Raw genomic sequence first — 58,616 nt, 5'->3', positions numbered from 1 at the left:
TAGTTAGTAATCACAAAATTAAACTAAAGCTTACAAAATTAAAATTAAAGAAAAAAAATACATAAGAAAATAAATAAAACTGAAAGTAAAATAAAAAATGGGATATCATGTGGTACCCTAAATCTCAATCTCACTCCGTGTCTTAGTCATATGTAACTCTATTATTCACTCCAATGAAGAAAAAAGATCTCAAATTTCTCAAAAACTCATCTCTTTTTTAAGGGTCTTCGGTTTGTATCTTCTCCCCCTATTTTTGTACTACTTATTTGCTAATTTCTTCGAGGATATCATTGAAAATCAACTGATATTCTCTTCTCAAGTATATATCTTAGAGCTGGCAAAATCAGCTCGACTCGATGTACGGCCCGATTTGCTCGAGTTTAGGGTTGAATAGGCTTGATAAAATAAAGGCCTAAACAAATTTAGCTTAAGAAGCTCATCCAAATGGCTCCCCCGGCTTTGGGCCAAAAGGCTTGGGAATTTTGGACTTTTTGGCCTGCCTGATTTTTTTAATTATTATTTATTATTTAATTATATAATTACACATTGAGAAAACGAAATAAAAATAAATTGATGCATGTTCAAACTTGACCCTTATGCTATCGTTAATGGGGGAATCTTAGCTTTTGAAGTAAATCTAGAAAATATTACTATTTCTTAAATTATATACAAAATATAACTTAGTTAAATATATATATTCATGTTACATGCATTTAAATTATTCTCTCAGTCCACCAAAAATATGTTAATTTGACTGGACACGTGTTTTAATAAAATGGTTGAATTTTTGTAGTGGAGAAAATGTCTCACCATTATAAAAGCAATTTTCAATGTATGAATTTTATATAAAACACGTATGAATTCGCTGTATAAATGTATGAATTGTGAAAAATAAAATTTTGCTACCTTTGGGATTCGAACTCAGGACTAGAAATCTATCCAACAGGGTTACGAATCAACCGTAGATCTTGATGATCTAAGGGCTGAAAATTATTCTTATTTTATATCTTAAGAAATGTACTTATTTTAGTACTCCCCTATATATATATATATATATATATATATATATATATATATATATATATATATAAGAGGTATGTGTAAGGATAAATGATAAGAAAAATATGTAGGGTCATATATCCTAAAAAGAAAAGTGACATGCTTTTTACGGACTACAAAATGGCAAAAATATCATACTTTTGGCGGACAAAGAGAGTATTTATTTTTGTGAACCCATTCACTTTATAATGAGTATTATCATTCCTCTCTCACTTTGTCATGATTGTGAGTTTGCCCATCTTTAGAGTAGACTATAATTAGTGTAGTATGAAATGTTAATGACTGTTCTGCTAACTTTGTAGTTAAAAAATGAATGCTTTTTTGATTTGAATACATTTCTATCAATTTTGATTTTATTATTAAATTGAGGTTTTATATAAAAGAAAGAAAAAAAGAAATAAAAGCCTTTGAAAACACAAGAAGCGCAAACTTGGGGCCCGAGACTCAAAGACGAGCTCGTCAAACAACAGAAACAAAAATCGAATTAGCAAAAAAACGCGCTAAAAACCCATTTGCACAAACACCTAACGATAAGGAAAACCCATGTTGGTGTGGAAGTCGTCCAAATCCATTTCATCCGATGAATGGCCGTTGGCGATATTATTCATAGTGCAAACTAGCATTTCTGCTATGATCAACAACGAAGTCCGTCAGCTTATAACTCATTTACTCTGCATTTTTTAGGCGACCTTTGATGTTATCTTTCGGATCCTGTGGTACGCACGGACGCTCCATACCCTTCGGAGGACGGCCCCGTCTACGCTTAGGCGGCGCTTGATCAACGAGCATTTTCATCCCGTGACTAACCTGCTCCTCTAACCTACTAATACGACTAGCAATATCCTTCAGAGCAGGAGTGGATGAATCCTTGCTAGCTTCATGCAAGATACCCCCGCTTTTATCCACGTTCTGTGGAGGAACCCGACATGCAGTACCAGTAGCAATCTCCCTCTCCATGCCCGACCGAGTTGGTGAAAACATCGGGTCAGCTGCCATGTCTGTGAACTGAATGTTCGTAGTCTGACCAAGAGTCGCACCCGCCTCGGTAGGCTGCCTCATGGTCTCCATCTGTTGCCCAGACTTTGCACCTAGTACTTTCATGAGATTGATGCATCATGTTTTGAGAAATTTCATTGGAAAATTTATGGTTGTTTACTTTGATGACATCTAGATCTATAGCAAAAATGTTGAAGAACATCTTAATCATGTGCGTGCTGATTTAGACACTTTAAGAAAAGAATCATTGTATGCTAATCTTAAGAAGTGTTATTTTTGCATGGATAAAGTTGTTTTTTCTTGTTTTGTTGTGAGTGCTAACGAAATCCATAAATATTATACAAGATCCAAAAAATTTAGGAGTTAAGCAACATGTTAACCACACGATTCACTACAAAAAATCGCTAAATTTAGCTACGGAAATAATTCCGTAGCTATTCTGTGACGGAATTACAACGGATTAGCTACGGAAATAATTTGTTGAATTTAACTACGGATTTAACGACGGATTTCCGTACCAATACTTTCGCTACGGATGTATTCCGTCATTAAAGTCAAAAAAATTACTATTTTTTGTTAAAAAAATTTAGCTACGGAATAACCGTAATTAAATATGTAGCTAAACTAAAATTTAATTCGTAGCTACGGACTCTGTCCGTAGCGGGATATTGTGGCTTATTAGCTACGGAATGTCCGTAGCAAAATCCGTAGCTAAGACCAAATTTCAAAACTAAAGGTCCAACCGCGTTTTCCTTCTCATTTTTCCCTAATTGCAAACCTAGCGTTTCTCACTCTTCCAGCGTCGTTCATCCTCGCCGTCGCCGTGGTTGCTCCGCCGTTTCTCTCAAAGTCATCGGTAGGTACAGATCACGGCATTCACACCACGTTCAATATCGATCTCTATCTCTCTCACCATCTCTCTCTTTCACAGGCGCTGCCACCGTGCTCGCTCACCGTCGCAGCCGCCATCAGTTTCTAAGGTTTGCCTCTGTTTATCTTAATTTAGCTGGAGTTTTAGTGCTAGCAACAAATTCTTCGATAATCAAGCTCTTTGTTCCAATGGATTCTAAAATCACATTTATTTTAAGATGTGCGATGTAGAAAGTGCGCACAAGTTGTTTGACAAAATACCCCTAAAGAATGCGGTCACATAGAACTACATGATTTATGAAGCTTGACGAATCCCTTAAATTAGCATCAATTGCCTGCTGATAATCCTTTATATCTCTGGGAAACATTGCAGGATACATGAAAATTATGGTTACTTGTTTGGTGAGAATTTAGGTGTTTAGCTGCCAGATTCATGTTCTTTCAATGGCCACTACAAGGGAATCTTGTGTGCTTGTGAAAGTCATATATATAAACTCTTCTCCTTTAGTACCTATTTGGGATGCAAAGTTATGAGGAATATTGTTTCATTTGGTGACCGCTAGACGACGATTACGGCGACACACTCCGGCGAGGGATATTTCCGTAGCTAAATCTGTAGCTAACATTAGCGAGGGATCGGATTTCCATAGCTAAAAATTTAGCGACGAGCGATATAGCTTCAGACGACATCCGTACCCGATCCGTAGGCAAAACTGTTTAGCTACGGAATTAGTGTTTTTAGCTACGGAAATTTCCGTAGCTATTTTGAGCGAATTTTGTAGTGATTATACCAAGTCATGACCACATTAGAACATATTAGCTCATGCTTTATGCAAAGACAACACCATAGAATGTCTCAGATTCAAAAGGATTTAAAATGTAAATTCATCATTTGTAACTTTTTCGTCAAATCAAGGAGACTCATGCGAAGAACAAGTAGAAAAAGATAATTAAAGCGAATAAATTCCAACAAATGAAGTTAACCGTAACATAAAGAAAAGATCATTCATAGATCCAACCGATGAAACATAGAATCCATGGAACTACACACGCTTTAACTCAAAAATTCCCATGCACACACGACGCCAGTTGGTGAATCAATAAAAATAAATTCCCTAAATATCTACAAATCAAGGGAGAAACAATAAGTTGTAGCCGAAAATTCAAATACCAGATGAAGAGTTCCTTTAATCAATAGCCAAATGAAAAGTAGTTCTGTTGATTCAATATAACGTAATGTTACATTGTGTGGAGGTGCACTATTTATAGGAAAGCACTCTAGGGGTAAAGTAGTAAATTTCCAAGACTCGCGTACACTACATGGACTTCACTATGTCATTATCAATCCAACAGAAATTGTTTTTACTAACTAACTACTTCTTCTGCATTCTCGCTAGATTCCATTCATGACTTTAGCGGTACCCTATCTTGGTCCGATGATTGCTGTCTTGAAGTCCTATTTGCAGCAATTGGTGTCACGAATGGTTTATTTTCAACTCGATATTTTACCAGCGTTGAGTAGACTTACTGTTTCAGTTGTTGTTTTCCTTATTTTCAATTGGGATTTCATTTTGGGTGTCCCAGTTCGTTGTATCAGTCAGCTCTGCATACACAAAACTATCCTAACCTCCAACACCATTCATCTTCCAAACCAGCACTCGGCCAGTCATGAATAAATAGCTCCCCAAATAATAATAATTTAAAATATAGAATTAAATCAACGTTGATGCATAATTTATTCCACATCACAATGTAAGAATGAATTGGTTGAAGTATAACTCATTTGGTAGGAAGTTGTAGCTTTTGCAAAGAAATAAATGCGATAGTTAGTGTCACCAAAAAGGCTAGCATGTAGGGTAGTAGGAATTGACTTTGATTGTAAGGGTTGCAAAAAGTAAGGAGGTGAGTTCAGTGACCAATAAAATCATCCTATGTTTTATGCTATGTTATATTCTTTAGGATTTAGCTAATTAAAATGATCGTCGTATTACTCTTTACAAATTAAATATTCAAACTTAAATAAATATGTAATGCATAAGAATTTTAAATAATTCAAATTTATTAAAGCTTTTGTAGATCATTTTATTGAAATGAAAATAAATTCGTTTTCATTCTCCGGACGTGAATCATCTTAAGTTTCTAAGTTCAAACTTACTCTAAATAGTAAGAAAGAACGGGTACAATTATATAAGCTTGTTTTCCTTTTCCGAATGTCCCAAATATATATAGACTTGTTTCCATAAAAGATATTAATTTTTCACAGATTTACTAATATATTCTTATTTTTATTTGATTGGCTCCGGTTTTAATATATCATTAAAAAATTTGTTTGTATATTTTTATTTTTAATAAAAATTAATCCATGTATAAATTTCAATCAAATTATATACATGGAACATATTGAAGGGAGTAATAATTACATGCAATAATTAATGTAAAGTTTTGGCGCACGCAAGAAAATATTTAGGCCCATGATTCTCCTATATATATATATTAACTAATTAATCACAGAACATAAATGTTTATAGGAAAATTAATTAATGAAACTTAATGTACCAGATAATATCATATGATAAAACAATTAAATGAAATTTAATCATTCATAAAAGAACAATTCGATAGTAATTATACTATAAATTATTACTCCTTCTTCGGTCTTCAATAAATGTGATCTTTTTGCTATTTTCATTCGTCCATATTAAAATGGTCTTTTTAGTTTAAGATATTTACTTTTATATTTTTATCTTCACTCATTCACACACAATATTTACAAAGAATTCATCTCATAAATAATTTATTAATTACTAATAAAATAACTTTTGTGAGTCATACATTTATTCACTTTATGCATATTTTCTAATATTATCAATATATATCGTTTCATCCACACCACCCTTATCTTGAACGTACTAAATACAATTTATTGTGTTTCGTGGCAAATCAGATATGAATTGCAATTAATTTATAATTCCTGAAATGTCATTGTCATTTTCATTTCATTTTTGGAGTCGAGGAAATTGGGCGATTGTGGCCTTGTCTTTATCCATTAACCATTATATTGCATTGGAGGCTATTTATAGTCGTGAATTTCGTAGATTACTTGCTCGCACCATTGGAGAGAGAGATGGGGTCCCTTGCTCATGTAGTGGAAGATTGTCTAGGAATTGTAAAAGTGTTTAGCGACGGCTCCATTTCCCGCACCGACGACGTCAAATTCCCCATGAAAGTGGAGGACGACGGCACCGCCGTCTGGAAAGACTGCTTATACGACATCCACAACAACCTCCACCTCCGCCTCTACAAGCCCCGCGCCGCCCCCGCCGCCGCCCTCCCCGTTCTCTACTACTTCCACGGCGGTGGCTTCTGCATCGGCTCCAGGACCTGGCCCAACTGCCACAGCTGCTGCCTCCGCCTCGCCTCCGCCCTCAAGGTCCTCGTGGTGGCGCCGGACTACCGCCTCGCGCCGGAGCACAGGCTCCCCGCCGCCATCGAGGACGCCCACACCTCCCTCAAGTGGCTGCAGCAGCAGGCTCTGCTGACTGACGGCGGCGGTGGCGATGAGTGGCTGCGGGAGGGAATAGATTTCGGGAGAGTGTTCGTGGTGGGTGATTCCTCCGGCGGGAACCTGGCGCACCATATGGCGGTGGAGCTCCGCCGTGGATCGCCGGAGCTGGCCCCGGTGCGGGTAAGGGGATACGTGCTGATGGCGCCGTTTTTCGGCGGCATCGTCAGGACTAAATCGGAAGCGGAAGGGCCGCCTGAACAATACCTGAATTTAGAAATTCTCGACAGGTGACATCAAAATTTCTTCTTGTTTTTTTCGCTCTCTGATGTGTGTGTTTTACGTGGGGATTTTGTTTGCATGGGAATTTGGCGCATTAATTTAGGGGTTTTTAAGAATGAACATGGAGTAAATAGAACAGTAAACAAGAAATAACAATTACATGCATCTCGTTATCAAAAATATGAATTTACGTATAATTGAGTGCACTTAAATTTAAACAAGAACTGTTTTTTTAAAAAAAGCAAGAATATTCACCCACTTTTAGAGTTGAACAAGAATATTCTTTTGAAGTATAATGAAGCTTCCAATATTCGGTACTATTAATGTAAAGAGAAGTAGTTATATATTTATTAGAGTAAAATTTTAAAGTAGGCAAAATGAAGCATAAAATACAATTTATGGTAAATTTGGCCATTTTTATTGATTTGGACGTTTTTATCCTTAATGAGGCGGACCGGGTAGGATCAGGCACGCGGGTCGCGTGCTGGGTCGGGTTAGGCACTTATGGCACTAATAGTGTCATAAGTGCCAAGATTTTACTTGGTTTTATTTTGGATTTTTGTTGGCACTTTTGGCACTAATATAATCCAAAATAAAACCAAGTAAAATGATCCTTTTGACACTACGTGCAACACAAATACAGAAACAACAGCAATAGAATCAAGAAATCATAAATGAATCATCTAAACCCTAAATTGATAATCTAAACCCTAAATCGAACATCGATCTAAACCCTAAATGAATAATCTAAACCCTAAATTGAACATCTAAACCCTACGGGAAAGTGTTTAAAATGGTCCTTTTGACACTTATGGCACTATTAGTGCCATAAGTGCCAACGAAAATCCAAAATAAAACCAAGTAATAAAATGATGCGTATGGCACTTATGGCACTAATAGTGCCATAAGTGCCATACGCGCAGCGGGCGCTGACTTTTCCCCGTAAGCGCGCAACTCATCCATAAGCTTCTAGCGGTCGCACAATCATCCAGCGGTCGCGCAATCACCCCAGCGGCCGAGTAAAAAGGGCAAATTAGGCATACCACCTAATTAATGGGCATATTTTGATGTTTTAAGATTAGGGGCCAAAAATTGATTTTCAATCTTCATTATGGTCATTTGACTACATTGTTTCTATTCATTATGCATATGTATATGCATGCACTAAATAATCTATATATCCAAAACAACTCTTATATATCTCCCATTATATAATATAAAAGGTAATATATCACTTCCGACATAATGTATTCTTCTTTATCACTAAACCTATTAACTACACTACGTTCAACAAAGAATAAATTAAATTATCCTCGTAAAGAATAAAAATTGATTGAAAACCTATTATTTCGAAAGAAAATCCCAAATCAATTTAAAAATTTCTAGACTGTGTTTAATTAAGGAGCACATCACGTGTTTTGGAATTATTGTGCCTAATTGTATGTGAAGCTGTGTGCTGGCTATAATAATTGATCCGAAAAGGCTGTGAATATAATGTTGAGTGCTCCAATATTCCACTTTACAATCGAGTATTGCATATCGAAAGCGAAATGGAAATTATAGGCCAACACGTACTACAATGTTTGGAACAAGTCAAACTTAATTTATTAACTAGTATGCCCGTCCGTGCGATGCACGGCAAATATCGAAATTAAACGAAATGTTTATATAAATAAATAAATAATATAAATATTAAAGAGAGTAAAAAATATGAACAAATACTAAATTTGTTTTAAAAATAAAATAATATAATGAACACGAATTAATCAAAAAACTCAGATTTGAAAACATCAAATTTTCAACTTTATATCAAGTTTAATGATAGTAATAGTTATTAAATAATTAAAAATTATTTGATAATAATAATAAAATAATAATAATAATAATAATAATAATATTATTATTATTATTATTATTATACGTCATATTTGATGCAAAAATATAACTAATATTTGAAATTATATTTATATAACTATTTACTATCCACAAAGTTGTATTAAAATTAATACAAAAAAAATATTTAGAAAAATAGTTATATTATGAACCAATATATTTTCATTCACCTTTGTTACATTCTAAACTGTTTTAATTAAAAAAAAAACATGTAAAGCAAAAAATATGCTATCTACTTATTTTCCCTTTAAAAACACAAAATAAAAATAAATACATATATCAAAGAAAAATATAGCATAAAAAAGTAAACACGTCATTAAGGAGAGAGGATTAACAAAAACAATAAAGAGAGTAGAGAGGAAGTATACAAAACATTATTTTAAAATTTTAAATTACTATAACTTATACATTTTAAATTTATTTTTTTATGATTTTAAATTTTAAAAGGTCTAAAATTTTATAAGAAATCTTAGCAAAAAAAAATTACAATTATATCTATCGAATCATACTTTTTTTTTGAGAATTTATGAAATAATACTTAAACATGCTATTGCAAAAAAAATAAGAGGATAAAACCGAAAATCAAAAAGAAAATAAAAAAAATATCTAAATGTAAAAGATATAAGTGAATGATATACGAAAACAAAATATAATAAATCAAATGAAAAATAAATCATTAAAAAAAAGAAGTAAAATAAGAGAGAGGAGAGAGAAAATAATTTAGTTTGAAACTTTAAATTTTAATATCTTTATCATCTTAAATTTATTTTACACTTATTATATATCAAATTAAAGCTAATTTTATGATCTTTAATTTGATATGCATATTGAATATTTTATCATTACTCACATTACATGATTTTCAAAAAGAAAGAAAAAAAAAGTAAAACATAAAAGAAAAGAAAAGAACAAAAGAAGTTTAAATTGTCGGTTGAATAACTGATATTTGCTGGTCGTGCATATATACTTTGAAGTTTGTTGAATCACTTAAATATCGGAAATCTATTCAATCTAAATATGCTGTTGAATAATTTGAATTTTGCCGGGAAATTCTAGCCGTTAAAACTCCTTCTTTATATATAATATAGATTTATGTATTGGATGAACTATGCTGACAAATAGTGTTAGTATGGACCAAAAAGCTCTCCACTTCCAACCGTTTAATTAATGTATGGATATGACTTTGGAGCCCATTTAATTTGATATTATCAATTTAATTACAACTAATGAACCATATATACACACACATACATATTAATTCTATAATAATTTATGTATACCCCCCTTAGAGTCTTAGACCATGCATAAACTATAATTTAAAGGAATAATTGCATAGAAATACACCAACTTTGATCAAAATTTATTTTTGACGCATACTTAATTAGAAAAGTTCAATAAAATATAATTAGAACGTTATTAGTGGTTCAATTTTAATTCCAATTTCATTTTCCTCAAGTTAAAAAATGATATGGCGTTTACGTGGCTCACCGAAAATGACATGACGTCTATGTGGCATCTACATGGAATCTATGTGGTTCATCAGAGTTAAAATTGAACAATTAATAAAATTCGTATATTTTATTAAACTTTTCTAAATATGCATCAAAAATGGATTTTGGCCAAAATTGACGTTTTTACATGCAAGTAACATTTTATAATTTGATTGACTTTACTTGGATCAACTTCAAAGCCAAGCTAACCAAATCTTTTTCTCTTTTTTAAATTCTTTTGAACATCTAAAAAAATTTCAATAAATTTATCTAAGGAATAATTCAAAAATGAAACAGCGTCAAAATAATGATCTATCATAGATTGGGAGATCTCTAATAATTTAAAATGATTTGTAATTTATAAGATAAAATAATATTTACCGTCGTAAGCAATCCCTTTATAGCGCACGGAGAGGGTGGGGAAATGGTGGTGGGTAATTATAACTTTATAACGATAGAGACGGTTAAGAGGTAGTGGGAAATGGAGAGGAGAAGATGAAGACAAAGCCATCAGCGTCAAGAAAGGTGCAGCCATTTATGTCGTGTATGTGGTTGTCAATATGCATATACTATTAGATATATATATATATAGGAATCCACTAACAACCACATTCCTAAGATTAGCTTTTTCAATCTTATCTCGCCCTTTTTTTCCATGATTGGACCATAGATTTTGTAGACTATGTATCTATATATTGTATGTGTATATACTCACACACACACACACGAACTGAAATTGTTTTGGAGTCAATCCTCAGCATTTGTAATTGACCGTCGTCCATAAAAATGGGCAACTTCCAAATGTGAATGCAAAGATGCCCTCAAAAGAAAAGTGAAAAAAATATATATATATACTATGAATGCAAATAATTCTATGCACGAGAGTACCGAATTATACCATATCATGATAATCGTTTTTCCGATTTATATTTTTATTTTGATTACTTTTTAAAAAAATGTATATGTAAATAAAGGAATTCAAAGATTGTGTGACGAAAAACTCAAACTCGGGACTTCAGGTTTTGGACATTAATCACTTATCACTAGGTCAACACACACATCCAATTTTGATTACTTATTATTATTAGGTTGCATATATAGGTTAAGACTTATGGATATTTACTTTGCATGATTGAGTATTTTTATCCTCAAAAGTAAAGATTTCTCTAATTCCATCATTTCATAAAATAAAAATAAAATAAAATTAATCAGTTGAAATGATAGAAATAATCAAGGATCTTGTGATATCCCAAAGTTTTAATTACTTAAAATAAATAAATAAAAATTAATTTTATTATTATTTTTTTGTCAATGCTAATCCTTTTAAGTAAATATTATTTAAAGTTATAATTATCTTTGCCCATTTGGAAAAAGAAAAGGGAAGAAATCGTGTGGGTACAACGGCGTCTTAGTCTTACCTATATATCCTCAAAATAATGAATAATTCTCTCATTTTCCGGCTATATGGTCAATATTCAATTAATACATGATAGGAAAGTGAAAGGTCCGTCGCCAATAATGAGGGAAGAAATAGTGAATGACGTCGAAATATCTTAATCATACCATGTATACTTTTTCATATATATATTTGTGCATATATTGCTGCGATTTTGCGATTGACACCACTGAAAATTTTATCGTCCCATAATGTCGGCAAAATCTACAAGATCTCCAATTTCTCATACGTGATTAGTATCTAATTAAATATTATTTCCTTCGTCTTAAAATAGTATGCACACTAGATTCTGATATAAATATTAGGTAAATATATTGTACGTAACTGATGAAAGTTAATGCAAATAAAAAATAAAAAATTTGTAATAGATCATATGTAATAAAGTTACGAATAAATTGAGATAATAATTAGGAATAACAAGTACTCCATATATTATTTCGAAACAATAAAAAAGGAGTATTATTTCCTCTAAATATTTCAAGCAGTAGAAAATCCTTTTCTCAATTGGATAAAATATGTCCAGATAAAATATGATTAAATACTTTAAAAAATAAATTTATTTAAATTTTTTGATTCAAAATAAAAAAGAATTTAAGTTAGTTTTATTTTTTTTCTCCACATTATAATTTGTTAATAACCTTTTTTATTTTATTATTTTTAAATTACAAAAACTTCAAAAAATAATACTAACTAAAGAAACTGTTAAAAAAATACAAAAAAATTGCAATGTGGAGAAAACAATAAAAGTAACTATTTTTTTTTTAATTTGAACTAAATTTTTTAACTAAATTAATTTTTAAAAATATTTAATTTTTTTTATCCGAATAAATTTTGTCCACACAGGTACTCTTTCCTAATGCACTTTATCCGACATTATAAATTAATTAATACTCCTATAAGACAGTGTAAGGACTTATATCGTCTAGGTTCTGCCACCGGTGGGAAAAATTTATATAATTAATACTCAATGATAATAAAGTTAATTGCAACTGTCGGTTGTCCTATATAATACGATTAATTATAGTTTAAGTTGAAAAAAACAGTTCGAGCTTTACGATATTGCAAAAATAATTTTTGAGCAGGAGTTGCAAAAATGATCAGACTATTTTTTTTTCTAGTAAGAAATTTTGATGTGAAAGATTCAAATTCGATTTGATTTATTTTAAAAATTATTGAAATAGATTTTTCACTTGACAATCAAAATATTGTGAAAATATAGTAATTTTGATACCTGAAAATATATACTCCGTACTATTTTTTTAATGTAGTTTTAAAGCTTAAGTGGAAAATATATTTTCATGCATGCATCATGTCGTTTTGATACTTAATTAAGTGAATACTATATTTCTACATAATTTATAAAATAAATCATAATATTCGCCTTAGATTTGAATTTTTCACATCATACTTTATAAGCCGATCTCAAAACTTATTTAATAACTACTAGTGTATAACCCGTCGAAATTCGACGGGATTTTAAATTATAATTTAAATTATTTATATTATTTTTGTATAATATAATTAATTTTTAATTATTTAGTTTGATGTAATAGAATTTACATTATATTAATCTTAATTATATTTGTCAATTAAATGTTAACTTTTTGTTAGAATAGTAAAAATACCCGTTTATAAAAATTTTGTACATTTTTAATATATTGATGGATAAGAATTAATTTAAGATCTCTTTTTTCATCTAAGCATCATCTCATCTCATGATCACCAAAAACTCGAAAGACGATATCTGACTTTTGAGCATTATCTCGTCTAGACCCTAAAATACTATGCCTGAATGCGTCAATTGTTTGAACATCACTATCTGATGCTTTAAATATCATAATTCACTTCTAAACATCATTTTCATTATGAGCTTGAAAGACCAGGGCTGGCTTGTGAGATTATATAATCTGAAGCTTGTGAGATTATAACTAACTTCTAAATATCATCTTATATAGAGCTTAAAAAATCACCACTTGTGCATCATCTTATTTAGAGCTTAAAATATCATAACTGAGTTTCAAGCATCATTTCGTTTGGAGTTTGAAAGAATAAAACTGATTCGTGAGAATCATCTTACTTGAAGTTTGAAAGACTATAACTAAGTTGTGAGAATCATCTCGTCTAAGGCTTGAGAAAATTGATGTGATATTCAAATTATATCATATCAATTTATTTAGTATTTCAATTGGTAAATTTTCATAAAAAATCAATCTTCATGAAAAATTTATGCAAAATATCTTATTTCATGACCAAATTAAAATGAAGAAATAATTTATTTAATCACAAGTATTTATTTTTTAAAAAATTAAATAATTTTTTATTCAACTAAATAAATTTGATCAACTTTTATTGCAATTTAAATTGTATTAATCTCAATCACTTCACCAATTAAATGTGGGTTCTTGATTTGGAGAGTAAGAACATCCTTCAATATAGATTTTATTTTGGTGAAATCTCATAAAAAAATCAATGTTCGATGAGAAGATTTAGATAAATAAGAATGAATAAATATGAAAATGTTTAGAGAATTAGGATAAATAAAAATGCAAAAATATGGTGATGCCACACAGGAGTATTCCATTTTCCTATTAGATATGTGATGATTTTAATACTTATTCTCGTCCTAAACCCATATAATAATATCAACTAATTTCTCGAATTTGTTTAAATTTATAAAATATGTATATAAACAAATAAAATATCAAACAATAATTAGTTAATAATCTCGATAAAATTTCAAACAATAAGAACCTATTTATTTCAAATATATTTAAATATATTTTTATTATTTTTTCAAAGTTAAGTATTTTTTTATTTAGATTTATAATGGTAAAGTTTAATAATCATTTTATTTAAATTGTGAATTGTGAGATTTAATATAGATTCAATATATATGAGCATGTCTTAGATCAATTCGAGAATGATAATTTATTTGAAATTATTTTTGATGACCAAATTTAATTGAAGAATCTATTTATTTTAAATGCATCTGAAAAGTATCCTTTTATTTATATTTTTTTCATGGTGAAGTTCAATAAAGATCAATGCGCAATGATAAAATATCAATGTGGGAACGATGATAATTGATAAGCTAATATATGAATGAAGATTAAGCCTTTTTATTTAGATATATCATTATGAGATTAATGTGGAAATGCATATTTATTTCAAACTATTTTACATGAAAAATTCAATTGAAAATTTTATGAATTTAGATAAGCTAATATTTATTCAAATTATTTAGATATATCATTATGAGATTAATGTGGAAATGCATATTTATGAATTAAATTGAAATAAATCTTCATTTCCACATTAATCTCATAATGATATATCTAAATAAAATGTTTAATCTTTATTCATATATTAGCTTATCAATTAAATTTAAAATCCCGTCGAATTTACTTAGACTCGAATTATGAAGTTTAGTATAAATCTAATATGAAAAACTATTGCAACTATAAAAAAAAATATGGAATACTATTTATTTGAAATACATATCATAAGTATTTCTTTATCAAGGTTTTCCCATAATTAAATTTTATAGAATATCAATGTGGGAAAGATACATGGGCTAATGTATTCATGGAGATTGACCCTTTTATTAAGGTTATGATTGATGAAGTTTAGTATAAATTCAATGTGGGATAGATGAAAACAATTCTACACCATATGACATCCATATGACATTTATACATTTGTTTTCATCTATCCCACATTGAATTTATACTAAACTTCATCAATCATAACCTTAATAAAAGGGTCAATCTCCATGAATACATTAGCCCATCTATCTTTCCCACAAGTGCCACATAGGATAGAGAATAGTGGAGAGCTCTCTAATATGTATAGATAATTGATATAGTACATAGATAAATAACAAAATATAAAAAATCAAATTTAATGTACATATTTGGATATTATATAATTGATTAAACCCATTTTGAATTTATAAATCCATACCCGTATTCGTTTGAAAACTAATAAAGAATTATTTACTACACATTTTGATTGAGGACCAATTTATAGTAATACCCACTACTACTCATACTTATTTAAGTTATTGAAATATATAGATAACTAAATATAATTTGTAATCTTAACTGATCATCTGTCTCAATAAAAACTCGAAAGATGAAAGGCTAATATATGAATGAAGATTATACCTTTTATCTAGATATATCTTTATGAGATTAGTGGGGGAGTGAAGTTTATTTCAAATTATTTAACATGATCAAAATTAAATTGAAGAAATTATTTATTTCGTATATATCTTAGTATCATTTTCTTTATTTATATGACCAATTAAATTGAATAACTTATTTATTTAAAATACATTTATGTATTATTTTTTTGTACGACAAATTCATTTGAATAACCTATTTATTTTGAGAATATCTATACTTTTATATAGGTTTCCAAATATTGAAATCTAATTATAATTTTCTTAGACTCGAATTATGAAGTTTAGTATAAATCTAATATGAAAAACTATTGCAACTATAAAAAAATATGGAATATTATTTATTTGAAATACATTATTAAATTGAGTTTTATATAAAAAGGAAAAAGAAAAAAAAAACCCTTGAAGGCACAAGAAAGCAAACTGAGGGCCCGAGACTCGAAAAGAGCTCGTAAATCAAAAACGACAACGCATAGTACAGCTTAAGTCAAAAGACAACACTTGGCAACAAAATCAATAAGGAAAATCATTGTTGGTATGAAAGTCGTCCAACTCCATTTCATCCGACCAACGGCCGTGCGCGATATTGTTCATAGCACGCATAGCACTATTGTTGCTATGATCAACCACAAAGTCCCTCGGCTTATATCCCTGTTCCTCCGCCTTTCTTAGTCGATCTTTTATGCAATCTACCGGATTCGGATTCAGTGGCACGCGCGAACGTTCCATACCCTTTTTAGGACGACCCGGTCCACGCTTAGGCGGTACTTGCTCAACGAGCAATTCCATCCCTTTACTAACCTGCGCCTCGAGCCTGCTAATACGATTAGCAATATCCTCTTGATCCGGAATGATCCCCTGAGACTCCGCCCTATCCTTCAAATCAGGAATAGGGTCCTTCTCCCGTTGTGTATTCATGGCAGCTGCTTTCTGATCCTGTAACTCATCAAAATCCTCCGACTGTATATTTGGAGAAGTAATAACCTCTTCCCCATGCTGACCTTTGCTGCTCCCGGAGTGAACAGGAGTGGACTGCCTATCAAAACCAACCCCATGGCGTTCCCCCGGCTGCTGAATAACCGGTGAAATAACCTGCTGACTCTCTACAGCCGCGGACTGCTGCTCCTCCAAACTACCAGCCTGTCCTCCAGCCTGTTGCCGTTCCGCAGTCTGTCTCCCAGCCATATGTATCTCATCAACAACTCCTCCACCCTCTCCTTTAGTATGAGCTTCGTCATCATCCGATTCATGAAAAACCTCTTCAACCTGTCCTTCCTCAAGTATAGCTGAGCCATCTTTATCCAAATCAGGCCCTCGAATGTCCTCTTCTTGGTTGCCTAGAACCGCAAACCGATTTTGTTTCCCAACGTCAACCATCTCACGATGCGGTTTAGGCCTCCAGTTATTGCGTGGTTTAACATTCTGAAATTCATCACGATCTTTCGTATGCTTTTCCTCATTCACCGTATGCTTTTCCTCATTCACCACTACTGCTCGAGACACTTCTAATTTTTTAGTTTTCTTACACTTGTCCATTGTATGCCCCGTGATCTTGCATTTGTAACAAAACAACGGAAGTTTCTCGAATCCAAACTCGACGTTAAAGGATTTGTCGGGACAATCAAAGAGAGCAAATTCCGGCAAAGGAAGGGCCAAATCAACCTCTATCAAAACTCGGGCATAATGCCCGAAAGCTCCGGCCGCCGTATCCCCATCCACCTTAATAGGCGTTCCAACAGCTTTCCCAATAGTCGTGATAATCTCAGTTGTCCAGTACTCCACGGGCAAACAATAAATGCGCGTCCACACCTGGCAAAGAGAAGAGATTTCTTTGTATGGATCAAAATGTCGAACCCATTCTCGAATTCTCAAGGCGCCATACGGCAAATCCCAAACCGCACGTTGTTTCACTTTATCTTTATCCTCAGCAGATGCAAAACGAAAAATATAGAAACCCTTGCTCATAGGAATTATTTGCCACTCAGAGTCAACGCTCCATAAAACTTTGAGCTCCAACCGAATCTCCTCAGTCAATTTAGGCTTATCGCCTTTGCGAAGATAAAGCCGCCCTATGACGGCATGCTCAAAATCTCTAACACGATGTTGATACATAGAAGCAGGAATTGAAATAGTAATAACCTCGCCATCAACGATCGGGTCAGGTGTATTGAGACGATGTACCAAAACATCAGGCCTACGTGTTCGAGACCTTGGACGAGAGATGTCCGCATAAGAACAACCATCCTTAGCTGCAACAAAGGCGTCAGTAGGAGTCTCTTGTTGACGACCTTCGCTGTGAAAGTTCGGAGACACCCTAGGCGACAGTTGGCGTCTATGGCTGGGCGAGGAAGGAGGCGAAGTAATGCTGCCATGGCTGGGCAACGAAGCCATAGGCGAGGGACCACGCCAGGGCTGGGAGAAATTAGAAGACACCGGTGGGAGATTGATGCCGGATTTGTCCGGAGTCGTCCGTAGATCGCCGCGCGCAGACGCGGACGATGGTTGCGGCGCAAGAGAGGCCGCCGATCTGTTTTTCCAGCCGCCGATCTGTTTTTTAGAGGGTGGGAGGTTGAGCCCGGATTTGTCCGGAGTCGTCAGAAGATCGCCGCGCGCAGACGCGGACGGAGAGACGCCGGACTTGTCCAGAGGCATCCGGTCAACGCGCTCTGCAGAAACAGCACCGCCGCTGGGGAGGGGAGGAAAGATCTCCATCGCTCCAGAAGGAGAGATGTGGCCGGACATCGAGCGGCCAGCGCCGTCGGATGCGACGCAAGGAGGCCGCCGATCTGTTTTTCCAGCCGCCGATCTGTGAGTCGTTACTTTCGTGAGTATCGAAGTATGAGATGCATCGCCGGAAACTAAGAGTAGAGGCAGGAGGCTGTGGCTGCCGAGGCTCGTGCTGTCGACGACAACGGCCGCCGCTCCAGGAGGAGCCCAATCCTTGCTGGTCTTAGGCGACGGCGACGGCAGGTTTCGAGAGGAAAAAATTCCAGTGTCTTCTGGGATTTCTAAAACATCTTATTTGAAATACATATCATAAGTATTTATTTATCAAAGTTTTCCCATAATTAAATTTTATAGAATATCAATATGGAAAAGATAGATAAGCTAATATATTCATGGAGATTGAACCTTTTATTTAGGTTATGAATTGATGCAGTTTAGTATAAATTCAATGTGGGTCAATGAGTGAAACAAATATAAATTAGTTTCACTCCCAATTCTACACCATATGACATTTATACATTTATTTTCATATATCCCACATTGAATTTATACTAAACTTCATCAATCATAACCTTAATAAAATGGTCAATCTCCATGAATACATTAGCCCATCTATCTTTCTCACATTGATATTCTATAAAATTTAATTATGGGAAAATATTGATAAAGAAATACTTATGATATGTATTTCAAATAAATAGTGATTAAGTTCAATAGAATATTAATGTGAGAATGATGAAAAGCTAAAATATGAATGAAAATTAAGCTTTTTATTTAGGTTATGAGTTTAATGTGAAAATGAGGATTATTTCAAATTATATACATGATCAAATTAAATTGAAGAACTTATTTATTAAATATGATCAAATTAAATTAAATTACTTATTTATTTAAAATATATATAACGATCATTTTATTTACTTTAACCAAGTTCAGTTTAAGAACCTATTTATTTCAGAAACATCTATACTTTTATTTAGGTTTGCAAATATTGAAATTTAATTTCGATTTTTTAGATTTTAAATTATGAAGTTTATTATAAATTTAATGTGAATATCTATTGAAGTTATAAAAATATGTGGAAAACTATTTATTTGAAATACATATTATAAGTATTTCTTTATATATATTCTCCAATGATTAAATATAATATCAATGTGAAAAAAATAGATGGCCTAATGTCTACATGAAGATTATGCATTTTATATAGATTATGAATTGATGAAGTTTAAGATAATTTCAATGTGGGATGGATGGAGAAAAGATGTAAAAATGCCATATAATATAGAATTGAGAATGATCAAAATACTCATTTGTGGGAGTGCCACATAGGATAGAGAATGAAGGAGAGCTCTTCAATATGTATTCTATTTAATAATAGATAGATAATTAATAACTCTATATAATATAAAGCATTCATTTTACAGATAGTGGCTTACTCTGTTACGAGATAAGCATGCCTGTCTTCATCCCAAAAACAGAAGGTGGTAATATTAGGTCACATTTAAAACGATTAGATATATACTAGACAAAGATATCAGATTTGGATAAGTTTTATCCTAGTTATACTGTGTTATTTTATTTTGTATGCATGATTCTCGTATTAAGGTGGGTTTACTTTGAGATATAAGGAATGCATAAGTTTCATTTATTACCTTATACTTTGTTTACTTTGATGTAATAAAAAATTGAAATAGATGGTATAAATTCTCTTACGACACCTTTTTCTTTGAGAAAAGAATAAATTTATATTTAAAGGATCGGAAGGTGGTATAATTTTATACTACCTTATAAAGGGTGGATAAATATATTATCATTCAAATCAAACAAGATATAAAAAATGTGATCCTCACTTTAAATGATAAATTTCTATCTCATTATATTATCCCTATATTTAAGGGAGGAATAAGCTACATTTACCACCTTATACTTTGTTTGCTTTGATGTATAAAAGAATTCGGACATGTTGTATAATTTTTCGGGCAGCCCCTTATTCATTGGGAAATGGATAATTTTATAGCTAAGAGAGGGTGGTATAATTTTATACCACCTTATAAGGAGTGGATAAATATATTATCCTTCAAACCAAATAAAATACAACAAATGTGGTCCCCCACTTTAAGTGATAAGCTTATACCTCATTATATTTTTCCTTCATTTAGAGGGATAAAAAGTAAACACACCACTCTCATTGTACAATATTAACTCTAATCTCATATTTTATTGTACTCGTTAACTTGCATTCATAAAACTGAAGCTCCTCTAATCCTCTTTGGATTCAACAATTTGTGAAAATCATGTGACTAATTGGACCCTAAATTTTTGTTCTAAAAATTGAAAAACAGGTTTTGGAGGCTGTCAATTGAGTCAAGTCCAAGTGGAGAAGTGTTAGACCACCCATTTGCAAACCCTTTTGGGCCGTCAAGCCCAAGTTTGGACAGCATAAAATTTGACCCAATATTGGTGTTGGTTGGAGGGAGTGAAGTGATGAAAGACAGAATTGAGGACTATTCCAAGAGGCTGAAAGAGATGGGAAAAGAGATTGATTATGTGGAATTTCAAGGTGAACAACACGGTTTCTTTGTCAACCAACCTTTCTCACATGTTGCTCACAAAGTTCTAGAAAAAATAAATCATTTTATGACCAAAAATTCCCTTTGAAAAGTTTTGCTTTCATACTCTACCTAAAAGATATAAAAGTTTAATTATGGAGGTTTTGTTCCTAGAGTTTGTAATTTAGAGTGAGAACAATTTGAATATTGTATCTATTGCGTTTTGTCGTCGCACCACTACATGCTTTATGCGATTACATAGTATGTACTTATGCGTGAAATAAAGAGAGAAAAGAAAAAAGATGCCATGTATTAGATTATTCAAATTGAACTAAATATATTAAGGGTGTGAAATTAGTTTTCCTTTTCTTATAGAATGTATTATTATCTTAATTCCCCAATTAGTAAAGCGTGTATTTAAATCTTGCTTTTCATGACTATAATTTAATTAATGACAACTCGAAACTGAAAAATGACGATAAAAGATTATTCAAATACCAATGATAAATATATGCAAATATTTTACTTCACCACGTTATTTAATTAAACTCGATGAGAAAGTAATATAGGTCTCACAAAGCAAAATTTGAAATAATCGTCATCCAATCACGAGCTCATAGCATCATACTTACTCAATGTTGCAATATGTATAACGAAGTCGTTGCTTAAAGTCTAAGTCAAGGTCAACTATGACACGTTTTATTCGTTGTAATTAAAAATAAATTAAGTAGAAGCGGTCGTAAATGAGAACAGCTTGCTCGCTGCAACTTGTTAGGTAAAAAACAAAACGGCGTGAGAGTATTCCGATATGAACTGAGTCTACTTGAGTTTGACCAATAATCCTATATATATGTTCCTGCATTTTCACATCTCGACATTCATTCTTTTCTTCTCCAAATCTCATGCTGAAATCTTCGATTTTGGAGTTTTTCGATTTCGATAGAGGAGAAATGGGACGATTGCTTCGTGCTTTTGGTATGGGAGGAATAGGAAAAAAACTTCTATTATTAATGATTTTTGTTGTGGATTTCGAAGCGCAATGGTGTTCTGACAGGTATGCTCTTGCATTATTAATATATTTTTAGATGGAAATTATATCGAGAACATTTTATTCAATTTTGTAGTTATTATGACCACAAATAGGTTGAGGATCTCGTCATAGATTTTGATTGATATGCTTGTTTGCTGTTATTTGGGTATTTTCGGTATATGTCTTGATCTGAAAACCAGACGACTTTGTTTTTGTGTGTGTTTATTATGCTGATGAAAATGCCAAGTGTTGATTTTGGCCTTGGTAGAGCTCTACTAATTTAGACATATTCCATATAGAAAGATCTACAGAGTAATAGTACATAACTAATTATGACAAAAATATTATATTAACTCCCATCATTTGAAGGCTTTGAATTCAAAGACGATTTGGGAAGCTAATACACCTTCTCAACTATGATCTTGCAGGTCTAATGATTTTTAAGAGCACATATATTTTGCAACTGTGTGATATGATATTGGCATCCAATCATTTGAAGGAAACAAGTCGTGAACAACAACTTGTGATTCTAACAATGATCATTGGTCAATGCTTATCACTTGAAGGCATGCTTCCTCCATCATTACCATGTCGTAGCAGGACCCATCGTCTAAGGGTTCAAGGTCATGGTAGTTAATTTTATTACATTTTCTTTTCAATTACAAGGGCGAGGTCCTATGTGTTTCGAGATTTGCTAAAGTTTATGCCCGATAAAGCAGTTAAGAATTTCTATTGGTGTAGAAACTCGTGGTTGTGATTAATGTTGGTTGGTGCCTTAATTAGTGAAGAAAGCCTTGAATTAGAGGGTGTAAATCTTTTTGTGTTTGAATCTTTACAACCCTATATCTAAAGAAGGTGAGGCTGTGTATCACATGCAAACATGGAAAGGCTGCTTTCGGATGAGATGATATTTGTCGTTCATGTGTAGCATTTGTCACATAATTTGCCCAATACTGTCATTTACAAGTATCACTTTAGCGAAAAAAAATTGCTTTGCATCACTCTCAGTCTCAGACGTACTCTGACAGTAACCAATTTTCATGTTTTTTCGTAATTGTGCGTGTATTATTTCCTAACATTTATCTGCTTGTATCTTTTTCGTTTGTTTTTTTTTTTTTTTTAATTCATGAAAACTTGCAACCACTATCTCTTTTGTGCACATGAGAGACAATCGAATTAAAAACCTTTAGCTTCATAAATACTCAATTTATCACTAAATTGTCCGAAGATGACATCTTTTCCACTTTATTCTCTCATTTTATATAGGCTTGTATTTCTTGCTTTTGAGTTGAATGCAATTAAATTATGACAACCAATTGAATAGAATATTTTAATTTTTATTTGTTTCGAATTTGAATTCAAAATATTCGTTTAATACTTTAATATCGAATCGAATATGAATTACTTTCACCGTCCATAAAAACTGTCACATTGTGGATGACACAAGTTTTAATAAAATATGAGTGAAGTTACTTCAAATGTGAGTGGAGTTGTGTGTGTTGGATTTGTATACTGAAAGCAATAACGTTTTATGCTTGTATACAATGTTTTCTAAGTTCACTATTTAATCTCCTATCTGATTGTGTTCATGATTGCATATGTATGTCCTTTGTCTCTTTATAAGTAGATTATATGGTGTGTTGTAGATCACATAAAACCATATATTGGAATAACCTTAAGAGATATAAACTGATCACAACCGAGATGACTCTAGGACGAGTTGTTGGTTTAGGCTGCAGTATAGATGGAAGGAGTTTGTCTTGACTACTTGTCTATACTGGTACGCTGTAACGTATTGATAGAATCACAGTGAGATGTATTCTTCTATCTGATATATGTGAAGGATCAAGATCTCAGTGACTTAATAAGATCATAATACTAATAACTAATAAGGTTTCAAATATATATGTTGATTCATGTATCACTTTGATTTACTATGGGTGAGAGATATATTAACTTGAGTACTCTGTATATTGGGTGATAGCGGTTAATATATGATATTTGGTTATTTGTATTAGTACCCGTATCCGATATAGGATAATGACATCCCCTTAAGGAGCTCAAAAGGTTTATTGCGTTAAACCCTGCAGGTTGATTAAGTTCAGACGCAATAATAAGGGTTGAGTGGTACTACTTAAGGATTACAAAGAGATTAATTAATATAAGCTGTCAGAGCTTTAATTAATTAATGGATGACAGATATTTTAAATACGGAGTTCTAATAAGTCTAAATACAAGCCCGACTCATCATCGGTAATAAAGGGGTAAGTTAATATTGATTCTCTAGTGGAATGAATTAATTGTGATCTAGGCTGATCATAAGAATTAATTCATTTGAGGCTCATCTTTATTCTCGTATCTGATCCCTGGACTGGCCCAAAGTCTCCTGAGCCCAGTAGGAGTCGCCTACTACAGTTATTAAGGCCCTAGGTCTGTGTTTTGTCTTTAAATACAGATATCTGCTCTCAGAATAAGACATACAAAAATTAGGGTTTTAGAGAGCAGAGCAATAAGGAGGCGCCAACTGTAGGGGTCGAATTCTCTGGGAGTTCTCATAGTTCGTTGTCAATCCAACATTGGGAACTGAGCGGGATACAATTCATAAGATCTGAGCTGGAGTCAGATTTTCGCAGAAAATCATGTTCTGGTAGTCTTCGGAAAACAGCCATAACTTCATCTACAGAACTCCGATTGAGGTGAAATATGTGTCCACGGAAAGCTCTTTCGAAGACGAAGAAGTCGTATTTCTGCAAAAAATACGACTGGAGGTCGTTTGAGGGGTCAAACGGAGCGTTGAAGTTGACTGACCTGTTCAGTGGCGAATTGATGAATTCTTAGGAATTCTTCAGGATTTCTGAACTCATCGGTGCAGTATTTAAATTAATAGGAGCATGCTAGTTTTAATCGATGTATGGTAAATTAAGATAATCCAAGAGACGATCATTGGGCAAGTCGAGTATTAATTCAGTTTAATATTCCTTCTGTGTGGGCCTCTACTATTATAAATAAAAGTGCCAATTTTTTTATAGATAAATTAAAAATAAAATTTTGACAATTTTTTTGTAGACGGAGAAAATTTAATTAACTTACAACTCCAATTGCAAATCATGAAGTTTTACTTTTTGAACACTAAGAATTCCCCCTTATTATATATGTATATTATGTTTACTAGTATGTCTCCCGTGCGATGCACGGAGTATTTTGTATGTATTGTAAATTTAATAATTTATTTATAAATATAAAAAAAATTAAAATCTATTACTTTTATTAAGTAATAATGAAATATGAAAATTTTTAAAATATACATATATTGTTTATATATATTTTTTGAAGATTTATATTTAATTTTGGAAAAATTTTCCGCCAGGGAGAACTATGCGGTTTGTCAAACCGGTGCCCCCATAGGGCTTGGCCCTCCCCTCCCCTTACCCTTCCCCTTCCCCCTCCCTCACCTCTTTTTGCCCTTTTTTGTCTTAGTCAATCGAACAAAGTATTATTTATTGTTAGGTCCGGAGGGTCTCGAATAGGTGTATGGGGGAGGGGGGAGGGGGGGGGGAGAATACACCTATAGGCTATTTTTGCTTCTAATGAATCAAAACGAAACCTCAAACACAAACTCACTCAACCGGTTTACTGAAAAGAGTTTTGACCAAAACATGGTTGACGACTGATACTGAATACTCTTCAGTAAGGAGTTATTAGTTAAGTCAAAGACTTTAACTGATACACGTAAAGCTTCAGTCGAGTTTGATAAACAGAGATGTTATGAATCTTACTGACTATCAGAGGATAGATCAGTTAGACTGATAACACACGCAATGGAAAATTTTTGTTTCGTAATAGCCTGTGAGTTAAGCAAGTTGTCAGTCTTTAAGTTTCTCTTTGCTATTAATCAGTTTTCCGTTAACGAAGGTAAGAATACAAGTAAAAAAGTAAATACTGAAAGCTGTAAATAACACAGAGATTTTTACGTGGTTCGGAAAATACTTCCTACATCCACGGTCGGTTGATCAGACCAACAAATTCACTGGGCAAGTGCTTACGGGTGCACTGCAAACTGATGCTAGCAAACCTGAACGTGTGCTTGCGGGTGCACACAAACCGAAACAACTGAAGATCCAATCTTCAGTACCAACACACCTTGTTGGATTTCTCACTCCTAGCACACACTGGGCACTAGGACCTTACGGAGACAGAACACCTTTCTGAACTCCTTTTCGACACAAATACTCAATTCGGTAGATTGAAGAGAGGTTGAAAACTTGTCAACTAAACTACAAAGAACAAGTTCTTTGCAGTCAGTTTTGTTAGGTCCCGGGGGGTCTCGAATAGGTGTATGGGGGGGAAGGGGGAAACCTATGGGCTATTTTCACAAAATCATCAATCAGAGGGATCTCAAGATAGAGATCTAAACGAAACTTTGCACGCAAACAAAGACACCTGTTGACTGAAAACAGTTTTGACCAAACAGAGTTGACGACTGATACTAAACTCTCTTCAGTAAGGAGTTATCAGTTAAGCTTCTGTAACTTAACTGATGCACTTATGGGCTTCAGTCGAGTTTGCTAAAACAGAGATGATAACACTCTTCCTGACTATCAAAAGATAGATCATTCATACTGATATCATACGCAGCGGAAATTAAACTTAGTTTCACAATAGCCTCGGTAGAGCACGTTGTTGGTCTTAGGTTTCTCTTTGCCGTTAATCAGTATTCAGTTTATCAATTGAAACAACACAAGTAGGAATGTAAAACTGAAAGCAGTAAACAACACAGAGACTTTTACGTGGTTCGGAAAAACCCTTTCCTATATCCACGGTCAGTTGATCAGACCAACAATCCACTCCGCAAGTGCTTAACAGGTGCACTGCAAACCAAACCGTGTGCTTGCCGGGTGCACACAACCGTACCACTGAAGAAAACCCTTCTTCAGTACCCACGCTTCACTCGCATCGGATTTGTCTTGCTTAGCACAACCCGCACTAAGACTCTCAGAGACAGAATATCCTTCTGACCTCTGAATCACTCAAAACACTCAAATCTTTCTTTTGGAAAGGAGGTTTGAACGAGTAACAACTATACTGCAAAGAACAAGTTCTTTGTAGCAAGTTTGACCTTGGCTTCTGGGTAAACAGTGGTTTGCCTAAGGTCTAAGAGAATGTATGTAATCAACAGTGACTGATTTTGGCTTTGGAATTCTCTTCTTCGATTCAAGCTTTGGAGAGGTTAAGCTTTAGGCTGAGTAGCAATTTCGGCAGAGCTTCAGCTTATGTCGTTGAATCGGTGAAGATTGAAGTTGGTCCTCGAGCGCTATTTGTAGGAGAACTCTTGAATAGATCCGTTGGCGTAGAGCGTCCTCAAGATTTCTTCCGTTGGAGAGCAATTCGAATTTGGGCTGAGGCTTCAATCTTCGAGGTTCCTTGTCAGGTGGAAACGGCTCTCTTGAGGGACAGGCGATGTGACGTTTCTGATAAAGTAACCACCGAATAGGAATGACCTCTGCAGAGATAAGATCCTGATATCTCTGCATTTAATGCGGTTGTACTCTTGTGAGTACGTGGCTTCCTTTGAACATTGGAAGATCAGTCCGAGGAAGAATGATCAACTGATACTTGACTTTAGTATCAGTCTGTGGCACGCATTAAGTAATCAGTTCCAAACTGATTCTTCAACTGATACTTAATCTATTAAAATAAAACAGAAAAGAAAATCCGAAAACATAAACTTGGCCCGAACACTTTTAGGCCCGTCTTTGGAATTAGGGTTTGGGCCCCTTAGGGTTTGAGATACGCAGCTAGGGCTTGAAACCCTAGCTGCCGCTGCCACCTCCCATGGCAGCCGCCCCAATGCTCGGCAGCAGCCCGGCGCCGCAACAGCCCGGCGTGCCAGCAGCAGCAACAGCTCCAGCGCACCTCCAGCAGCAGCAGCGCACGTCCAGCAGCAGCAGCGCACGGCGACAGCAGCGGCAGCGCGTCGCCCGTGTAACACCCCGTACTTTTCTTTATTGAGAAATAGTGTCTTAACACTAACGAGAGTACTGAGGTGTCGAAATACGAGACTATATTTTTATGAACGGATAAGACAGATTGTCTTTAAATAGAGTTATGAGGGAATAAACCAATGATAGAGTTAGAGTGAAAAGATTTGAGAAATGAGTTGAGATAGAGATGCTGATTGAATTGAGCTGAGATTTTATTTTATTTCCAACTACCGGGAATAGAGTTACCGGATACCGAATTATTAGAGTTTGACTGTCCTATTAAGAAAATAGGAATAATGAGTTGGAAATAGAGTCGAGGAAGAAAGAGTGAGAAACCTTGATAATTAAAGTCGGTCTGAGAGACGTCTAGTTGTTTGTATTTGCCGACTGCGTTGATGTGATGTTATGTGAATTTACGTGACTGATTGATTATGTGATTTCTGTGACGTGTGTCATTATGACCAAGTTATTATGATTTTTATTTGAGACCTTAGCACTTGGAATTTTGATTAAGTTTCCAAAGCAAGTGCGGTTTATTTTTACCGAGAAATCGAATGATGCCGGTTTATGGAAATTTTTCCTAGCATAATATTTTTAAATTATTTTTCCTACGAAGAGGAATATTATAATTGAGTGAGTGCACTAATATTAGTGCTATAATTATTTTATTTGATCACATGAATAATTATGCTATGGTATTTTTTTAATGAGTAATATTTCCATAATTATTGTGATGATTATTTAATCACCCTTCTTACATTAATATTTTAATTTTCCAAGCATGTGACTTATTACCAAAATTTACCAAGTGTAGAGATTGAGAGTGTAGAGATTGAGAGTGTAGAGATTAGAGAGAGAGATTAGGCATTTAATGCCATATATTCTTTAAGATCTCAAATCTTCACTAAGATCACCATATCAATTCATATCTAACAAAATCCTCTCTCTCACTCCTTCATCCTCACCAATTCGACTCTCTCTCTCCCCTTCATCTCTCATCTTCCTCCATTAACATCCACGGTAGAACCTTCCGAAGCTTCCAAAAATTATACAAAACACAGCAATCCACTCCAAAACCTTGCCTAAACACCTTCAATCTCCTTGGATTCAAGAAGATCATTGAAGATTGCTTCCAAGGCTAGAGAGAGAAAGTGTGATTGTTGGTGTAAAGTTTGGGTAAGTGATGTATAAATTCATAGATATGACTTGTATGAGATTGTATGTGAGTATTCTTGAGAGATTGAAGCAAGAAATTACCCCTCCCTTGTTTTTGAAATTTTCGATCAAATGGGTCTTCAACCCTTCAAAAAATATTCTTCTTCTTTCCTTGATTTGGGGTGAGAAAAGTGATCTATGTGATGTTTGGTGATGATTGATGTGTGTTGTGAAAAGCTATGCTTTGAGATGTAAAAATCGGATGAGTTTAGTTTACCCCAATTTGGGAATTTTTGAGTTGATGATTAAAGTGATAAATTGATGATGAAGATGAGTCCATGAGATGTATATGATGATGATTGATGGAGTAATTTGAGTATATGATGTCAATTGATGATTTTGATATAAGTTAGTTTAATAAAATTAGGGATATGTGAATATATGCTCTAATTTGTAAATTGATGGATTATATGTGAGATAAATGGGTTAAAATTGATAGATCTATGATGAGATTAAAGATCCATTTGTGTTTATAAAATTTCAAGGAGTTTAGTTTAATAAAAAAATTAGGACTTTCATGTCTATGTGTCGATTAAGTGATTTAACTTAAGATATATGTTTCTGAGCATGATAGTAGTGTTTTATTATGTTTGATTAAGTCTATCGTAAGCTAAGTAAAATTTGGACTTAGTTTAGTTTGAATGAGTTTTTGAGTTTTCATATTTTGAGAAGTCAATGAGTGATAAAATGAGGTCTAATTGATTTATGATCATTATGTGAACGTTTGTCATGCTTTTGTTAAGAGTTTGCGTTGATACATGAGTTATCATTAGAGTTTAGTTTACATGAAAAAAACGGGGAATTATATGTGTAAAATGAGTTATATGAGGTATGAGGTCATTAATGAATGATGGAGTGATTTTTAGCATGAGAATGAAAAGAGAATTGAATTGATGCGTTCGTTGAAACGTTTCCCTTGAGATTTGAGTTAAAATGTAAAAGAGGAGAGTTAATTTGAGTATGATGAGTTTTATAACGCGTTTGAATGTTTGTGAGTGTTATATGTGTTTAAAATGAGCTTTGATTGGTTTTCTTTGAAGGAATGTTGAGTTGAGCATTTAAGAGTTTGAGATGAGATTTTGGTGATTTTCGTAGGCCTACTGACCTACTGTGATCGACAGTTTGTCGATGTCAAAAAGCTTTGAAAATTTTATAGAAAGTCCCTAAATGAGTCTTGAGCACCTCTGTAAATTTTCAAGTCATTTGGACTTCGTTTACTATTTTTATAAAATACAAAACCTAAACTGCACATTTCTACCGACAATTTCAGAGAACAGGGGAAAGAGTCATTCTTTTCAATAACTTCCTATATGATCTATCTTTCCAAAATTTTATGGTATTAATCTTATTGTGTTAGCTAGATATCCACCAAATTTGATCCCAGTTTGACAACATTTACTATTTTTCAAAAATTCAAGTTTTCGATTGCTCAAAACTGTCGAATATGGTAGACTGTAGTAAAACAGTCATATCTCCCAAACCACTTGGATTTTTTGACTCTATTTTTTCTTATATGAAACTAGACTCGAAGACCTTTCTTTTGGTATGAGTCTCGATTCCAGGAGATGTCGGAGTCAGAACAGGTTTATTTTTGAAGTTGAGTCAGTGTATAAGCAGAGCATGTTTTGATGATGTTTGATTGTATTTTCTTATGTGCCTTACGTGTTTGTGTTGCCTATGTGTTTGAGTGAAAATTTGACGAGTCTTATATGAGAGATAAATCGAGACTTAGAACCATGTTTTTCTCGAAACCTATCCTTGAGCTTAAGGATTTGAGATGAGTGGAGAGTCTATATAGAGTTGAATAAGGAGATAGAATATGAGATAGAGCAAGAGTTAAGGCATGAGATTTGTTAATGAGTTTCTAATCGAGATTCATTTTATGACATGAACCCTCGATGATGTTGATGATCCCTGAAGACACGAGCAGAGCAAGGAAGTAAGTAACTCCGCTTTGACGGGAGATTTTGAGTAAGGTCTTCATGTGGGCAATATTTTGAGTATACGTTTATCATTCGAGCTTTCTAAAATGATTTAATGATATTATGAGTTTATCAAATGTTTTGAGATAAATGATGTTTGAGAACTGTTTGACTTGCCAATTTTTGATGTTGAGCTTGTGTGTTACCCTCTACTGATGAGACGAATTCGGTCCTGCCACAAGTGGGATTTTGTGCACAGAGGTGACTGTGAGCCGTCTTCGGGTCGGCCGGTCACGGTACTTGAGAGGGAGGCCTACTTCTCAGTACCTTAATTATAATGATGAGTTGTAGATGCGGTACATATATGTTGATCACTTTGTCTGCAGACACTTATTTATGATGTTGATTATGAAAACTGCATGCACGGATTCATTTATGCTGACTTATTTCTGTGTATTGATGAGATGTGGCAAGCTTCAAACTTATAGCTCTAAGAGCACTTTTCTTGTTTTTCGGCGTTTGCCCACTGAGTATTATGTACTCACGCCCTGCATGTATTTCTAAATGTGCAGGCTAAGCGGGGAGCGAGATTGGTCTGGTGCTGGTGGGGAACCGTTTCAATCGATGTGATCATATTTAATATTGCCCTTATGATTAATAGAGACTTGATGATTAAAATACTTCGTTTCCTTTCGAATCAAGTAATATACTCACGGTTATGTGTCTTCATACATATAATCGGTTCGCATTTTGCTGCGATACTCTGCATATTATGATTCCTTACGAAAAATGAGCGATACCCGTTTTGTTTTTGTTCGTGAAATTCTTGATAATTAAAAAGTTACAACTACGTTGACGATTTTACCTTTGGGTTCATTTATGATGATTTCCTTAACACCTTTTGATGCGAGCTTCCGCTTGATGTTCGACCTATTCTTCTTATCTTTTATTCTTTTAAAAATAGTCGTATCGATACTCGTACCCCGCTATCACTAGTGTCGGGAATCGGGCTGCGACAGCCCGTTGGGCGCGCAGCGCGCAGAGCGCGCAGGCGCAGCCCCGGGCGCGCACCGCCCCTGCCGGCTGCCTCCTCTCCGTCTCGCCTAGCCATAGCGCGCAACAGCACGTGCAGCAGCAGCGTGCACGGTGCTCGACCAGGCGCGCTGATTTATACCTAATTGTTATAATTTTAGGGGCTTGTATTAGCTTTATTTTAAAATAATCTTCTGGAAATTGGTGCGTTTTATGGTATATTTTATGCTTTGCAGGAGATTTAGGATTTCAAGATGAAGAGTCCAAATGTTGGAGAAGTTTGGGCTAAGAATTACGTTTTTGTGCATACTCTGTCACGTCAGAGAAGCAAAGCCCCGCGCTGCAAAGCAGATGCACTCGCCAGAGAAATCAACTTGCCAAAGCAGAGAAACCAATCGCCAGAGGAATCAGTCACCAGAGAAATGTACCAGAGCCAGAGCAGCGGAACCACCCCAGAGTAGCGAAGTCAATCTCCAAGCCAGAGGAATCGAAAGCGTCAGCGGAATCGCCAGTTAGAGAAACCGAGAGCCAGAGCGGAAGCCGTTCCGCTGGCAAGAGCCGCGATTTCCGCCAGGGTGGAGATTATTTCCGGAGCACGCGACACAGCTGGAAGTTGCCTTATCTTACACGATTCTATTGCCTTTAGAGTTCTACTTTGCATGGCAACTTCTATGGTGATCCATAGAGATTTGAAGTCTATAAATAGGGCCATGCTTTTCATTGTAATATGATACTTTGCCCTAGTTTTAGACGCCATCTTTGTGATCTGTTGGCATCCGAAGCTTAGGAATTTAATTGCTTTCATAGTGTTGATTTTTAGTTAGGTTTCAATTTAGTTTTGTTTAGTTTATTCTTGGCTTGTGATTGAGTGACACAATTACACGTTCAAGACGTTTACGGTATTTCGTATTTCAATTCAATTTATTTTGTTTAATCATGTTTACATTTTCCGTTTATGTTTATGCTTTCTTTTTAATCATACAATTTAAATTATGCACTTTAGTTTCACGTCTAGATTAGAAGTCTTTTCTTTTACAAGTGTTTAATTTCATAAGTAGGTTTAATTTAAGTTCTTTAAAATCTTGCCTAGGGTTTAATAGTTCAATTCGCCTAGTTAATTTTAAGTTCGGTTGTTACTTAAGTTTTTAATTCTAAGTTTTAGTTTAATAATCAATCTCTTTACTGCTTTCTTTACTGTTTTTCCTGCGATACAATTAGAAGCCCTTTAAGACTTTTCTTGTGAGATCGACTTGGGTTAGCTTACACGTTACAATAGATCTCGTACTCTTGCGAGTCAATCTAGAGTAGTGTTTAGGTTGAGTCAAAATTTGGCGCCGTTGCCGGGGAGAGTTTTAGGCGTTTTAGTTGTGTCGTTTTTACTTGCTTTATTTAATTTCCAGTTTTTACGTTTTTGTTTTTACTTCTCTTTTCCTTCCACCCGGTGCGTTTTATCCGTGTGTTAAGTGTTGTGTATGTAGGGACGCCGTAGTCTGAAAAGAAAACTAACGTCCCCGCTGGATAATACTCGGACACATACCAGAGGAACGGTGATTTCTCTGGCACATGCCAGAGCAGACGCTTATTACTCTGACTCTGACTCCGAGGACAGCGCTGCAAGCCCTGCCAATTCCAGTTCTGACTCTGATCTTGGCGTTCCAGAGCAGACCGTAGTCGAGGAGGAAGTCAGCTCTGACTGTGCAGCGCACACCGTAGAGACAAAGGTGGAAGAGGCCAGCTTTGCCGATTTCCGCACTAAGCAGAAAATAACTAAGGAAGAAACCAGCTCTGCCGATACAGAGCAGAATACATACGAGGAGAAAGAAGTCATGGCGCAGAATATGGAATACATGGGGGACTTCACCAGGCCGGTAATCGGAGATACCAACACGTCGGCAATCGTGCTCCCCACTGCTGTGAGAAACTACAATCTAAAATCCAATGACTCGAGTTTACTGCCGGTGTTTCATGGGATGCCAAGCGAGGATGCGCTGCAATTCATCCGAGATTTTTGCACACAAGTGCAAACGATTCCTCTGCTTAGCCTCACGGAGGACCAACTCAAGCTCAAGTGCTTTCCCTATGCACTTAAAGACCGGGCAAGGACGTGGATGCTTTCTCTGCCGCCCAACTCTATCACTACGTGGGGGGATGCTTGTGAAAAATTCATGCTGAAATACTACCCAAGTCACAAGACACAGGAGCTGAGAACGAAAATAATGGAGTTCACCCAAGGAGCGGACGAGCCTTTGCACGAAGCTTGGGAGAGATATGAAGAACTCATCCGACAATGCCCTCAACATCAATTCACTAATGTTATGTTGATGCAGTTCTTCTACGATGGGTTAGTGCAAACTGCCCAATTTATGGTGGATAGCACGGCAGGAGGTAACATAGCTCGGAAGACCGCTGCAGATCTGAAAGAGATTTTCAAGACCTTGGCCGAGAGCTCCCAACAGAAGTCCGTCCGTGGAAGAAGAGTTGAAGCCAGCGCGGTGACAAATCAATTCGAGATGCAACAGCAGTTGGCCTCGATCATGCGAGAAGTACAACAGCTGAAGATGGACAAGATGGAAAATTCAGCTCCGGTGCAGAATTTAGCTTTGCCGATGAAAACGCCGCCGATGCCAGCTCAGCTAAATCCAGTTCTACCGATGTCAGCCACGCCAAATCCAGCCCTGCAGTACGTTGAGCCTTGTGGTATTTGTGGAGATTTCAGCCATGGAGCCAATGAGTGTCATCGAATGAGAGAATTTACTCCGGAAGGACAAGCTGAAGTCTATGCGGCACAAGGATTCCAAAGCTACAATCAAGTGCATAGCAGACCATACGGCCAGAATATGAATCAAGGTCCACAGAATATCGTTGGAGGATGGAGAGGTCAGCCGAATGTTGGATGGGGAAATCAAAATTTTGGGGGGAATCAATTCCGTCGACCACCCCAAATGGGCTATCAACAACAACAACAGTATTTCCCACCATAGCAGGGGCCTTCTCAACCATACAGACCACAATACCAACAGCAGCAATCCATTGCGCAACAGAGTGCGCAGCCGATTCCACCACAGAAATCCACGCTCGAAGAAACGCTGCAAGCCTTTATGGAGATCAGCAAACAAAGTATGGAGTCCCAAGCTTCTACAATCAAAAGGCTGGAAACAACGGTTGGACAACTTTCCGGTGCCTTGAATCAAATCCAACAACAACAGCAGCCCGGGAAGTTGCATGGCCAACCTGCTCAGTCGCATCAAGCTCTAGCTGTAACTGTTCTCCGCAGTGGTAAGATGGTGGATAACAAAGTAGATGTTCCTGCACAGACCAGAGCAGAGCAGCCGAGCTCTGCCTTTACCAGAGCAGAGCAGCCGAGCTCTACCTTTACCAGAGCAGAACAGCCGAGTTCAGCTCTGACCAGCCCGACTGATGGAGAGAAGGCAGACCAGCAAAAGGAAGGAGAAAAGGAGAAGGAGGTCAAGCTCCACAAAGCTACTACACCTTATCGACCACCGGTTCCTTTTCCGAACAGATTGAGAAACGAGAAGCAGGATCGTCAGTTCGAGGAATTCTACAACATGTTGGCCAAGGTAAATGTAAATTTGCCTTTTCTTGATGTGATCCGAAATGTGCCTGCATATGTGAAATTCTTCAAGGAATTGGCATCCAACAAAAGAAGGTTCGGTGACAACGAGAATGTGTTGGTCTCCGAAGTTGCAAACGCAATCATGCAGCAATCTTTGCCACCAAAGCAGCGCGATCCAGGTAGTTTTGTGATTAATATTGCTTTGGGAAATGGTAAGGAAGCCACGGGAATGTTAGATTTGGGGGCAGGGATTAACTTGATGCCTTACTCTATTTTTCAACAATTAGAGTTAGGTAATTTAAAATCTACTCGCATGTGCCTCCAACTTGCTGATAGGTCCGTCAGGTATCCCCGTGGTATAGTAGAGGATATCCTAGTTAGAGTCGGGGGTTTGATAGTGCCTGTTGATTTTGTTGTCCTTGAGATTGGGGATGTGCACGAGAATGGTAGAGATCACACTCTGCTATTAGGAAGACCCTTTATGGCGACCACTAACACGTTGATTGATGTCAAAAATGGAACTATTAAAATGACAGTGTTAGGAGAATCAGTGTCTTTCTCGGTGCACAAAAATCGGGCTATGCCTTCTGCCAACTTTTTGAATGAATGCTCATATATAGATGCTATTAATGGCTTGGTTGAGAAGGTATTTTTACAGGAGCAGGAATGCGTGGAAGTTTGCGCTGGATCAGCCGACATGGAGGAATTAGCTAGGGAAGCTGAAGAGTTCAGCGCTGCCCAGCCAGCTCTGCTGATGCCAGAGCCGCCGAAGTCGTCTCTGCCCTTCAGCCCAGCCCAGCCCAGCCAGCCCTGCCGAGCTCAGTGCAGCCCAGCCATACCGAGCTGCCCTTAGATGAACAGATAGGAACCAAGAAGTCAGCGCTGGAACTGAAGGAACTCCCTGCCAATCTCAAGTATGTTTTTCTAGAAGAAAGCGAGGAGAAGCCAGTTATCATCTCGGCTACTCTGACTTTAGAGCAAGAAGCGGCGCTGCTCGAGGTGTTGAAGAGAAACAAGACAGCGCTGGGATGGAGCCTAGGTGACATACGTGGCATTAGTCCAGCCTCATGCATGCACAGAATCAACCTAGAGGAAGGAGCTGCACCCAAGCGAGATGCCCAGCGACGCTTGAACCCTATGCTGATGGAGGTTGTGCGCAAGGAAATCCTTAAGCTACTTGCCGAAGGGATTATCTATTCTGTCGCCGATAGTGAGTGGGTGAGCCCAGTGCATATCGTGCCAAAGAAAGGAGGAATGACGGTTGTGCGCAATGACAAGATGGAGTTGGTGCCCACACATCCTACCACGGGATGGCGGATGTGTGTCGACTACAGGAAACTCAATGCCGTCACCAAAAATGATCATTTTCCTCTTCCTTTTGTTGATCAAATGTTAGATCGCTTAGCAGGGCATGATTTTTATTGTTTTCTTGATGGCTTGTCAGGATACTACCAAATCGCAATCGCACCGGAAGATCAAGTCAAAACGGCCTTCACCACGCCTTTTGGGACATTTGCATGGAAGAGGATGCCGTTCGGATTGTGCAATGCACCTGGGACGTTTCAACGATGCATGATGTCCATATTCTCTGATATGATTGGTAAATTCGTGGAGGTTTTTATGGATGATTTTTCAGTTTTTGGGCAGTCCTTTCATGATTGCTTGACTAAGATTGATGTAGTGTTGCAAAGGTGTATTGAAAGTGGCCTAACCTTGAGTTGGGAAAAGAGTCATTTCATGGTTACTCGCGGTATTGTTTTAGGTCATGTGGTGTCTAAGCATGGACTAGAGGTCGACAGAGCTAAGGTGGAGGTAATCCAAAAGTTGCCGCCCCCTATTGATGTCAAGGGAATTAGGAGTTTCTTAGGTCACGCCGGTTTTTACCGGCGTTTCATTAAAGATTTCTCTAAAATTAGCCAACCTCTATGCAAACTACTAGCTCAGGACGTTCCGTTTAATTTTGATAACTCTTGCATGCATGCCTTTGAAACATTAAAATTTAAGTTGAGCTCTGCCCCGGTTGTGATTGCGCCTGATTGGTCATTACCCTTTGAGATCATGTGTGATGCATGCGTCTAACTCTGCTGTAGGAGCAGTGCTAGGTCAGCGTGTGGATAGGATGTTACGTGTTGATGAGGACTGAAATATGCACCAGCGCTGTGCTAAACATAACGGGAATATTTCTAGTTATTATTGTTATTGTGTTTATTTCTGATATTTGATACAGGATTACCCTGACTCTCGGCTTGGCTCAGCTCGGCTCCGCTTTCCAGCTCTGATGGCTTAATTTCAAGATGTAGATTAGAATAATGGGGCTTGGGCTTGATTCATTGGGCTAATGGGCTTTAGAGGTCTAATGGGCCCAAGGGCTTTAAGTTTATGTTCATGCCTATAAATAGGGTCTTGATGCATAGATTAAAGAGGATAGTCATTTTTCTTAGCCTACAACTTGTAAACTATAAAACACTCTCTCGATTATGGTGGAAAACCCCCAAAACCCCCGTGGACGTAGGTCTTCTCGACCGAACCACGTAAATCCGGTGTCGTTTAATGCTTTTGTTGATCGTATTATTTCTCGTTTCACCAGCTGGCGCCGTCTGTGGGAAAGAATCGGAGCTACGTCGTGAGTTCCGACGAGCTTACAAAAAAAAAAGTAGAAAATCTCGGTTGGGGGTTTATGGTTTTGGTATCCAGATTCCGGCGAAGCTACCTTTGAGCAGCAATCATCACCCATTGTTAATCGGTCCATCATATCCAGAAGCCCCAATAAAATTCCACCCATTCAATTGCGAAATTCCATCTCTCTTCTCCATAAATTTTCCGGCGAAAATCGACACCACATCTCCTCTTCAAATATTCTGATCAAATAATGGCCACTGCCTCCCCGGAGCTCCAGAATCTACCGCCGTGCTCTAAGGGTCCTCATTTCTGAACTGTTCGTTCATCATCTCAAATCACTCATTCTTCAATCTAAAAGCCCCAATTCCAAAAAGCAATTCAACCTCCAATCAGAAATCACAAAGTTAGAAAATCAGATTCCAAAAGCAAAACCCTCTATCGTCGAGCTCATCAGAGCTAGGTCGAAAAAGCCCCAATTGCAATTCTGAAATCACACTCCACATCAACCGCCGGCTGCAGGCCGCCACATCCGACCCCTTCTACGCCAAATTCGCTGCCGCCGCAACTGGAAGACCGGCGAACGCGGTGTCACCGCGCCTCTGGTTCGATGCGCCGTCGTGCCTTCGGCCTAGGTTCCAAAAATGAAGCTGTATTTTGATGAAAATCAGCAAGGGCTGCCATCGATGATGGGTCATGAAATCGGCGAAGTTCGCCGCTCGCTTTCTAGCTCGATGGAAACGAGGCAGTGCCCCTCCTTTCTAAAAGCTAAGTCCAAATTTACTCTACTCTAAAATCTTGATTTTCCTTACTGTGTAATGTGTGTGAAATAGATATAATATATACTTTGAGGTTAAATGTGCTGAGAGGTGTTTGTTGTAATCAATGAGGATATTTGGGAAGGATATTGATACTCTCCGTTTTGCATCTGGTACTATGTTGGGAATTGGTAATGATCCCGGGCTTTAGAGGGCATTTTGAAGTATGTTGTTGCAGAAACTCTGTTTAACTAGAAATTATGTTTAACTATATGCTTATACTTTTAAACTGGGCCTCGGATAGCAGTTTACTGAATTCAAACCTTTCACTGTGGAGTATAAAAGGAAATCTAATTCCTCGAGTGATCTGTGATGTTCTGTCGGGATCAAACTTTGATTTAGTAAATTACTATGACTTGATTTGTGAATGTCTTTGCGTTATATATTTTCATCTATGGTGTTTGTTTCCTGCTAAAAATCTTATATCTACTTGAGGGGTCTGTCATCAACTCAAGAAATGCACCACAGAGAGATACTTTCGGTTTGTGCTGCTTTGATTTAATCTAGAAATTGTTGGCACTACGCAATGAGTAGAAAAGGAATTTGTTTATTTATTAAGGAAGAAAAGAAATAGTACATACAGGATGGAAGTCAGAGAATAATGGTTTTGCTTTGATTCCGGGACTGATATTGCTTTTGATCTGATTTTTGCGATTCTTGTTTCATTTTTGCTCATGATTTTGGGGATTGATTCGATCATTTTGTTGCACTAACTTAGCCCTGTCGCATTGTGAGTTCAGGGCCACCAAGACGGATATTTCAACACTTGCTCGTTGTTGAAAGCACTATGATTGCCTAGCCAAGACCAAATATGGTTTATTAATGGGAGCTCCTGACAAGGGGACAACTGACAGCTCCGCTAGTTACTTGCTCGGGTCCTAGGCTCAACTTTTAGGGAATGTTATAGCGTCAAGACAGGGCTGTTGAACATACTCACAAAAATGACTAACCATGACATGGGGTTTTGGGTTAAAGACATTATTGAATTCGTGGTTTCATATCATATGCACTGACAAATAATTATTGTTTATCCATTATACTTTCTCTTTGAGAATCGTGATTTCAGGATTGTGAATTTCAGCCATTGGGACACAAATATTCTAACTTATGTGTCATTTTTGGGGATTCTCACAACTTTTATTCGGTGGACCAAATGTTTAGGGCGGCACTGTTGCTTGGGAAAAGCAAAGCGTACACTTTTTTACTTGTTAATTGATTTACAACCCTATCTCTAAGGGCTCTCATATTTTACTAATATATATGTGCTTAAGAATTTTTGTAGCACAAGATAAACAAATTTGGGGAATGATTTGAACAATTATGGTAAATACCATAATGTAAAACAGGGTAACCCACTAGTAAGTGGTAATTCAGGTATTTCGCTGAACTCTATCAATGGGTGGAGCATAATTGGAATATGTGATATTTTATCACTTGGGCAAAATCATGATTTATATGATCTTTGAGGGGATTTGAAAATTTGAATGAATTCATCGGTATATGAATATGGGAATTAAGTTGTGGCAATGGATTATATAATCTAGGGTTCGAATTCTCTTTGCAGCCCTGTCTTAAAGGGGCTTTCATATTTATACTAATATCTGTGCCTAAGAGATCTTGTAGCACAGGGAAATTAAATTTGGGAAAGCTTTGAACAAAATATGGGAACCGCCATAACGTGAAAACGGTAAACCACTTGTAAGTGGTAATTCAGGTACTTCGCTGAACTTGATCTCGTGGAAGCATGTGAGCATGATGGGGGGAGTATTATGCTTTATCACTAGGCAAAATTATAATCTTAGGGTATTTTATGGGAACATGTAAGCATGATAGGGATTTGGGACATATTCTACTTCTTTATTTGGGCAAAACCATGACTTATATGATCTTTGTGTAATCACAACATCATCTTGAAAGCTGCACAACTTCTGCATATGTGCTTAGACTTGAAATATGACATTATTAATAAACGAAGCTGCACACCTTCTGCATATGTGCTAGGGCTTGAAATGCAACTTGAATTATGTTACTTGGGAATTGTAGTTATGCTAACTCTCTCACAATCATCACAAGCATGAGCACCAAACACACACACTTAACATGTTCATGCAGAGCATTGCACATGTCACCAGAGGGGGGAGTAGGGTGTATACCCATAATCCACAATTTACAAATTCAATATTGCTGCTCAGCGAGTTAAGGGGAAAACAATTGCTTCTTAGCAAGCCAAGGGAAAAGCAAACGTCAAGGGCAGACCAGAGGAATCATTTTAACCGTAAGCCACGAAAGTTGGTTGCGCCATCCGGGCCCTCCATGCTCCGTGCAGGGTGTTCTCTTAACCGTAAGCCACGAAAGTTGGTTGCGCCATCCGGGCCCTCCATGCTCCGTGCAGGGTGTTCTCTTAACCTTAAGCCACGAAAGTTGGTTGCACCCCCCGGGTCTTCCATGATCCGTGCAGGGTGTTCCAATAATCGTAAGCCGCGAAAGTTGGTTGTACCCCCCGGGTCTTCCATGCTCCGCGCAGAGGGTTACTACTTAACCGTAAGCCACGAAAGTTGGTTGCACCCCCCGGGTCTTCCATGCTCCGTGCAGGGTGTTCTCTTAACCGTAAGCCACGAAAGTTGGTTGCACCCCCCCGGGTCTTCCATGCTCCGTGCAGGGTGTTCCAATAATCGTAAGCCGCGAAAGTTGGTTGCACCCCCGGGTCTTCCATGCTCCGCGCAGAGGGTTACTACTTAACCGTAAGCCACGAAAGTTGGTTGCACCCCCCGGGTCTTCCATGCTCCGTGCAGGGTGTTCTCTTAATCGTAAGCCGCGAAAGTTGGTTGCACCCCCCGGGTCTTCCATGCTCCGCGCAGAGTGTTCCAGCCAGCAAGGAGGGAAGCAGCAAATGAATGCACACAAAGGAGGGAAGCAGCAAATGAATGCACACAAAAGAGGGAAGCAGCAAAGGAATGCATACAAAGGAGGAAAGCAGCAGAGCAATGCTCTGCCACCGTCCGTGACCCCAATGCTCTGCCACCGTCCGTGATCCCAATGCTTTGCCACCGTCCGTGACCCCAATCCTCTACCACCGTCCGTGATCCCAATGCTTTGCCGTCGTCCGTGATCCCAATGCTCTGCCACCGTCCGTGATCCCAATGCTTTGCCGCCGTCCGTGATCCCAATGCTCTGCCACCGTCCGTGATTCCTATGCTCTGCCGCCGTCCGTGATTTCAATGTTTTGCCGTGATTCCAATGCTCTGCCGTGATTTCAACGCTCTGTCATGATTCCAATACTCTGCCGCGATTTCAATGCTCTGCCATGACTTCAATGCTCTACTCTACGGGCATTTCTCTGTTCTGAAAGGGCATTTCTCTGCTCTGACCGGGCTGCTCGGACTTACATTTCTTCTGTTCTGACCGGGCTGCTCTGACGGGCATTTCTCTGCTCTGACTTACATTTCTCTGTTCTAACCGGGCTGCTCTGACGGGCATTTCTCTGTTCTGAAAGGGCATTTCTCTGCTCTGACCGGGCTGTTCTGACGGGCATTTCTCTTATCTGATAGGCATTTCTCTGCTCTGACCGGGCTAGGCATTTCTTTGCTCTGACCGGGCTGGGTATTTCTTTGCTCTGACCGGGCTGGGTATTTCCCTACTCTGACTGGGCTGGGTATTTCTCTGCTCTACCCTACTCTACGGGATGCACTGCTCTACTCTACGGGATGCTCTGCTCTACTCTACGGGCTACACTATTTTGCGCCTCTACTCTATGGGCTGCTTTGATCTATTCTAATCGCTGCTCAGCGAGAAATAAGCCACCTTTTGGCATGCTATTGTCATCCATCGGTCTTCTCATGCGCTGGTTTTCCTACGCGCGGATTATCTATTGGTCTTCTCACGCGCTGGATTTTTTTTACGCGCTCAACAACAGGGTATATTGTTCAGACTCGACAAATATTTATGACGGGTTTTCTCACATGATCAGAGTATCATATTTCTCAACTTCGACATGGGTCTTCCTATGTTATTCGGGTATTCTTGCAACGGTCTTCTGATTCATCCAACACAAAGCATTTATATTGCTTATCTATGCAAAGTACTCCCTCCGTCCCCAAAATAAGTTCCTCTTTGGGGACGTCACGGGTTTTAAGGAAAATGGTAAAGTGTATTGATAGTGGAGAAAAATATATTATAATTAGTATTGGGAGTGGTGAAAAGGTGAAAAAGTGTTATAATTAGTATTGAGAGTGGTGAAAAAGTGAAAAGTAAGAATAAATAAAGTATTATTAGTGGTGGGGTAGTTGTCCAAAAATAGAAAGAAAGAAAGAGGAACTTATTTGGGGGACGTCCCAAAATGGAAAAAGAGGAACTTATTTCAGGGACGGAGGGAGTATTCAATATGGGGTATTCTCAGCGCTGGTCTTCTTATGCGCCCAAAGAAATGGAAATTATTTATCTTTGTCAACATTCAACAAACAAGAAGGAAATCTAACTTGGAACTACAATTCCAAAGTCAAAGGGAAAATGCTTATCTTTGTTTTCTTACAATATTAAAACTCTTATGTCTTCATGATTTGCAGGGATTAAGGAAAACAGCACAGCGCTGGCTTTAACAATACTTCACTGGCTGAACACGAAGAATACTCGGTTCAACCAGACCAGGGGGGAGTAGTTGATGAGGACTGAAATATGCACCAGCGTTGTGCTAAACATAAAGGGAATATTTCTAGTTATTATTGTTATTGTGGTTATTTCTGATATTTGATACAGGATTGCCCTGACTCTCGGCTTGGCTCAGCTCGGCTCCGCTTTCCAGCTCTGATGGCTTAATTTCAAGATGCAGATTAGAATAATGGGGCTTGGGCTTGATTCATTGGGCTAATGGGCTTTAGGGGTCTAATGGGCCCAAGGGCTTTAAGTTTATGTTCATGCTTATAAATAGGGTCTTGATGCATAGATTAAAGAGGATAGTCATTTTTCTTAGCCTACAACTTGTAAATTGTAAAACACTCTCTCGATTATAGTGGAAAACCCCCAAAACCCCCATGGACGTAGGTCTTCTCGACCGAACCACGTAAATCCGGTGTCGTTTAATGCTTTTGTTGATCGTATTATTTCTCGTTTCACCACGTGTGATTTACTATGCTAGTTTAACTCTGAATAGTGGACAAGTAAATTACACCAGTACTGAAAAAGAGATGTTTGCTGTGGTCTTTGCCTTAGATAAATTTCGAGCCTACATCATTGGGTCTAAGGTTATTGTCCATAGTGACCATGCTGCGCTTCGGTATTTGATGACTAAACCTCAAGCTAAAGCTCGTCTAATCCGTTGGGTCTTACTGTTGCAAGAGTTTGATGTAGAGATCAGGGATAGGAAAGGGAGTGAGAATCATGTAGCTGACCACCTTTCCCGCTTGGATAATAATCTGATAGACTCGAGTCTTAAGTGCATCCCTGAATCTTTTCCTTTTGAGCATACATATGCATTAACCTTTGACAAGTGCAGCACCACCGAGCTCAGCCCTTTCCGTGTCCATTCTGCCCAGCCATCTCTGCCAAGCCAGAGCAGCCCTGTCAGCTCTGCCGAGCTCGGTTATGGCAAAGTCAGCTCTGCCGACTTCAGAGCTGCCGAAGTCGGCTCTGCTCTGGCCAGCTTCACCGAGATCACCTCTGCCGACCTTGCCGAATTTAGCGCTGCTCGGCCCAGCTCTATGAGCGCCGAGCCCTGGTATGCCGATATTGTTAATTACTTAGTTTGTGGTATTCTACGGCCTGAGCTGACATCGCAGGAGAGGAAGAGATTTTTAGCTCAATGCAGGCACTACTATTGGGAGATTCCTCACCTCTTCAAGCTTGGAAAGGATGATGTCATTCGACGGTGTGTGCCGGCAGAGGAGCAACAACAAGTGTTGAAAATGTGCCATGAAGATCATTGTGGTGGACATTTTGGGGGGCAAAAAACAGCACATAAAATTCTTCAATCAGGTTTGTTTTGGCCTTCCATTTTCAAAGATGCATACACCTTTACTCTTGCATGCGATCGGTGTCAGAGAGTAGGAAATATTGGCCGCAGGAATGAGATGCCCCTTCAAAGCATTTTAATTGTCGAAATTTTCGATGTGTGGGGCATTGATTTCATGGGGCCATTTCCTACTTCGCATGGGTTTCAATACATTTTACTTTCTGTAGATTACGTGTCCAAATGGGTTGAGGCTATCCCCACGCGGACATGTGATGCTAATGTGGTGCTTAAGTTTGTGCAAGAGAACATTCTTTCTAGATTCGGATTTCCTAGAGCTATCATTAGCGATGGAGGCAAGCACTTCTGCAACAAGTTGTTTGCAAAGCTCATGAAGAAGAATGGGATCACGCACAAGGTTGCAACACCATACCACCCACAGACCTCTGGACAAGGCGAGACGAGCAATCGGCAGATCAAGGGAATTTTGGAGAAAACGGTGCATCCCTCGCGCAAGGATTGGTCTGCAAAGTTGAATGATGCTCTCTGGGCGTACAGAACTGCCTTCAAAGGCGTGCTTGGGATGAGTCCATACCGTCTAGTCTATGGCAAGGCCTGCCATCTGCCGGTGGAGATTGAGCACAAAGCTTATTGGGCGATCAAAGCTGCCAACTATGACTTGGACTCTGCTGTGAAGCAGCGCACGCTGCAAATGGATGAGTTAGGTGAGCTACGCAATGAGGCATATGAGAATGCGAGAATTTACAAGGACAAAGTAAAGCGACTCCACGATCGCCGCATTTGCCACAAGAAGCTTTGCCCTGGAATGCAGGTGCTCTTGTTCAATTCTCGACTTAAGTTATTTTCGGGGAAGCTGAAATCTAGATGGAGCGGTCCATTTTTACTTAAGGAGGTGTTTGAGCATGGTGCCGTTGAGCTATTCAATGAAAACACGAATGAGAGCTTCAGAGTGAACGGCCACCGAGTGAAGCCATATTACGAGCACTAGAGCTCATCCATGGTGGTGGAGTCTCACACTCTGCACGATCCTCACTAAGGGTCAGATCTGAAGTCGGGCTGGAGACTCTAACTCTAGCGCTTGGTGGGAGGCAACCCACCGTTGGTTTGTTTTTAGTTTTTGTTTTTCTTTGTTTTCCGTTGTTGTTTTGTGTCTTTCCTAAGTTTTGGTTGCTTGCGCGGATACTTTGATGTGGTGTTCATGTTTTGACTTCAGCGCTGCAGTTCTAACCTTGCCGTCAGCGCAGCCTCGCCAGCGCGTCTCTGCCCAGTTCGCGCTGCACTTTTCCGCTGCTGCACTTCTCCGCGCTGCTCTGCCAGCGCTGACCAGATTCAGCGCGGCCACTTTCTACTCTGCCACAGACCGTGAATTCCCATCTTCACCACCTCGCACGATGCTTTAGTTTCTCAATGCCGATAATCAGGGACGTTTTCTTAACTCTTCTTATTTCTTTTGTGCCCTGAGGACATGGCATGCTTTAAGTGTGGGGGGTGTTTTATTGCGCTTATGCTTTCAATTGGGCGAGATTAGTCTTTCTATGCTTAGTTTTTGGTCTCGAATATTGCTAATTTTTATGAATTTGTGGAAGATAAGATGGTTTTCGATGTGAATTTCGGGTTTGTGAATGAATGGTGGTTATTCTTGTTTTACTCTTGATATATGTTTCTTGATTATGCAAAGAATTTGAGTTTTGTTGCAACATGATTGTATGTTAGTAAAACGTGATTTGTCCGGTAGATGCTAGAAGGAGTGTTGTTATTGTGATTGCCTACGATCGTATCTTATCCGTGAAATGTGAAAAATGTTGGACGAATTGCCAACTTCAAAATTGCCAACTCTGAAACATCTGGCCTGTTCTGAAATGTGATAGCTCTGAGTCTCTGCTCCTCTAGTCTAACTATGAGCATGGGAAACCACGTGAAAAGACTTTGGATTACATTCAAATGGTTTTTATTTCACGAATTATGACGCAACTGTCGAAAATCTTAAGCACAAAAAGTGTGAAAAATGGTGATATTGATTATAAAGGCGATCACATTAGGGAATTCACTTCTAGCGGAGAATTGGGTCTGACCGAATTACTTGCATTACTCTTTTGTTGCCTCTTAAACTTTGAGTTACTTGCATGATTGAGAGATGTGTGTTGTTGGTAAAATTTTGAATTGACTTTGAGAATGTTTGGATGGAAATTAGCATTGTTGAAATCAATCTCTTCCTAGGATTCATACGGATTTTGCTTGAGGACAAACAAAAGGCTAAGTGTGGGGGGGTTGATTTATGCCTAATTGTTATAATTTTAGGGGCTTGTATTAGCTTTATTTTAAAATAATCTTCTGGAAATTGGTGCGTTTTATGGTATATTTTATGCTTTGCAGGAGATTTATGATTTTAAGATGAAGAGTGCAAATGTTGGAGAAGTTTGGGCTAAGAATTACGTTTTTGTGCATACTCTGTCGCGTCAGAGAAGCGAAGGCCCGCGCTGCAAAGCAGATGCACTCGCCAGAGAAATTAACTTGCCAAAGCAGAGAAACCAATTGCCAGAGGAATCAGTTACCAGAGAAATGTCCCAGAGCCAGAGTAGCGGAACCACCCCAGAGCAGCGAAGTCAATCTCCAAGCCAGAGGAATCGAAAGCGTCAGAGGAATCGAAAGCGCCAGCGGAATCGCCAGTCAGAGAAACCGAGAGCCAGAGCGGAAGCCGTTCCGCTGGCAAGAGCCGCGATTTCCGCCAGGGTGGAGATTATTTCCGGAGCACGCGACACAGCTGGAAGTTGCCTTATCTTACACGATTCTATTGCCTTTAGAGTTCTACTTTGCATGGCAACTTCCATGGTGATCCATAGGGATTTGAAGTCTATAAATAGGGCCATGCTTTTCATTGTAATATGATACTTTGCCCTAGTTTTAGACGCCATCTTTGTGATCTGTTGGCATCCGAAGCTTAGGAATTTAATTGCTTTCATAGTGTTGATTTTTAGTTAGGTTTCAATTTAGTTTTGTTTAGTTTATTCTTGGCTTGTGATTGAGTGACACAATTACACGTTCAAGACGTTTACGGTATTTCGTATTTCAATTCAATTTATTTTATTTAATCATGTTTACGTTTTCCGTTTATGTTTATGCTTTCTTTTTAATCATACAATTTAAATTATGCACTTTAGTTTCACGTCTAGATTAGAAGTCTTTTCTTTTACAAGTGTTTAATTTCATAAGTAGGTTTAATTTAAGTTCTTTAAAATCTTGCCTAGGGTTTAATAGTTCAATTCGCCTAGTTAATTTTAAGTTCGGTTATTACTTAAGTTTTTAATTCTAAGTTTTAGTTTAATAATCAATCTCTTTACTGCTTTCTTTACTGTTTTTCCTGTGAGATCGACTTGGGTTAGCTTACACGTTACAATAGATCTCGTACTCTTGCGAGTCAATCTAGAGTAGTGTTTAGGTTGAGTCACGCGCGCAGCGCACAGCGCGCAAGCCCTTGTGCGCGCGCTGCCCTCGGCGCCGGCAACGTTGCCCACTTCACACCCGGCACGTCCTCCTCACACCGTTCATACGTTGTTCATTCGTCGTCGTCCTCGTCTCGTTCCTCAGTTTTACAGATGACAAGGGAAAAACAAATACAATTTGAAATCCTAATCTAACCACGGATTTTCTCGTGGTGAAAAACTGATTACAACGTCAAAACGACGTATTCCACGAATCAACAGACCACGAAGAACAACAGAAGTAAAAACAACGCACATTATTAATCGTACATAAATTAATAATAGAGCCAAGAAAATAATCCTGGGCTCTGATACCAATTGAAGGAATATTAAATTGAATTAACGTTTCGTTTGCCCGATGATCGTTTCTTGGATTATTATTAATTTATCATACAACGATTAATCTTAAACATGCTCCTATGAATTTAACAGCTGCACACAGGTGTTAGGAATTACTTACTTGAGAAGCGGATGCAGAGGTCGTTGATGATCGTATCGAAAGACTCCAGTTCTTATCTTCTGAACTGTATCCCGCTCAGCTTTCACCGTTAGGATGGACAACGAACTATGAAAGTCCCAAGCTAGAAATCTCCTACACGTTTCCTGCGCCTCCCACAGCTCTCAAAACCCTAATTTTATCAGTGTGTTTTTTTCCTGAGAGCTGACAGCTGTATTTTATAATAAAATATAGGAGAGGGGGCACCAGTTATGGGTGTTGGGCGATTTCTAGCCCTTCTTGGGCTAGGAGACTTTAGGCCAGACCAGGGACCAGATACAAAGAATAAAGATGGGCCTCAAATAAACTAATTTATCCATGGTCAGCCCAGACCATAATTAATTTATAAATATCAGTTCATTCCACTAGAGAACCAATATTGACTTACCCCTTTATTGCCGGTGTTGAGTCGGGGCTTGTATTTAGACTTATTAAATCCTCGTATTTAAAATATCCGACATCCATTAATTAATTAGAGCTCTGACAGCTTAAATTAATTAATCTCTTTGTAATCCTTAAGCAGTACCACTCAAACCTTATTATTGCGCCTGAACTTAATCAACCTGCATGGTTTAACGCAATAAACATTATGGAGCTCCTTAAGGGGATGTCATTATCCTCTATCGGATACGAGTACTAATACAGATAATCAAATATCATATATTAACCGCTATCACCCAAGATACAAAGTACTCAAGTTACTATATAACTCTCACTCATAGTAAATCAAAGTGATAAACGAATCAACATATATATCTGAAATCTTATTAGTATTAAGATCATATAAGTTACCGAGATCTTGATTCTTCACTTAAGTCAGATAGAAGAATACATCTCATTGTGAACCTATCAATACGTTATGACGTACCAGTATAGATAAGTAGTCAAGACAAACTACTTCCATCTATACTGCAGCCTAAACCAATAACTTGTCCTAGAGTTATTTCGGCTGTGATTATTTTATATCTCTTAAGGTTATTCCAATTATACGGTCTTCTGTGATCTACAACACACCATATAATCTACTTATATAGAGATAAAGAACATACATATGCAATCATGAACACAATCAGATAGGAGATAAAACAGTGAACACATGAATCAATGTATACAAGCATAAAAGGTTCTTGCTTTCAGTATACAAATCCAACACGCTGTGCGCCGAGCGCCCGTTCAGGCGCTGCGCGGCCACTGCTGCTCTCTGTGCTGGGCTGCTGCCGAGGTCCACGCTGGAGTCGGCAAGGGGCGAGGGCTGGGCGTGCTGGGGCCGTGCGCACGCGTGCCTGCGCGCCCAGCGCTGCACTGCTCGGCCGTCTGCCCAGGCTGCTGCTGCGCGCGCTGGACTTCTCCCGACGTGCTGTGCTTCCGACGTGTTGCTGCTGCTCGCGGAGGAAGGCTGCTGCCGGGCCAGGCGGCTGCCGCGCCAGGCTTCTGCGCGCGCCGGGCTGCTGCCGCGCGCCGGGAGCTTCTGTCAAGGGAAGGTGGCGGCGCCGCCTAGGGGTCCCAAACCCTAGGTGGCGCAATTTTTCCAAACCCTAGGGGGCCTAAACCCTAGTTTCAAAGACGGGCCTGTTTGAAGCGTTTCGGGCCGAGTTTACGTTTTTGAGTTTTATTTTTTTTTCTTTTCTGTTCTTTGTAATAGATTAGAAATATAGGGTTCCACGAATGGGTCACGAAGAACTTTATTGTTTTAATTATGTTCTTTGCATGTCGTGGTGTTTATCCCTTATGCTCTTTACCTGCTTTTCTTTGTCTTTGCTTGTTAATATGTTTTTATTAACTGCACTTAGACAAGCATGCTAGTAGGTTTATCATTTTCTTAAGCATGTTTTAGAATTCTGTGAGCATGTTTTACATGTTGCGTTCTAGAAAAGCATGTTTAGGATTATGTGCTTGAGCATTGTAGTGGATAAAATCCGACTGACCAGCCGAGCCCTGCTCGGCAGCGCTCGACTGCCCAGCTCGAATCTGCCTTGGCAACTCTGACTCTGTCCAGAGCGATCTCTCGGCTCTGGTAGCGACATGACCTCTCCGCTCTGGCAGCGGCATGATCTCTCTGCTCTGGCAGAGGCGCGATCCCTCTGCTCTGGCAGCGGCATGATCTCTCTGCTCTGGCAGAGGCGCGATCCCTCTGCTCTGGCAGCGGCATGATTTCTCTGCTCTGGCAGAGGCGCGATCCCTCTGCTCTGGCAGCAGCGCCATAGTAAACATTTCAACACGAAAGTATACAAACTAGATTATAAGCTTACGAAAACCTAGTCAACATGGGTGACTAGGTCAAACGAAGGTTACGGCAGGTGGATTCCGAAGAAGTCGGAACCGTTAGGGTTTCAAGGAATATTCCAACAAACCCTAATCCTAGTCACCCCTCCGCAGCTTCATGACCTATATATACTACTTCACTAACACAATCGAGGTACGTCGTCATTGACATTCATTCTTATATTAACGATCTCTCAATCTGGTGCTCGCCCGTTCTCCCCGCTCTCCCGTTCCGCCTCCACGCTCTCAACTTTCAAAGGTTCCAATTGCTTGACTAGTCCCGCTAGTCCGGACGTTTATCTCCCCTTGTTCAACATCGCTCATCAGTTTTAATTCAACTTCCGGGATCCCCGATCTCCCGGATACTTCATTTACTATCGTCTTTTCCTTTATCATCTATTCATTTCAATTACGTTATTTACGTTGAATACTTATATCTGTTCACTGACTTGAGCATCGGAGGCCCTTCCATCGACACCCCCACTGGTGCTCTTCGGAGGGCTCTCACGTTGCTAGTGCCCGTCGATCCAGACGTTACTGACGTCACTTCCGTAATTGTCGGATTCACCCCCTACAATTTGGCGCCCACCGTGGGGCCCTAGCAATCAAAGGCTACACCATGAGTACTCCGAACGACGCTTACGATCCGAACAACGTCACAGACCAACCGGGTTCAACCCAATCGGAGTTGCTTGCCCAAGTGGAAGTGAATGCCCGGATTTCTGCTTTGGCCGACCAAATTGCACAAGAACGAGAGAGTAGGCTCTTGTTGGAAAAACAGAATGCGGAGCTACTCGCTCGGTTGAATGCTTTTAGCCAGATCCAGACGTCTCCTCAGATCCAAACACTCCGTACTAACCGATTCCGAGTTCCCATCAACTCCATGGTGGACATCGAGGATGTCCCGCTCACACCCCACGGAACTGAGATCAACCCGGATGACCCTTCATCATCGGTAAGAAACAACAGATTGGAGACCCTGTACCCTAACATGGGTGCTCCTCTTGTGAATGCAGGTGAAACGCGCACTCTAGATCAAACGCCCGGAACAACAGGAACAAACGCGACAGGAGCCCTCACGTAGTCCAACCTGACGACCGGGGGCATGAGTCAGTCAACCTTGACGGATCGGATCGACGTCGCCCCTGAAGATGACTTCCTGCGTGACGCCCCAACGGGTCAACCGGATGGGCCGAGGCGGGCAGGCCCAATGTGCCAGAGTGGCGGAACTCACAATCAACCACCTCTGGTCGAGCAGGGCCGACACGGCATGCGGGGCATCCAACAGAGTTTGGGCCCCGTCCTGGCCAGAAGATTGGCAGACATGGAAGCCATCATCCAACGAATCCCAGGAGTCCCGGCCCCGATCAAGAAGAGTGCAGAGAGTTGCTACGCTGACTCTCCGTTCGTGGATGAGATAGCCTTGGTGGAAATGCCCAGAAAGTTTAACTTTCCACATATGAAGATGTTCGACGGCGCATCCGATCCAGACGACCACATAGCTCAATACCGCCAGAGAATGTTCACCGTGGCTATCCCTCGTGACATGAGGGAGGCATGCATGTGTAAAGGGTTCGGTTCTAGTCTAATAGGACCGGCCCTCCAGTGGTATACGAATCTCCCAAATAACTCTATTAGCTCTTTTGCCCAACTAACTGATATTTTTGTCCAACAGTATGCAAGTAGCAGGAAATTGGAGAAGATCTCGGAGGACTTGTACGCCATTGTCCAAAGGCATGGAGAACCACTTCGAGACTACATTGGACGTTTCAACAAGGAGAAGGTGTCAATCACCAACTGTAGCGAGCAAACTGCTGTCACCGCTTTTCGCAAGGGACTATTGCCCGCCTTGGATCTTTATAAAACTCTCACCAAGTATCCGTGCAAGACCATGGAGGACTGTATTGATTCAGGCGTGGGCACAGATTAAGTGGGAGGAAGACCAATACAACATGCAGAGGGCCTTCCCACCTAGTAGACCCGAAAGAGACCATCGGGTGGACAGGAGGTCGGGTCGTGACAGACGTGCTGAACCGTATCCACCTTATCGACAAAGCAGAGGAAGGGATGAGTACGATAGGGCACCCGACACACGCCCCCGCGAGAAAGCAAAGATTCCAGAGTATGCCCTATCCATCTCCCCCGCCAAAGCAGTTGAAGCACTAAGGAATCTGGGCAACAAGGTCAAATGGCCAGAAAGGATGAGGGCCCCAGCCGACCAGAGGGACAGGTCCAAGTGGTGTGAGTTCCATGCAGACCATGGGCATCGGACAGAGGATTGCATCGCCCTCAGATTGGAAGTGGCCCACCTACTAAATCAAGGCCACCTCACCGATTGCCTAACCGAAAAGGGCAAGCTTACCCTACAACAAGGAAGGGAAAGACAAGAGAAACACAGAGACGACAACCCACCAGACGCCACACCATGAGAGAATTGTGAACGTGATATTCGGAGGCTCTGAAGTCAGCGGAATCACCCACTCAGCCGCCAAGAGACACGCCAGACAGGCTAGATCAAGCAAATCAGGGGCTCCGCCTTCCGACAAAGCTGGACCAACGGATCCAACCCTAACAATCAGCTTTGCAACATCCGAATCAGACAAGCTTCTACACCCCCATCATGATGCTTTAGTTATTTCCATTTATATTGCTAACTGTTTAACAAAGCGGGTGCTAATAGACAATGGTAGCTCTGCCAATATTTTGTTTTGCAGTGCATATAGGGAGATGGGTTTGGACGAGTCCAAACTAATCAAGAAAGCGGCCGTACTCGTTGGCTTCAGTGGAGAGAGTACGACTACTGTAGGGGAGATCGATCTTCCCGTCTACGCAGAGGGAGTCAACCTTTCCACTAGGTTTCTCGTGGTAGACGCCCCGTCTGCATACAACGTCATCCTAGGCCGTCCATGGATCCACGAAATGGAAGCAGTACCATCCACCTATCATCAAGTCATACGATTCCCAACCAAGTGGGGAGTTAAGGAGATCAGGGAGATCAGAAGGACTCCAGGGCGTGCTACCAAACCACTATGAAAGAGAAAAGCCCGTCCTTATAGCAATTACAGCAAGAAGCTCCGTCCCATTCAAATGCAAATAAAGAGTGTACGTCGAGTCAGTTAATTACACCAAGAGGGACGCTCGAATCATTCAACCACATCCGTCAAACGAAGCACATGGGAAAATAGGAACACCCAAATCATACCCTGCAGTGCACTCAAGACATGAGCCAACGCACGGAGCTGCAGAGAAGTCGAAATCTGCAGAGCAGAGAAATCAAAGTCTGTAGAGCAGAGAAGTCGAAATCTGCAGAGCAGAGAAGTCGAAGTCTGCAGAGCAGAGAAGTCGAAGTCTGCAGAGCAGAGAAATCATACCTTGCAATGCACTCATTTCACGAGTCACCAGACGGGGCATTATAATCGAGCTGCACAAACGAAGAGACCACGCAGCCTGATCGAGGAGGAGATGGTGGAGGTAGATGAAGTTCAAATTAATGCGAGCTTTCCAGACCACAAAATCCGGATTGGAGCACAACTCGAACCAGAGCTCAGAGAGAAGCTTATCAATTTCCTATCTGATTATTACGATTGTTTCGCTTGGTCCCATGAGGACATGACAGGGATTGACCCTAGTATCATTGTTCACAGGTTACAGGTCACCCCGGGCTACCCACCGAGGAAGCAAAAACGTAGAAAGTTTGCACCGGAGAGGAACCAAGTAGTGAATGATGAAGTCACGAAGCTCCTCAAGAATGAACTGATTCGGGAGGTCCACTATCCCGAATGGCTCGCAAACGTGGTGGTAGTCAAGAAAAAGAATGACAAATGGCGGGTCTGCATCGATTTCACGGACCTCAATAAGGCATGCCCGAAAGACTTGTTCCCACTTCCACACATCGACATGCTAGTAGACGCGACAGCAGGCCATGAATTGATAAGTTTCATGGACGCATACTCGGGATACCATCTAATCCGGATGCACCCTGATGATGAGGAGAAGACGGCCTTCATGACCAGCGTAGCGTTATTTTGCTACAAGTATATGCCATTCGGATTGAAGAATGCAGGAGCAACGTATCAACGCCTGGTCAATCGGATGTTTGCAAGCTTGCTGGGCCAAACAATGGAAGTCTACATCGATGACATGCTGGTCAAGTCTGTCCGTGCGAGGGACCACATTGGTCATTTGAGGGAGACATTTGAGATTCTTAGAAAATACAATACGAAGCTAAATCCTACTAAATGTTCTTTTGGTGTCAATGCAGGAAAGTTCCTAGGTTATATGGTTACCCAGCGGGGAATAGAGGCAAACCCGGCTCAAATCGAGTCGATCCAGAGAATCCCTTCCCCCACCTGTGTGAAAGACGTCCAAAAACTAGCGGAGAGAATAGCCGCTTTAAGCCGCTTTATTTCAAGATCGTCCGAAAAATGCCACATCTTCTTCAACACTTTGAGGAAGTCAGAAACGTTCGAGTGGACTGAGGAATGTGAGGAAGCCCTAAAGCAGCTCAAGCAGTACTTGACTAGCCCGCCATTACTCGCAAAACCAAAGAATCACGAGACTTTGTTGGTGTATCTGGCCATCTCTGATACAGCCGTCAGCGCCGTGTTGGTCAGAGAGGAAGAGGGAAAGCAGTCACCAATCTACTACGTGAGCAAGTCACTACTTGATGCAGAGACCCGATACAGCCAACTAGAGAAGTTGGCCCTCGCACTGGTCCATGCAGCAAGAAAGTTACGTCCGTACTTCCAATGCCATCCGATCGTAGTTGCCACTACGTACCCCTTAAAGGCCATACTGCATAAGCCAGAACTATCCGGTCGATTGACAAAGTGGGCAATGGAGTTGAGTGAATACGACATCACATTCAAGCCACGGACCGCACTTAAATCTCAGGTATTAGCCGATTTCGTTGTTGACTTTGCACCTAACCTTACTATACAGGCCGACAAAGAGTTATGCTGTCTGACGGAAGAACGCGATCAAACTGGAATTTGGAAACTATATGTTGATGGATCCAGCAACGTACGAGAAAGTGGGCTTGGAGTCGTCCTTTCATCACCACGAGGAGACAACATCGAGCGATCAATTTGATGTGATTTCAAAACAACCAATAATGAGGCTGAGTATGAAGCCATGATAGCCGGACTCGGACTAGCTAAGGAAATTGGGGTAAAACGTATTAACGTATTTAGTGACTCTCAACTTGTAGTTAACCAGATGCAGGGTACATTTCAAGCCAAAGATACGAAAATGACGGCTTACCTGGGCAAGACGAAAGAGCTCCAATCGTGCTTTGAAGAATTCACCATCAACCAAGTGCCGATGGGGGAGAATGGTCATGCTGATGCTTTGGCCAACCTTGGGTCAGCAATTCAGACCGCACAACCTAAAACAGTAACGATCATTTGTCTTCAATATCCAGCAATCCAAAAAGGTGAGGCCGAAGAACAGGTGACCGAAGTATCGGTCGAACGAACATGGATTACCCCCATAATGGAATATCTCGAGAGAGATATACTCCCGGATGATCGGAACGAAGCACGTCGGCTCAAAGCTTAAGCAGCACGGTTCTTCATCATTCGAGGTAAACTGTACAAACGTTCATTTACTGGTCCCTATTTGAAGTGCATTAACCCTGCAGAAGCAAGATACGTCTTGTCCGAATTACACGAAGGTGAATGTGGCAACCACTCGGGAGGCAGAAGCCTCGCACACCGCGCCTTAACCAACGGTTACTACTGGCCCACAATGAAAGCAGATGCAGCTGATTACGCCAAAAAATGCGATAAGTGCCAACGATTTGCCCAAATATCACATCTACCCCCAGAACCCCTGACTGCTATCACTTCGCCATGGCCATTCATGAAATGGGGGATGGACATTGTAGGCAAACTGCCCATTGCGCCTGGACAGAAGGTATACATGTTGGAAGTGACCGATTATTTTAGCAAATGGATAGAAGCAGAGTCTTTCCACCAAGTTCGTGACAAAGAAGTCAAGGGGTTCATATGGAAGAACGTGATCTGCCGGTATGGGGTGCCCAAGGAGATCGTCACGGACAACGGGTCCCAATTTATAAGCGCAGACTTTCAAGATTTTTGCAGGTTTTGGAACATCAAGCTAAGCTTCTCAACTCCAAGGTACCCCCAAGCCAACGGGCAAGCAGAATCTTCCAACAAAACCATCATGAACACCTTGAAGAAACGACTAGAGAAGGCTAAGGAAAGGTGAGCAGATGAATTGCCCGGCGTAGTATGGTCGTACCGAACAACCACAAGAACATCAACAGGGGAAACACCATCGCCAGAAAAATGGCCTTCGCCAGAGAAACGGCTCTCGCCAGAGAAGTGGTCTTCGCTAGAGAAACGACTCTTAAGAATGGCTCTCGCCAGAGGAATGGCCTTTGATTTATGCTTAATTGTTCTAATTTTAGGGGTTTGCATGTGCATATTTTAAGTTAAATCTTCTGGAAATTGGTGCGTTTTATGGTCTATTTTATGCTTTGCAGGAGATTTAGGTTTCGAGATGAAGAGTGCAAATTTTGGAGAGTTTGGGCTAAGAATCGTGTTTTTGTGCATACTCTGGCATGTAAGAGAAGCAAAGCCCCGCTTGCCAGAGTAGCGAAATGGGAAGCCAGAGAAATGCCCCAGAGCCAGAGCGAGGAAGCGCCAGAGGAATCGAAGCGAGCGAGGAAGCGCCAGAGGAATCGAAGCGAGCGAGGAAGCGTCAGAGGAATCGAAGCGAGCGCGGAAGCGTCAGAGGAATCGAAGCGAGCGCGGAAGCGCCAGAGAAATCACTTCGCTGCTGGAATCATAAGTGCAGAGGAACCAAACGACAGAGAAATCACCATTTCTCTGGAGTCAGAGAAATCACCATTTCTCTGGAGTCAGCGAAATCAAGAAGCCAGTGTAGCCAAGTAATCACCAGAGGAGTCAAGAGTCAGAGCAAAGGGGATAGAAGTCCATTACAGCAGAATCGAGAAGCCAGAGAAATCACCGTTCCTCTGGCAATAGCCAGAGAAATCACCATTCCTCTGGCGAAAGCCAGAGCGGAAGCCATTCCGCTGGCGACCCATTCCGCTGGCGAGAGCCGCGATTTCCGCTAGGGTGGAGATGACTTGTAGAGCGCGTCACAGCTGGACTTACCTTCTTTTGCACAATTCTATTGCCTTTAGAGTTCGGCTTTGCATGGCAACTACCATGGTGATCTAGAGGGATTT

General features: G+C 39.0%; 2 protein-coding genes and 1 long non-coding RNA gene across 3 annotated transcripts; all 3 read left to right on the top strand.

Moving 5' to 3' along the window:
• The first annotated feature begins 5,741 nt into the window (after window positions 1-5,741).
• Window positions 5,742-21,376, top strand: LOC130997107 (probable carboxylesterase 15). Its single transcript, XM_057922372.1, has 2 exons — window positions 5,742-6,717; window positions 20,804-21,376. The coding sequence occupies exons 1-2, from the start codon at window positions 6,050-6,052 to the stop codon at window positions 21,117-21,119; spliced, it is 984 nt and encodes a 327-aa protein (XP_057778355.1). The 5' UTR covers window positions 5,742-6,049; the 3' UTR covers window positions 21,120-21,376.
• Window positions 21,377-28,843: 7,467 nt separating this feature from the next.
• LOC130997106 (uncharacterized) lies at window positions 28,844-32,044 on the top strand. Its single transcript, XR_009092966.1, has 3 exons — window positions 28,844-29,197; window positions 31,157-31,220; window positions 31,731-32,044. It is a non-coding gene; the product is annotated as an uncharacterized LOC130997106 (long non-coding RNA).
• Window positions 32,045-34,700: 2,656 nt separating this feature from the next.
• On the top strand, window positions 34,701-38,043 carry LOC130998494 (uncharacterized). Its single transcript, XM_057923912.1, has 4 exons — window positions 34,701-35,067; window positions 35,175-35,367; window positions 35,465-35,857; window positions 37,992-38,043. Exons 1-4 carry the CDS (start codon window positions 34,701-34,703, stop codon window positions 38,041-38,043), a joined length of 1,005 nt encoding a protein of 334 aa, XP_057779895.1.
• Window positions 38,044-58,616: the final 20,573 nt, after the last annotated feature.

The sequence above is a fragment of the Salvia miltiorrhiza genome, chromosome 8 (genome assembly GCF_028751815.1).
Source record: "Salvia miltiorrhiza cultivar Shanhuang (shh) chromosome 8, IMPLAD_Smil_shh, whole genome shotgun sequence".
NCBI classification, from domain to species: Eukaryota; Viridiplantae; Streptophyta; class Magnoliopsida; order Lamiales; family Lamiaceae; genus Salvia; species Salvia miltiorrhiza.
This window is presented reverse-complemented; position numbering and strand designations above follow the sequence as displayed.

Coding starts and splice junctions, on each gene's coding strand:
- LOC130998494 (XM_057923912.1), top strand. CDS start 34,701: ATGCAACAGCAGTTGGCCTCGATCATGCGAGAAGTACAACAGCTGAAG. Junction 35,368..35,464: donor AACGGTTGGACAACTTTCCG/GTGCCTTGAATC, acceptor TGTTCTCCGCAG/TGGTAAGATGGTGGATAACA. Junction 35,858..37,991: donor TTGGCATCCAACAAAAGAAG/GTTCGGTGACAA, acceptor TATTTGATACAG/GATTACCCTGACTCTCGGCT.
- LOC130997107 (XM_057922372.1), top strand. CDS start 6,050: ATGGGGTCCCTTGCTCATGTAGTGGAAGATTGTCTAGGAATTGTAAAA. Junction 6,718..20,803: donor AATTTAGAAATTCTCGACAG/GTGACATCAAAA, acceptor ATTGAAAAACAG/GTTTTGGAGGCTGTCAATTG.